At 30.1% G+C, this 72089-nt stretch overlaps 1 protein-coding gene and 1 long non-coding RNA gene across 5 annotated transcripts; one reads left to right on the plus strand and one right to left on the minus strand.

The window, feature by feature from the left end:
- The first annotated feature begins 4525 nt into the window (after positions 1-4525).
- Positions 4526-54163, plus strand: LOC139512102 (choline transporter-like protein 2). 4 transcript variants are annotated; one of them, XM_071299487.1, is made up of 25 exons: positions 4570-4927; positions 9618-9641; positions 24810-24845; positions 26322-26370; positions 28217-28290; positions 29404-29479; positions 30518-30611; positions 31247-31390; positions 33250-33313; positions 33991-34138; positions 35037-35120; positions 36267-36379; positions 38359-38490; positions 39190-39289; positions 39810-39902; positions 40303-40405; positions 42303-42352; positions 44011-44187; positions 44888-45016; positions 45640-45709; positions 46153-46226; positions 48402-48472; positions 49121-49209; positions 49518-49602; positions 50164-54163. In XM_071299487.1, exons 1-25 carry the CDS (start codon positions 4882-4884, stop codon positions 50277-50279), a joined length of 2241 nt encoding a protein of 746 aa, XP_071155588.1. In that variant the 5' UTR covers positions 4570-4881; the 3' UTR covers positions 50280-54163. The 4 variants fall into 4 exon arrangements, with proteins under 4 accessions (XP_071155590.1, XP_071155588.1, XP_071155589.1 ...); XM_071299489.1 differs by lacking the exon at positions 24810-24845 and having other exon boundaries at positions 4526-4927; XM_071299488.1 differs by lacking the exon at positions 9618-9641 and having other exon boundaries at positions 4604-4927.
- On the minus strand, positions 21562-22613 carry LOC139510556 (uncharacterized). Its single transcript, XR_011661911.1, has 2 exons — positions 22340-22613; positions 21562-21828 (listed from the first exon to the last, which is right to left on the minus strand). It is a non-coding gene; the product is annotated as an uncharacterized lncRNA (long non-coding RNA).
- Positions 54164-72089: the final 17926 nt, after the last annotated feature.

The following is a 72089-nucleotide window of genomic DNA, read 5'->3' on the forward strand; positions in this document are numbered from 1 at the left end:
CATTTGACTATATGTGTATTTTTAAGTAACAGCTATATGTACATGTTCACATGGATCAGTGTTTTCTCAAGCAAACAACTATGAACCAGGAATGCATTTCATGCACTTTTTATACTATACATTATTTTTGGTTCAGCGCTTCCATTTTCAACATATAACTGAGTATCGGTTTACACTAAATCTTCTTTGACATTTTTTTTTACAAAACCGGTTCCAAAACTGATTTTGGTTTCGTTTTTAAATTGTTTTGCAAGTATAATCAAAGTACTGAAGTACTCAGTGAACATCGGAATACCGCACGTTCTTGTGGATGGTCACAAGCACTTGTCTCAGAAAAAAAAATCACATTTCTATACCTGAAACTGAGGTTTATGTACAGAGATATATTTTTTTTTCTGAGACAGGTTCGTGCGGCAGCGTGGATGATGCATAAATGACAGGGTATTCAACCTCTCACTGCTTTAATATCTATTATATTGTGGTGATACACATCTGTATACTAGTACTCTGGTTTGTTGTTATATATTATATTAATATTTGTATATAGCAGTTACATGTATGTATAATTTTCATCCAATTGAATATCATTCTATTCTACGATTCTAATAAAAGTGCAGTACAAGTGCATATGGTGGACATTCTTCTATAACATTTCGATTTCCTCAATAGATTGGATTTATGTAGACATTCATATTTTCCCACAAAACTTTCCTGTGGTATTCTTCCCCATCCGTTTACACAATTTTTCTGTGCGCTTCTATAGATTTTAATGCATATAAATATTTCTAACGACAAAATAGTTTCATGTTCTTATGGGTATTCATTGAAGAAATGAATTTATAACAAGCCATAAGAAATGTTATTTTGCACTCGATGGTATCCCGTATTTATACGATCGGTTACCAGTTAAAAACGATAGTCAAATCTCAATGGCAACAATACATCGGAATGCCCCCACGGTCATCACGATGTAATAATCAATATTCAAGTTATAATGTTTTGTGGCGTTCTGCAAAGATAAAAAAAAGATCTATTTTACACACACAAAAAATAGTAGTTTGCACACAGTAGATTGATTGGTTGATTTTTTTTCTCGAATGAGGTTGGAAGTGTCTGTAAATTAATACATCGGAGCTAGCTGCTACATGTTTGTGTGCCATCCATCTAAAATGTCGGACAACTACTCTCTCTCTCTCTCTCTCTCTCTCTCTCTCTCTCTCTCTCTCTCTCTCTCTCTCTCTCTCTCTCTCTCTCTCTCTCTCTCTCTCAAATTATGGTAAAAGAAAGTAAAAGAAAATATGGTAAAAGAAAGTAAAAGAAAAGTTTCAATTTCAATATACTAGTTTCATCACATGCCTATGTACCAGGCAATTCTGTTGGAGATTCGAGAAAATAAACTTCATTCTACCGCACTTTTATCGCTAGCTATACTGAAAGGTTTATGACATACGAGTATTTTTCTGATAAAACTTATTGTTAAATGAGTCGATGCGACAAAAAAATGATTGCACGTTTACTGAAATGTTCACGACTAAAGATACTACCTGGCTGAGAACGATAATTAAGAAGATCTCACTTTTGATCGCATTTTCTTTTTCAATGTATCTTGTTTTTGTAATGTGGGAGTGTTGTCATTACATGCATTAGTAGGTTATCGCTTTGTTATAGCTCCGGGGCCTTGTCTTTATGAAGTATCCGAGTTAAATATTTCGACATCTTATACCCTTGAAACAATTCAGATATATTTTTGAATGCATATTAAACGAGAACTTTATTTTTTATAGATCAGACCATTTCATGAAATTATGTTATGCAAGAAAAGTCGTATACAGTTTAACGTTATAATAACACGAACGTCAAATTACGATTACGAGGACATGTCATTGGACATCTTAGATCGTTTCGGATTTTCTACCTGCAACTCAAACAAAAGTACATATCATATCATTTTAAAGGAAATTATATGTATTTTCCATTCATATCAGTTAACAGGTGATGAAAATTTGAGATATAGTAGAATTTCGTTTGATAAAAAGCCTTTGAATTATTCTTTGTGTTATTTTGTCAATCAGGACGTATTATTTGACAAGGGAAAAATGACGATGTGTTTAAAAAATAAGACCACATTTATACATAATGATGACTTCAGATAGCTTCTTTGGGACATGTATAATTGTTCTAATATTATTAAAATCTAATTTTGTCCGTTATATTTTATGAAAAAGAAGACAGAAAGTTCTTTTACGAGTTGAGCAGCTAATTGGGACATTTTTTCTCTTTTTCATTTAAACTAGCTCTTATGGCGATCTTCCTTCTCTTACAGTTAAAAATGTCTATTACTTCATTTAACGTGAAATGTATACAATACAGTTGTAAAATTTTAAACCATTTTACTTACTAATGAATTCGAACTGGGATTTCAAAGACGCACATATTACAAAATTGCAACAGCGGGACACCCTTTAAATGTTGTTATAGGCATCGAAATGAGCAAAGTTTTTCATTAAGAAATATAGACAAAGCACAAAATCATCTATGTTATTGATTAGGATAAGAGCTTGCATTGGAATAACCCGCCTTCTAACCCATATTTCCAAAGTGACACAATATCGTGCGCGACGTCAACTACCTTTACCTACACACTCAATGCAATCGGCTGTAACGTTCCAAGCTTTAGATATTTAATCGTCAACAATCGAATTTAATAAGTCACCCTTGAATGTACTTTCTTGTGCATCACTCCACTTTAATTTCTCCCTGATACTTTTAAACAATTTTATTAAAAAATATTCTCATAAAATTATAGGACATTTTCACAGAAGTTTGACAACGATCTGAGAAAATATGATTGGTACGTAGAATTTTAAAGCGGACGATATTTTGTATTAATGAATTCTAATGAAAGTAATGATATGATATTCGCCCTACTGTGATCATTTGAAATTCGAACATGTGCATCAATGAGGCCCCTCATGGGGGGGGGGGGGGGTCCTAGTAATCACATAATCACCATTTTTTTGCCAATATAATCACATAATCATTAAATATTTGCTTATCTTTAGTAATCAAATAATCATAAACTAAAAATACAGTCCTAGGTAATCAAATAATCATGAAATATTTGGCTTAATAATCAAATAATCATTAAAAAAACGGCCAAGTAATCACATAATCAAAAACCCCATGAGGGCCCTCATCAATGCATTACTCAATTTTTAAATCTCCTCCCAGTTTCTTTATTATTATTTGTTTGTAATCCGATACATATACAATTTCTTCTTTAATAAAAAAAAAATCATTAAGAAACCTGATCTGCATGGCATTAGCATAGCTTAAGGTCCAACTTTAGTACTTTAGGTTCATAAAGCATTCATGGAGTAAATATGTTTTGTTCAAAGTCGGTGACATATTCATACACTGACATTGATTATATAATCGTGTTCATCTTGCATATTTAAAGCGCACGACCACGATATCTCAATATTGATGTAAAACATCCCTCCTTCAATGTGTGGATATTATCTGGGAAGAATTCCTAAATTCCTGGAAATCCAAATTTATGCAAATTTAAACCCTATCTAAATATATTGACTATATATGATAATGATGTAAAATTTAAATTAAAACTAAATCTGTGTATAATATGAACCCATATAATGTATCATGTGTATGTTCGTTAACGAGTTTAAGTTTTTTTTGTCAATTAAAATACCTTAGTTTCAAGATCCCGCTTTATTTGTGGGATTTGTTTCTTAGTTTTACCAGGTACGAGGGCCTGGACAAGAACTTGTCTATGAAATAAACAAAAAAATAACGTATATACCTTCAAATGAAGGTATCATATGAATATTAATTTATTTTTGTAAACATGGTAAGGGAGCTACCATATGATTTTTAAGGGGGGTGGGGGCTAGAATGAAAAATTTTGTCCTGCCTTTTTTTTAACTGTAATCTCTGTCCTGCCTTTTTATTTTTCATTCTGTTCGGTCCTGCCTTTTTTTTTTTAGTTTATCCTGCCTTTTTGTTTTACTCAAAACGCCTGTCCTGCCTATTTTTTTTTTAAATTTCATCCTACCCCCCCCCCCCCCCCCCCCCCTAAAAATCAAATGGTAGCTCCCTAAAGACAGGAACATTTACTGTTCCCAAGTAAAAAATAGAAAATTGTGATCGAAAGAAATAAATTAAAGAATACTGAGAGAAGATACTTCACAAAAAAATTAATAAATACAATACAATACAATATTTTATTAACGTCTCACCTTTTACAATAAAAGACTGAAAATATTGGGCTTATAATGCTCTAGCTTATATATAGACGAGAAAAATGGCATTAAAGAATCCATATTTAAATGATGGGTCCATACAGACCCACATATCATTGTGACAAATCTTTAAGTTAACTAGATTGTGCATGCATGTAGTGCAAATAAATTAATTAATGATGCATACATATATGCTGTATCAGAGAATATTTAAACGCCTAAAACTGAGATAAAGTTCAAGTGATGCATTTTACTTCCTTATCATACACCAAAGTGTATAGAATTTCCATAATTTATTTTTAGACAGAACGTGATATATTTTGTGTACAGATGATGCATTGAATTATGATTGACAGATTGTTCGCTTTCAAATCAATTAGCAAATGAGCATAAATTTGGATAAAGTGTCAAGAAATTTATAATTCTTTGATTTAATCAATAATAGTTTAATTAATAGTATGTTTATTCCCTTCCTAACACGTTGTTTTCATTGTTGCTAATGAGAAAGCATGAAAGCTTGATCACGTGACACAGGTGATTTCAATTTGACAGGTAGAAAAACAAGGACTTATATTCCGAGGATTTTTTTTCTTTAATTTAGGATATTAACGTTAAAAGTATGGCTAAAGTTGCTGACGAAGAAGAAGGAAAGAAGGAAAAACAAGGTTTGTTTATAAATAAAGCTATATATATGTAAAAATATAAGAAGGGGAATAACTCTGTACATTTAAAATAAATCTCCAGAGAATTCATGTCACTGGCAGAAATCCGATGAAAAAATGTGTGCAAAGTGTATGCCATACTATGTTATGATTTAAAAGTGTAGTCTATAGATTTGTAGAGAAATTGAATGTAAGGAATATTATGCATGTTACAATTCAAATTATACTCAAGTGTCGGTTCATTTGCATGTACATGATATGTTTCAACAATTTTTACATGCCATGCTTTGTGATAACACAGTCACTGTGATAGTCAACTAAATTTTGGCAATTAATAAAAAAATAACAACACACCAAAAAATACCTTATATATAGTGAAATAGAGGAATCACCCTTATACATTATATATTTTTACCAAGGCTATTTTCAATCCTATATTTATTCGTTTTAAAATTATTTAGATGACTGTACAATGTACTGGTTAACATTAATGTAACCATGCAAAACTTTTTTAAGAACATCATAGCTTTCACCTGAGATATCCATAACAATTAAAACTGGAATTTTCGGTACACCAATTATGACCGTGCAATATGCTATTTTTTTAATAGAAAAGCTGTTGTTATATATAATGTAAGTGTTTAAACGGAAAGTTTACAATTTAGGAGTTTAAACATCAGTAAACAACATAATTTAGATATATACATGTATATTTTGATAAGATTAAAAATATGTTTTTGAGCAATTTATTTTCTTATCAATTGCTTATAGTCAGTATAATGGTACATCAAGTTAACAAATTTCCAATGATCTTTCCCCTTTTATTTTGATTGCCTAATGAAAATGCAAAATGAACTATTTTAGAATTTTTATGATAACTCCATGAACTCTTAAACAACTAAGACACTGAGTTCACAGATTCTTTATAACTCTATGACTTATTTTTTTACAATCTTCATGTAAATGCAATTGGTTTCTATGTACCATATGAATGCATGTCTATAGTCTATATATATATTGTTACCGATACTATTTCAACCATTAAATTGTTTCTCCTCATGATTATGGACAGGTCACACTCAGTTTATAATTCAGTGGTGATTTCCAAAGCATAAAGAATCCCAAAATTTGAACACAGCATGATTGTTGCATAATATATAGTTTTCAAATATTTATGTCTATCCTGTTATGCCAATCCTGTAATGTTTATTATTATTAATGGTGGCAGTACCAGGATAGACAATTTTTGACGAGAACCTCTTCAAAAAGTTATAATTTCATATATTAATAAAATGTGTTCTCACTGAATAATGAAATGGTTTGTTTATTTAACCTCATTTAAAAGTTACAAAGTTTTTGCTTTATCTTCACAATTGAAATACAATGTTATAAATATCAATTTGAATTGGTAATAAGATAGATAAAACTTGTAACATGATAGACATGAAAGGTAACAGGATAGAACTTAATATGGTGATATATCATACGTTCCTGTTACCAAAAACAAAATAAAGGAAGACAATATGTGCCAGAATTACTTGATGATGGGTTTATTTAAGAAAGATCAGACAAAAATATTGAACAATTATGAATTGCTATCTTAGACAATGCATTGATGATGGTTTATTTTTACAAACTTTGAAAATATTTTTTTTTAAAGGGAATTTTCGATACAACAATAAAAGTTGACAAATAATCTTTCTCTATCCAGAATGAAAATATATATATACAAATTTTTGAAAACCACATAATTGGTCATGAAAATCAAGTTTAAAATTTATATTGAGAACTTTTCTAAATAGTCAAAAATTCTTTTTGAACATGGTAGTAGGAGAGACGAAAAGTGGTACAATTTGTATGAAGGGGGGGGGGACCTTGTCGGAATTTCAGGATTAACCCCTCTCTTGTATGACAGTACCATTAGTCTGCAATGTTTTTGTATATAGATATAGGAAGATGTGGTATGAGTGCCAATGAGACAACTCTCAATCCAAATAACAATTTATAAACGTATGTTGTTTTAGAAGCAATGCTTGTTTTGATTTGCTTATAATATGTATCAAGAGGGTTTGTTTAAACTAAAATCTTTTATTGTATTTTACAATTCCAAAATTCAACATTTTTTTTTAAATGACCCATACATCTATAATAATCTCTGATTTTTCATTGAGTAATTATACCCCCGCTTTAAAAAAGGGGGGTATACTGTTTTACCTCTGTCTGTCTGTCCGTCCGTCCATCAGTCCGTCAGTCCATCAGTCCGTCCGTCAGTCAGTCCGTCCCATGAAACTTTCGTCACATTTTTCTCAGGAACTACACATCCACCCTTTCTGTAATTTGGTATCAACATTTATATATGTCAGCCATACCGTGTGATGCGTTTTCAGATTCATCACTTGACAACTTCCTGTTTACCGAACACTTGTCTGATTTTACACATGATAGCCAAGTTGAAAATTTTCGTCACATTTTTCTCAGGAACTACAATACAAGGATTTCTGAAATTTGGTTTCAGGATTTATATAAGTCAGCTATACCGTGTGATGCGTTTTCAGATTCATCACTCGACAACTTCCTGTTTACCGAACACTTGTATGATTTTACACATGATAGCCAAGTTGAAAATTTTCGTCACATTTTTCTCAGGAACTACAATACAAGGATTTCTGAAATTTGGTTTCAGGATTTATATAAGTCAGCTATACCGTGTGATGCGTTTTCAGATTCATCACTCGACAACTTCCTGTTTACCGAACACTTGTATGATTTTACACATGATAACCAAGTTAAAAATTTTCGTCACATTTTTCTCAGCAACTACAATACAAGGATTTCTGAAATTTGGTTTCAGGATTTTTATTAGTCAGCTATACTGTGTGATGCGTTTTCAGATTCATCACTCGACAACTTCCTGTTTACCGAACACTTGTATGATTTTACACATGATAGCCAAGTTGAAAATTTTCGTCACATTTTTCTCAGGAACTACAATACAAGGATTTCTGAAATTTGGTTTCAGGATTTATATAAGTCAGCTATACCGTGTGATGCGTTTTCAGATTCATCACTCGACAACTTCCTGTTTACCGAACACTTGTATGATTTTACACATGATAACCAAGTTAAAAAAGGGGGGGTATACTGTTTTACCTCTGTCTGTCCGTCCGTCCGTCCATCAGTCCGTCAGTCCGTCAGTCCATCAGTCCGTCCGTCAGTCAGTCCGTCCCATGAAACTTTCGTCACATTTTTCTCAGGAACTACACATCCACCCTTTCTGTAATTTGGTATCAACATTTATATATGTCAGCCATACCGTGTGATGCGTTTTCAGATTCATCACTTGACAACTTCCTGTTTACCGAACACTTGTCTGATTTTACACATGATAGCCAAGTTGAAAATTTTCGTCACATTTTTCTCAGGAACTACAATACAAGGATTTCTGAAATTTGGTTTCAGGATTTATATAAGTCAGCTATACCGTGTGATGCGTTTTCAGATTCATCACTCGACAACTTCCTGTTTACCGAACACTTGTATGATTTTACACATGATAGCCAAGTTGAAAATTTTCGTCACATTTTTCTCAGGAACTACAATACAAGGATTTCTGAAATTTGGTTTCAGGATTTATATAAGTCAGCTATACCGTGTGATGCGTTTTCAGATTCATCACTCGACAACTTCCTGTTTACCGAACACTTGTATGATTTTACACATGATAACCAAGTTAAAAATTTTCGTCACATTTTTCTCAGAAACTACAATACAAGGATTTCTGAAATTTGGTTTCAGGATTTTTATAAGTCAGCTATACCGTGTGATGCGTTTTCAGATTCATCACTCGACAACTTCCTGTTTACCGAACACTTGTATGATTTTACACATGATAGCCAAGTTGAAAATTTTCGTCACATTTTTCTCAGGAACTACAATACAAGGATTTCTGAAATTTGGTTTCAGGATTTATATAAGTCAGCTATACCATGTGATGCGTTTTAAGATTCATCACTCGACAACTTCCTGTTTACCGAACACTTGTATGATTTTACACATGATAACCAAGTTGAAAATTTTCGTCACATTTTTCTCAGAAACTACAATACAAGGATTTCTGAAATTTGGTTTCAGGATTTTTATAAGTCAGCTATACCGTGTGATGCGTTTTCAGATTCATCACTCGACAACTTCCTGTTTACCGAATACTTGTATGATTTTACACATGATAACCAAGTTAAAAATTTTCGTCACATTTTTCTCAGGAACTACAATACAAGGATTTCTGAAATTTGGTTTCAGGATTTTTATAAGTCAGCTATACCGTGTGATGCGTTTTCAGATTCATCACTCGACAACTTCCTGTTTACCGAACACTTGCATATTTTTACACTATTAATATTATCCACTTGCGGCGGGGGTATCATCAGTGAGCAGTAGCTCGCAGTTTCACTTGTTTTGAAAGATGAGTCAGATGGGAACTACATGTACATTTGTGTACTTGAAAATATGTTTTGCTCATAATTGTGTTATTAATTTTACTATTATTAGAGAGTTGAGGGATTTTCTGCACTGATTTTTATTGTATGTTCTGTTGTATAGTTTTTTCAATGCAAATTGAGTGGAAAAAGGGGGTGGGGTTATTGTTACTTCATATAGTGTAATATATTCAATTAAATTGAATGATTATTTACAGAGGAGAAAAAAGAAGAATATAAAGGTATTTCAGTAGACATTTCTGTTTTAAAACTTTCAAAAAGCTTTGGTGATTCTGAATCGAGTATGATGTATGCTATACGTTGTACTTGTCTGCTTTGACTTAATGAGTGGCTAAATTCTTTTCTAACACCTGAGACTCTTGACCAAGTAAATACACCTTTCTAAAAAATTAGCAGGTTTATAACATATTTAACTTATAAATGTAGGGGTCATCAAGCCACCATCATGTATGTTTCAAATTTTGATTTGGTTAAAAAAAACAAAACACAAAGAACTTTATTTAATTAAACCTTGTTTAAAATTAACTGTTTTTTTATTTGTAAATACATGTACATGTAAACCTTGTTACTATTTCTTTATTTAAGTAAATACATGTACATGTAACATTAACGGTTAAAAACTAAACTGTTTTTAATATGATTAAAGTTACTCTTTATGAAATGACATACATTTACGTAACTTTTAAAGGCTATATTATTATATACTAAGTTTAATTCTTAAAACATCAACATTTATTTTCAAACAAGATCGTTGTTCTTTTTACTGACTAATCCCACATCCAATGTATTGGTACAATTAAATTCTTTGGATCCATCATATCATTTTATAATAGACAAAGAATGGGGAGAATATGGCATCATATATATAAAAAAATATACAGGCCCCACGTCAGGAACTGTTAAATTAGTTCATTTTACACTTATTATATTTTTTGTTTAGTTAAAAAAGTTAAAAACACAAAACACAAAATGATAAAATTATCAAGATATTAATTAGTTTAAAAAAACAAATTGTTCAGAAAACAACTTTTTCATTGGTCAAGTGTCGGTGGTAAACTTGATATTTCATAATAACAAGTAAAGGTAGCAACTTCCTTAATTTCTACTTTTCATTCTTATATCTCCATGTTCTCAGTGTGATTCTTGTATTTTATCTGTACACCTACGGTTGAAATCAATAATTATAGATTTGTTTATACAGTAGTTTTAGTTTTAAATGGATAAGGGACATACTAGAAGTTAAAAGAATAGATTTTTGTGTTTTTATTTCAGCTTATCTAGATCTCTGTAATGAAATTTCTTTAAATTATATTACCTGTATTTAATTTTTGAGGATTATCCAGAAGAACACATTGTTAATATCAAGTAAAAGTTATCAAATTAAAAGGATTTATATATATACATATGAAAAAATTACACATATTATGATAGAGTTACTTTAAGGCATACAGCTGTGTCTATAAAACAGAACACCTTTGTGATACTGAGGATGGGTGTTGTTCACCAGTTTATGCAGGTCATATGTGATATGGATATCGTATGTCGAAGAGTTTTTCTGAGAAGCTTGGATCTGGCTATTTTTAGAATTTTTTCAAAGAAATAAGATTCATGCTTGAAATATTTATAGCATAAAGTTTCTGGACACATCAAAATAATTTCATAAAATCTTTTGAATGAAATGAGTTCAATACTTCATGCATATTTTGTATTGTTCGTTATGTCATAAACATGTACAGTGCATTTAAAAATACCATTGTCATTTCTTTTTTATCTGATTTTATTATAATTCAGTACTGATGTCACTTAACCATACGGTTTTGGTTTTCACAATACAATCTATTGCCAGTTAGCTGTAATAGTCCATTTTCCAATAATCTACTTTTATCCAATAGACTTAGGTTTACAAATTAAAGGGAAATAACACAATGGTAGGAAAAACTGTATATATATTTGTCTATAAAAGTCTGTGAATGGACTATCAATTGTCAAATATTCTAGCAAGGTCCATTTTACCAAGAACATGTATATGAACATATCTTAAATTTGGACCTCTTTATGTCTTTTTATTTTTTGTGTTGTTGGGTAAATGTCTCGTTGATGTTTACTTGCCTGATGCAATCTCCTTATATTCATATATCAATAAATAACATGCAATATATTTTGAAGTGGCAAAGTGTAATGATTTATTTATGATATCTATTAAAATTTCAATGTTATCTTTGAATTCAGTGTTTTATGCATTATTTATGGAGTAATTGAAGACCTATATATGTCTCATGTGTGCATGAATATATTATACTGAAAAATAGTCAAAACAATAATAAGTGAAATTTTAGACAGAAGTGGATGAAAGTAGTCATTACAAAAATGTACAAATTAGATAAAGGAGGGTCTAAATGGAAGATCTTCTATTGAATAATTGGTGATGGGTTTTATTAGAAAGATCAGACAAAAATATTGAACATTATGAATTGCTGTCTTAGACAAACAAGACTTACATTGATGATGGTTTATTTTTACAAACTTTGAAAATATTTTTTTAAAGGGAATTTTCGATACAACAATTAAAGTTGACAAATAATCTTTCTCTACCCAGAATGAAAATTTATATACAAGTTTTTGAAAACCACATAATTGGTCATGAAAATCAAGTTTAAAATTTATATTGAGAACTTTTCTACATAGTCAAAAATTCTTTTTGAACATGGTAGCAGGAGAGAAAAAATACAGCCCTACAATGTACCTATCGAAAAGTGGTACAATTATTATATATATTTTTGTATGAGGGGGGGGTACCTTTTCGGGATGTGGAAATTTCAGGATTAACCCCCCTCTTGTATGACATTATTAGTAAATACATGTAAGGTACATGTAAGCCTTGTTTAAAATTTACTGTTTCTTTATTAGTAAATACATGTACATGTAACAAAGGTTAAAAACTAAACTGTTTTTAATATGATTAAAGTTACAGACATAAATTTACGAAACTTTTAAAGACTATTATATACTAAGTTTAATTCTTAAATCATCTACATTTATTTTCCACTAAAAAGAATCTTAAAGGTGTTCTCTCAAGGACCTTTACTTTTATAAATGTGGTGCTATAATTTTAGGGAAATAGTTCTTTTTCAAATTGTTTTACAAATGTATTAAAAAATATTATGGAGTAAAAAACTGCCTAACTTAATTTAAGATTGTCAATGTAATGAAAATTTTATTATACTTATAGATTTCTGGTTCTTAAACATTTTGATTAAATTTAGATATTCTGTAATTCAATTTTGAGTTATCCCCTCTGCCCCCTTTTTTGGAGGTTGATTTGTCTTATTTGACTGACCAAATAAAAGCATGCCGCATCAAACAAAGTCTGATAAGAGATCATCACAAGATCATTTTTCTTTTTTAACTGACAAATCCCACATCCAATGTATTGGTACATATTATCTTTGGATCCATCCAATCATTTTATAATAGCCAATAAGTTCATTTTACACTTATTTTATGTTTAAATAAAAAAAAAGTTGAAAAAAACCAATATATTAAAATTATCAAGAAAAGTTTAAATTTTTTTGTTTTGAAAACAACTTTTTCATTGGTCAAGTGTCTGTGGTAAACTTGATATTTCATAATAACAAGTATAGGTAGCAACTTCTTTAATTTCTACTTTCATTCTTATTTCCCAGTGTGTTTTTCTGGTGTTTTACATTGTATATATCTACACGTATGGTTGAAATCAATAATTATAGATTTGTTTATACAGTAGTTTTAGTTTTAAATGGATAAGGGACAATTGCTAGAAGATAAAAGAATAGATTTTTGGGTTTATTTCAGCTTATCTAGATCTCTGTTATGAAATTTTGTTAAATTTATGTTACCTGTATTTAATTTTTGAGATTTTTCCAGAAGAATTAAGTAAAAGTTATTAAATTAAAAGGATTTTTACATAAGTACAATAAATGTACAAATATGATGAGAGAGTTACTTTAAAGCATACACCGTGTCTATAAAACAGAAGTTACACCTTTGTGATACTGAGGATGGGTGTTGTTCACCAGTTTATGCAGGTCATATCTGATATGGATATTGTATGTCTTAGTGTTTTTCTGAGAACTGGGATCTAGCTATTTTTAGAATTTTACTATAGGAAATATTTAATTTTCAAAGAAATAAGATTCATGCTTGAAATAATTATAGTATAAAGTTTCTGGATACATCAAAATAATTTCATAAAATCTTCTGAATAAAATGAGTTCATGTATATTTTGCATTGTTCCTCATGTCATATACAAAAATTCCTATCGAAATTGGTAGATGGCAAAACATTCAGAGAGAAAATCGTATTTGTACTTTGTGCAATTCCGGTGACATTGGCGACAAGTTCCATTATATTTTAGAATGCTCGGCAATAGACGATAGAAGACAACTGCTACTAAAGCATCATTTTATAAACAGACCAAATATTTTAAAATTTCAAGGTCTAATGAATAGTAGCAACCCGTCTGAACTAAACAATCTGTGCAAGTTTATAAGAATTATTATTAAATGCCTAGAATCTCCTGGGTAATCAATTAATTATGTCTCTATTTTACATTTGTATTTAAAATTTATACTATGTTAATTTATTTGTATATGTCTCTGAACCATTGTACTTTGGTTTATGAGAATAAAGATATATATATATACTGTGTACTGTGCATTTAAAAATACCATTGTCATTTTCTTTTTATCTGATTTTATTATAGTTTAGGACTAGATGGTCACTTACATATATGGTTTTGCTTTTCACAATTACACAATCTTTTGCCTGTTAGCTGTTATAGTCCATTAATCGCATTATCCGATAATCTGCTTCCTTCCAATTTAAAGGTTTACAAAGGGAAATAATGTTAAGGATGTTCGCTACTTTGTTTAAAAATAACAAGCTTTAAAAAAGACTGTTATAAATTGAAAGTATATAAATAAAGAAACTAATAAAGCAGAAAAATGGAGGGTCCGTGTGCTGGTTTTTGAGATATAAGCCGTTGAAAATTTGGTGGGAAATAATTCTCTCTAGATTTTTCTTTCACTTAACATTGGCACCTTTTTTGTTTAAAAAAACTATGAAAAAATAACAAGGATTTCATAACATTTTGAAATATGGCTTTTTAAATCATATGTAATAAAAATATGAAAAGAAAAGTAGGGGTTAGTGGGCAATTTTTTTTAATGTTAATACGTGGATAAAACCAGAGGATTCCGAAAATCTGCCAAAAATTCAAAAAGTAGAGGAGCAAACATCCTTAATACAAATATAGGAAAAACTGTATATTTGTCGACAAAACGTCACAAAAGTCTGTGAATGGACTATCAATAGTCAAATATTCTAACAAGTAGATATAGGAAGGTCCATTTTTATCAAGTATATGAACATATCTTAAATTTGGTCCTATTGATGTCTTGTTATTTTTTGAAAATGTCCCATTGCAGTGGCGGATCCAGTCATTTTAAAAAGGGGGGTTTCACCCCTCCCCCCCTGAATCTGCCACTGCATTGATGAATACTTGCCATGGAATCTCCTTATATTCATATAGCAATATAACTAACATGCTATATATATTCAAGTGGCCATTAGTGTATGGTTTATTTATGTTATCTTTTTTCAGACTATTCAAATTTCAATGGTATCTTTGAATTCAGTGTTTTATGCATTATTTATCTAGTAATTGTAGACCTATATATGTATGTGCCATGTGTGCATGAATATATTAAACTGAAATATAGTCAAAACAATAAAAAGTGAAATTTAAGACAGAAGTAGATGAAAGTAGTCATTACAAATTAGATAAAGGAGGGTCTAAATGGAAGACCTTCTATTGAGTATTGTATATTAAATATTAATTTTTCTCATCTGTTTCCTACCAAAGTTATGAGAGTTTATGTTGTTTCGAAGCCTCCACCATAGCAGGGGAGGCATTAAGTTTTATTCTTGTCCGTCTGTACATCGGTCTGTCTGTACATACATTGGTACATCACAAAGTTGGTTTGGTTCTCTAACTTTAGTTTGCCTCAACCAAATGCTATGAAACTTACACACAATGTTTATTTACAGATTCAAAGTCCAATTTTGGTGGTGTAACTTTAACTGTTGTAGAGTTATGCCCATTTACAAATGGAAAAAATGGCTGATTTTTTAAAAAATTTTGTTACCATTCTCTAACTTAAGTTTTCCTGAACCAAATTTTATGAAACTTATACACAATACTCATAACTATGTGCACAAAACACAGACCAAGTACAAACTTGAGTAAGCGTCACTTTTACTAATCATTATAGTTATGTCTCTAAGAAAATTATAATTTTATATGAATCTGCAAGTGGGGGCATCATCTCTGTCCCATGGACATATTTCCCATTTATTTTTTTATGGCTTTTAATTATTTTTGTTGTGGGGTTGCTGTTTCACTGACAATTAATCCAATAATTCATACCATCATTTACATAGAAATCTGGTGGCTTTCATGAGTATGAATATCAAACAAAACATGGATCTTACATTAGAAGTTTTTGTCAATTGAAATGTAAGAATAGAAGTATTAAACAGGTGGGAACCAGATAATATATTGTAACTTAGATTGTTTTTATTTACTGTCAAATGCAACTGACATTGGAGATTTTAATACTCAGATTATTGATAGTTTCATTTGCAATTCTTTTTTCTTGTAAAATGGAAATTTCATTGATTTGCGAAAGGTGTGTGGGTAAGGTTTGAAAAAAGAAGCTTTCAATTTATATTTATAAGTCTGTATAAGTATTGACTTTTACCTAGCTATCTAGTTGATTTACTAGTAATTCAATAAGAGTCTATTCTTTTAAAATCCCCTAAGGTTTGCCTTTTTCATTGCTTTGCACTGATCGATCCGGTTCATTGTTTCATATGATGAATGGTTTTATCGGGTCTGTTGCTGTTAATTATTTTTCCTAGTACTTGTTTTTATCACCTTGATCAGTCTACTCTTCTAAAATTCTTTTGTGAGGTCAGACTTTTTTTACCTGACCATAATAACTTTGATATGGTCTTTTATCAATGAAGTCATAATGTTTGAGCTCATAAGACTTCAGTAAGCTAAACAAAGAAAAAGAGTTGATTAAAGACATGAAAATTGCACCAATAAAATGCAAAAAATTAGATTATCTGATTTTTAATGCATAATTATTGCAGAATATCAATATCCTAGTAACCTAGTTCTTTTATTATTCAGCAATTGTTATTGATTTTGTGGATAACACTGGATATGGGGAATTTATAATTTAATATTTCAACGTGTGTGATTTATCTGAAGGTAATTGTAAACAGATTTTGGATACCCCACATAATCTTATATCAATATGATGATACAATTTTGCCTTAAAAAAAATGGTACTTATGGAAATAGGTCAATTCACAATACCGATAATTAGTTCCTTTCTAATCTTTCTATTAAAAAAAATTAAACATGTTTGTTCTTGTTTTCCATTTGGCTTTTAGAATATCTGTGAGTGAGATTTTAGATGACTTGATATATTACTTAAATGCTTTGATAAGTTTCTTAATGCAACTTTTGAAATCAAAATGGTTGTCTGAAGTTAAACTTGATATTCAGGTTTCGTTTTTGCTAACTTTTGCTGTTACATTGCTGTCTTTTATGTTCAACACATGTTTCCTTCTGTTCAACACATGTTTCCTTCTGTTCAGCACATGCTTCCTTCTGTTCATTTTAGGTAGAAATTCAAAACAAAGTATGTAAAATAAATGGATTTTCAGTGCAGTCATTGTTTTATCTTTTCTGTTGTTTATATTGGTGTGCTTATTGCTGATCATCCAAGGAGTAAAATGAAACTTTTTCATCCATTCCTTACTTTCTAAGGGAAAAAAAATATACAATGTACACTTAGTATTTCACCTCTCAGCAGCAAATTTAATTTCATTTGTTTTTAAAACAAATTTGGAGAAATGATATAAACTAGTATATTTTATGAAAGAAATTACCTACAATATTGTACACTAGTATTTCACCTCTCAGCAGCAAATTTAATTTTATTTGTATTTTAAACAAATTTTAAGAAAATGATAGCTAGCTAAACCACTAGTATTTTATGAAAGATAGAAAAGTTATTTGATTTAACAATTGAAAACCATTATCCCCTTATATTATGTCAGCCTAGTGACTTTGAAATGAATTATCAACAATAAAAGAATTTTAAATTTAAAATGGTTATTTTAGCACCTTTCGGGCATTTAAACTTGGCATGATCAATGACTGATCAATACATTTTATTGTAACTGAAGGAACAATAAAAACATCCATCTATCAGTGACAATAAAAAGGAAAGTCCCAAGAGGTTATATATATATTAAAAATCAAATTGACATATTTTTTTAATGGCTTTATTTTACATTGACTTACATGTACTAGTATACTCCATATATATACATTATATATAACAAAGTCAGGAGACTCTGGCCTTTGCTAGTCTTGTATTTTTTTTTAAATTTTGGTTCCTTTAAATGTTTTGGAGTTTAGTATGACGTCCATTTTCACTGAATTAGTACTCATTTTTATTTAGGGGCCAGCTGATCATGAGGTCAACCTCCGGTTGTGGGATTTTCTCGCAGGCTTGAAGATCCATTGGTGGCCTTTGTCTGTTATCTACATTTTGGTCAGGTTGCATGTTGTCTCTTTGACATATTCCCTATTTCCATTCTTAATTGTATACCCTTGATAAAAATAAGTAGTTATAATATGATTGCCAATGAAACATTATAATATCCATTAAAGTATAATTTCAAGTTTATAACACATGCTATACAGGGCCTCCAATAATGAGCAAAACCCACACCATTAGTTTAAGTAATAAAAGGCTATGGGATGACATATTTAGAAACAACTACAAATTAGAATACCCCTGCAGTGCCTGATTTATGAAAAAAAAACAATTTTTGTAGACAGCAACTAACAACAACCTCTGGATCACAAGCTGGATCCTTGCTTGTGACCGGTCCATTACAGACATAACATGATATAAATACAAAGTTTTTAAGAATATCTTTACGGTTATTACATAAAAAAAAAATTTTGTTCTAAAGTTAAATTAAAGTATTGGCATTTTGTCTTTTAAATTTTTCATCAAATTGCTTTAAAGACAAAAACCATTTCATATTTATAAAGAATATCATGTTTATTGTAATACAGATTTACAAACTTTAAATAACACCAGACTTTTTATATACTTTTTTAACAATGATTCAGTTTTACTTTTAAATTCAAGGTTATATTACAAGTAGTTAAAAATAGGATAATTGCATCTTGAACTCAAGTGCATAAATTTTCAACAAATATTTAAACTACCATAATTTACATACGTCAAGTTTATGTATAAGAAAGATATTTATACTGTTTCAAGATATTTGGAATTACACAAATGACTGGTTCACAGACAAAGAATTTAAAGGACTTCCTGTATTTATAAAAGAGATATTTGATACTTATAGTTCACCTCTATTATTAAACCCAAAACAGTTCCATGAAAATTAACATATGAAAATAGATAGAATAACTAGTGAAATTTAACTGTGCTAAAGTTAAATCACAATAGAAAAGAGCTCTTTGAATTTAGAGATCATGTAATATATTGGGTAATTTAGACCAACCGCAATTTAAATCATAATTTAAAAAAACAAAACTTTCTCTAATTCTATTAAACGAAATTGGATAAATGTTTGTTACTTGAATTGTGAAATATGAACAGCTTTTAAAATCAACGATTAAAACTTAAAAATAATTAATCACATTGCAATGAATTTGGTATTAAATGAAATGGTTCTTACATCTGTGTTTTTGTTTATTTCAGATTCATTAATTGTTTTAACATTATAATTTCAAAGCTAATATGAATCATCTTGACATTATTTTAATTAAATAAATAAAGATATATTGTCACAGTTTAAAAAAAAAACTGGTTTATTTTATAAGGGTTGGCTCCAACATCTCAAATCTGACCTTCAACTTTGGAGGTTTAAGGCAGGTTTGGCTGGCGACCTGGTGACTTGACAAGTCGTCTCATTTGACCTTTTAAAATGTTGAAAATCTAGTAACTTACACCCAGTTTACAATAACCTTGACAAATCTCAATACTAGTCTTGTTTGTAGTCTGCTCGACTGTCTTCTCTACTACCTGATTGTCCATTATTGTCCTTTGTATATACTCCAATGAATTCTTTAGAAATTTATTTAGTAATGCTTCGAATACCGGGAAATTAGTTTGTTTGGCGTATATAGCTCATCAATTACTTGATTACTTTTTGTTGCCTAATCTTGTGTGCTAATGGATCACATGTGACTCTGAAGGCAAGTTTGAGTTGTATTTTTTATTTGAATTGTTTCACATTTTGTCATGTCGGGTCCCTTCTGACTGACTACAATGTATCTGGTTTGCTAATAATAGTGTAGACCATATGATTACTTATAGTTGTTGTAACTACCTTTATTTTGGCTCTGTATGTTATGGGACCATCACATATTCTGAGGAGAGGTGCATAATTGTGCAAATTAATAGTGTGGCCAGGTGAAGACTTAAAAATAAATAACCTCACCCAAACAGAATGAAATTTTATATATTTTACCCAACGCAATGTAGAAAAAAAGTTTACAAAAGTAAAAATAAATGTTTGCACGTCAAAATCATACACAGTTGAAAATTAATTTCCCTCAGAAAAAAATCCACCTTCCTCTTAAAGTAGCAACTGGTTGTTAACTTAATTGAATATATAAGTAAACCATAATTGGAAGGACAACAAATGGAAGTTTTTAACGACCTTGACTGGCTATACATCCCTTGCACGGTCGGACACATTGGAAGGACAACAGTTTTTCTAATCCATGAAAGATACCATACATACTGCAGTACCGGTATGTAAAAAAACCCGACAACGACGAATGACGAACGGTAGATAATAAACTATATTATGCTATTTTCAAAATTCAAGAGTACAGACTTTCAAATGGACTAACTTATTCTAATTTCCATCGATAGGGAGTTTTCATCTAGAAATAGACTTAGATGCATGTTTTTTTAAATTGTTAGTTGTTAGTGGCTTTGAACTAGCATTAAGTAACTGCGAGTTCTCACAGATCTGTACCTAGTGTCATTTTGTCGATAAGATATACAAGTACCCGGCCACTTTCACTCTGTGTAGTATTTCTGTTTGTATCCATCTGATGAGTTGATATAAAAAAGAAGATGTGGTATGATTGCCAATGAGACAAGGTCTAGCTGTCCACAAAAGACCAAAATGACACAGACATCTGACATTAGGTGAATACTACTATGCCCAAACCAGTAATATAAAATAAAATTTAGTTCAAGGCTATTTATAATATAACAATTACTTATCAACCCATTGACGAGTTTATATGGTCAAGTTAACTTAAATTATCTGGTATTCGAAGCGTTACTAAATAAATTTCTGAAGAACTCATTGGGATACAAAGAACAATAAAAGCCAATCAAGTAGTATAGAAGACAGTCAAGCAGAGTACAAACAAGACTCAGTAGTGAGATTTGTCAAGGTTACTGTAAATTGGGTGTAATACCTTATAAGTGACCAGTGAGACAATTTTATATGTGACCTTGTGACCTAAGGGATATCCTTCTGGAGACCCTGTACGAAAAAATCCAGGCGTCTTTTACACGGATTCCAGGCGGATATTTTAGAGGGAATCCGTTTAAAGTCCACTTTTACACGAATAATCTTTCTTACATGGATTCCAGGCGGGTTACGGGCGGAATAGAGCCGAAATATGCAAATTTATCCGCCTGTCTTAGGAGGAAAAATTTCCGTCTAATTAAAAGGAAAAATGTTTTTCTCAAAAATATATCCGCCTAAAGAGACGGAAAATATATCCGCCTTAAGAGACGGAAAATATATCCGCCTAATGAAACGGAAAATATATCCGCCTTCGAAAAAAAATCCGCCTTAGAATATGAAAAAAAATCTGCCTTAAGAATATGAAAAAATTCTGTCTTCAATGAAAGAATTTTTTCATTCCAAAGATTCAGGTTTTTACCACTGCCATGCCTTCTTGCGAAGAAAAACTAGGCCTTCATACAATAAAATGCAAAAAATGTTATCAAACTTGATCGAATTTATTTAAGCAACTACAAATTACTATACATGTATGTATAATTTTGACATTTTTAGTTCTTCACAATTTCTTCATTTTCAGTTATTAGTCATATTTTTAAGGGTTTTTCAGTGTTCTTTGAATATAAATTATTATCACAAGTTCCTGAATTTATTTCGTGCATAACTGATTTGCTCTGTAACAGCATCATTGATATGACCATCTTGCATGGATCTGTTGTGTTTTGTGCACCAAGCAGTAACATAACCTGAAAAAAAAGAGGACATAAATTAAAATTACCATGCATTATTGGTTTAACTAAAAGGAATTTGACAAATTTCTCTATGTTATACAGGTAAATTGTGAGCTGCCTAAGTTGGTGGGGTTTTCCTTCATTTTGACATATTGACCTGAATTTACTATTTTTAACATATATCATTCAATATACATATTACAACAGAAACATCTAAAACTTGAAATTATAAGATTAAACTATGAAAAATAAGATGTTAAGCATGTTTTAAAGAGTAATTATATTTTAAGAAAAAAATCCTTGTAAAATCAAGGGCAGATAATTATAATGAATTTACTATGACCTGTTTTGGGGATTTTCTCAATAAAATATGCTAATTTTAAAGATATATATCATGTTTATATCAAAAAAATATTACAGATGGTTTTACAACTTTTGATTTTTTTCAAATTTGTTAAAAGTCCAATATGTGCAAAAGTTACTTAAAAAGCATTCATAAGGATTTCTTTCATATAAAACTACTTACTCCAAGTCTGATTGAATGTGTCCATTCTTCAGTCCTATCAGAAAACAATTTTCTGCAAATTGTTTCACCAGTTCTGAAATATAAAAAAAAATTGTCTTATTACAATTAAACAAAATAATTATTACATATACTGTGCATGAAGTGTATAGGTTATTCTTTACTTTGATTAGTACATGTAGTATTGGTCTTTTATTTTACTTTAACATCATAGGCCCGCATTTACATGTACAAAATGTTTGTCTTGCCATTTTAAAAATCTTAAATTTGATCCATAATCATGATAGTTGAGTACATATGTACTAAATTTTAAAAGATAACACTATGATTTTTCGGAATAGATGTCTATTATATATATTTAATTATTACAGTCATACAACAGATCTCCAATTTTACCAAAACTTAACTATCAAATAATATCATATAAAAGAGATTGTCTTAAAGATATAAGTCTTGTGTCATACACAAATACCACAGTAATTATGAACATGATGTAATTATGCAAAAATTGAATGGTCTTATATAGTTATTTTCTTGATCCTACATGGTACTTATATATATATATGTCACAAGTTATTTGAAGGAAATAGCAGTTTCATAATATTCAAAAAGGTTGAAATACTTATATTCATAATTTCAACTTACCAGAAGATTCAATCCAAAATATATGAAAACATCAATCTTCACAAATCCAATAGTCATGTCATCAGAAGAATATATACATTTGCACTTTTTAATGTTAATAGAATACTTTGGCTCTTTTTAGTCCACAACTCTACATCCATGGTAAAATTCATATTTTGGTCAAGATAAATATTTAAGACATCTTTTCTTGTAATGTCTGCAAGTTCAAATTTTGAATCTGACCTGAGTGTTGGGGTTATTTTGGGAGTTGTTTGATTCCTTGAAATGTTTCCCTAATCATTATACTATTAATTACCTAAATCTTAAATATTTGATTTATAATAATAAATAAATAATATTCACCAATTTTTATCTATTATTTTTATATTTTGGACTGTAGCAATTTAAGAGAAACGTACAAAGCAATGTGGTCTCCTTCATAAGGCCCCAACTCTTGAGTGTGTACATATCATTTCCTGTCCATTTCACAGAGGCAAATGGAAAACAGATGGGGGACCTACATAACATTTCTATCACTAACTGATAAGAAAGAGACTGCATGGAAATACTATTTGTGTATTATCATGATTATTACTTAATTAAATAGAGATACACTTAATAATTAATTGTACTTGAAAATAAATTAATTTAACCTGCAATTCCTATGTTGGAAAATTCAAAAACAAGTTATTGTTATCACTGTTAGTGAAATAAGTATATATATTCTAGTCACTTTTTATATGTTTAAATGTATATAAATAGCAACACATAACATACCTAACAATGCTATCACAATTTGAATTTAATTGAATTTAATATGCCATCTTTAAGACTCTTTAAATATAAAAATATTAAATATGTTGGATTTCAGGGGGGTACAAATACTGGCTTTATGGCCCAAATAATCACCATGCATGCACTCTCTCATCAGTAATGATACATTTTCATTTGAAAAAAAAAATTGAAAGAACAATTCTGCCTCAAAAGTTAGAAAAAATTTCTAAGTACAATTCCCGCCTGATAAATTTGAACAAACTCTTTTAAGTCCAATTTCCTCCTAACAAACTTGAACAAATAAACTAAGTCCAGCATTCCGTGGCGTCTATGATATTTCTTTTACTAAAGAAATCCTGTTAACTCAACAGGAAAGTAGTAAATATTTCGCCTAAGGTCTTTGATACTTCAGGCAGATTTTTTTCAATATTCCATGTCCGCCTTAATTCCGTCTATAAGTCTTAATTTTTAGGTGGATTCCGCCTGGGTTCCTGCTATTTTTAAGCGGAATCCTCCTAATATTCTCATACGGGACCCAAAGAGGTAAAAGTAAACAGATGTTTACATGTCATTTTGTATAATGGCACATTTTTGAGTAGTTAATTGTATGAAAAAGACAACATTATTTCCAAACCAAAATATACAGATGCAGTATGATGTCATAATAAAATATTAGTAGAAATTTAAATGCATTTTAAGCATTGACTTCAATACTTACAACTAACAACTAAACAGTTACAGCACATCATTAGGTGTATGATCAACTGTAAAAAATCACTTCTGTTGGTGGTAAATAAATGATACTTGGTGAAAACAGGTGATTTCTGGTGATTGATGGCATTATCAGTATTTGAAGTCAATTAATTAATGAATAACATAAAGAGATTGTATGGTAACTATGGTTGCCATTGAAATAACTACCAGAGACCAAATGACATTTATATACATGATTATGTTCATTGAGATACACCAGCTCAAATCATCCACAATCACCTGAATTCACTGTGTAAATTGAAAAAAAAAAATTATCATTGACACCTTGTGTGAACTGTAGTGATAGCTTCAAACATTTCAGAAAAAAAGAAAGCATGGAATGAACCAGAGCATCAAGGTAGACAACTCTTGGGTGTCTTGTGTGCTGTATGAATTATCTCCCTTTGTAAAACTGTCTTTCACACTATAACAAATGTATTCACAGTTATAAAAATAATTAATGTATTAACTGTCTAAAAAGTTCACATTAAGGGCTGAATGTTGAGTTTTTTGGCAACCATCAGAAGAAATTTAATATTAAAAGGTTCACGGATTCCATTTCTAGCTCTTTTTTTTTTAAATTATGTTCAAACTCCTCTCTTTGAGATATGTCCTCATGTGCTGTAAATATACTGCAATTTATTTACATTTGATCCTTAACTTTCATAAGTAGAAAAAAGTGAATACAAATTATTGAGAATATATAAATTTTGGAGCAATCTCTCATCTATCATCATCAATTTGTTTGTTTATAAGAAAGGGACTGAAAAAAGTATCAACCCAAATGACTTTGTTAAAGGTTCTCTTTTCAAAATCAGACCAAACAATCTCTTGAAGCAATTTTTACAGTAACAAAATCTACAGTTAAATTTATCCTAGACTGCATGGATGCATGGATTTTCAGATAAACATTAAATAAGTGAACACATCAAATTAGAACAAGAAATGTGAATAAAATTGAGAATGGAGATGGGGAATGTTCCAAAGAGACAACAACCCGACCATAGAAAAAAACAACAGCAGAAGGTCACCAACAGGTCTTCAATGTAGTGAGAAATTTCGCACCCGGAGGCGAATCCTTCAACTGGCCCCTAAACAAATATATACTAGTTCAGTGATAATGAACGCCATACTAATTTCCAAATTGTACACAAGAAACTAAAATTAAAATAATAATGCATGTATCTGAAGCATGGACCTTGACATCAACACATATCTTAGTAAATCAATAGTTCTGTTTTGTCTGAAGTTTTTCATAGATTCAGTTTGACCACATGTTCACACACTTTAACTCACAGTCACAAAACTAAAGTACTCTAATATATGTGTTCAGGTCTAAAATCATAAATAAAATGTGTTTGTTTAATGGCATTTTATTATTTTAAATATTGTATTATTAACTGAAATATTTATGATATTGTTTAATATTTAATATCATAAACTTTTGTTAGGTACAGAATAACAACTAGTCTCATTTAATGTTTGCTAGAAAAACTCATATGATTTTTTATGATAGAGATATATTATTGCATAATTTTATCATGATATATTATTCATTTATGAAGTAATTTCTTATTTTTATTATTACATGGACAACTATATTTTTTCATTATTACATTTAAGTAAACATATAATGCTTTTCCCAATCTTAAATAAATTGAGAGTCATAGTTTTTCACCAATGATATATATTCTCCATATTTCTATAGCTCAATAAACAATATGATATTGATATTGATTTTGAAGTATATTGTTTACTTCTTTACATGTGATAAACTAGATCAATGAACAATGCTATTGATTTGAAGTACATGTATATTGTTTTCTTTTTACAGGTGAAAAACGTCAGTATGATCCAAATTTCAAAGGACCAATAAAGAACAGGTAAAGCACACTCCTTTTCAATCCTAATCTGGTTCGATTTAATATTACAAGTACTTGTATCAGGATTTACCTTAATTTTGACCTCACATAAATTTATTATCCAAAATGCCATACATATATAAGTAGTCAAATATGTTAAATGGATTTTGTCTACTTGGGAGTTTAAAGTACCATTTTCGCACAATCGGTGAAATGAGCTATAGAATTTATATTGATTTATTTAGATTAAATTTTTAAAGATTATTAAACAATGTCCATTCTAAAATTGATGTGTAATAATGACAACATAAACAATTTGGCATTCATGAGTATAACACCAGAGACATATAATACATGTCTGGTAACACATATTAGCATTTTCCAAGTAAAACAATTGTTTATTTTTAAGTGTATAGTAATATTATTAATATAATTGCTGCAGAGAATCATTAAATTTCATGGGCATTAATTTTTATGGAAAGATAAAATTTATTTATTGGATTTACTTGATTTTGTCAAATAGTTTGACAAGATCTGAACATAACTTGTATATTGTTGTAAAGACACTTAAATTTTTGGATTGTCTTTTAATACCCAAGAAATCCATAAAAGTTTAATGCCCACAAATAAAACTAAATCCATAGAATCTGCATTAAATCTTGTATTGATTATCATTAATTATCAGATATACAATAATTAATGTATTCTTTTAAATCTGACATGTCTTTTCTCATTTTAACAAAAACAAAAACTCAAATCCAAATGAAAAAGAGAATGGAAATGGAGAAGTGTCAAAGAGACAACAACCGGACCAAAAGGAAAAAAACAACTGAAAGCCACCAATGGGTTTTCAACACAGCAAGAAAATTCTGCACCCAAATTCAGACTTCAGCTGGCCTCTAAACAAAAATGTGTACTAATTCAGTGAAAATGGACGTCATACTAAACTCCTAAACATTATAATATAAAAAACAAAAATAAAAAAACCAGACAAGACTATGTAACAAAGCCAGACTTGGGACAGGCACAAAAATGTGGCAGGTTAAACTTGTTAGTGAGATCTCCCCCCTCCCCCTACAACTCTAGCCAATGTAGTTTAAACAAATAACTGAATGTAATTTGTGACTTTTAGGGCTGTTCGCAATATTTTTCCTGAGCTTGAGACTAAAAGTATAACTTAACAAAAGAAACTCAAGGCATCTTTTTAATGAATGAGCAGTTATTATATCCATCAGGATTGTATTTACAGTCTTTAATATTACTGTTTTAATTTTAGTTATTGCAGTAGTTTCAAAAATGAATTTTGATTCTAGTGAAAGCCTGTTCCCCTTCAAAGTCATACTAAAGACTTGGAAACTTCTCTGGTAGCCTTTCACCCATCAAGGTCACACCAAAGTCTTGGAAACTTCTCTGGTAGCCTTTCACCCCTTTAGGTCACACCAAAGTCTTGGAAACTTCTTTTTAGCCTGTCACCCTTCAAGGTCACATACAAGTCTTGGAAACTTCTCTTATAGCCTTTTACCCTTCAAGGTCACACACAAGTCTTGGAAACTTCTCTGGTAGCCTTTCACCCCTTTAGGTCACACCAAAGTCTTGGAAACTTCTCTTATAGCCTGTCACCCTTCAAGGTCACACCAAAGTCTTGGAAACTTCTCTTGTAGCCTGTCACCCTTCAAGGTCACATACAAGTCTTGGAAACTTCTCTTGTAGCCTGTCACCCTTCAAGGTCACACCAAAGTCTTCTCTGTAAACACATATATATAAGTTATACAGACTTATTGTCTAATCATAAATTAAGTTAACACAGTAAGTTACAGATTATACCCACTTTTCCATTTATCTATGTGTATATTGTTTTTCATTTCAGATCATGTACAGATATAATATGCTGTTTGTTATTTATAGTTTTCTTTACTGGTATGATCATTTGCACCGTAATTGGTAAGTAGTATTACAGTTAGTTCATTCTGAAGACATATCAGGAAAAGGTATCCATACATTTTGTTTCCTGTTTTTTCTTCTTTTCCTCTTTATATATATAAAAAAAGAAGATGTGATACGATTGCCAATGAGGCAACTCTTCACACAAGAGACCAAATGACACAGAAATTAACAACTATAAGTCACCTTACAGCCTTTAACAATGACTATAAGTTGGTCATCCTTGATTTTAGCTGAATGGATAATTTCCTTCATTTCTTAAATAAAGGACATGTTGTGAACTTTTATTTAAATAAATGTGTTATATTAACCATATATTCTTATTTTAAAGATGTTTTGGTCGCTGGCCTAACCTTCAGTCCCTTTGCTTTTTTTAAAAGTGCACGGTAGACCCATGACTCATCTAAATTTCACATGGAATTTAATTTAAATATTATACATTTAGATCCTTGGTAATTTTATGACCTCATAGTAAAATAGATAATGGTAAAAGATATATATATATAAATAAACTCATCATAGATAGATTAAATGCTTAAAATTCATGATTTCCATATGTAACTATTTAAAGAATGAGGTAATATAAGTTCTGAAACAGGAAGTTAAATACAATCCATGACATCATAATAAATGTTACGTTTTAACATGTGTAAGTTAAGAACAAAAAACTCTATGCATGTTTTCTTCTTTAAATTGTTATGTAACAGTAACCAAATTTCTTGCTTGTTCATTTTGCACATTTTTTTCACATTGTGCATAACAGTGACTGATATTATAGGTTTGCTTAGAAACAGAAAAATTCGTATTTTTATCTATATTACAAGTCTTTCAAGTTTTAACATAGCTAAATATTCTTATAGATACACAAAACAGTCACATTATATATCAACAGATAAAAGTCGTCATTTAAAAAAAATGTAAAATTTATAGAAATAGTGCATTCTACGTCTACAAAAAGTCCATTTAAAAAATTGAACAATTATAAGTGAAAGTAGGGTTTCAACTTATGGTCAAACCTGCATGTTTTTGAGTTTTTATTTTTTTATGTTTTTTTATCCCTAATTTCCATTCTAGAGTTTACTAAAATTAGAAGTAAACTATTTTATATTACAGGATACACAAGAGGTGATCCCTATAAGCTTATCTTACCAACAGATTCCAAAGGACAAATTTGTGGTTATGATGCAGTGTAAGTTATAATAGTATATGTTTGCAGGTGTAATGCCATCAAATCATAGTACGTCACATCTATGGTTGAAAAAAATATTCCCTTAAATTTGACAGTTGTAGGAGGTTACAAGAGCACAATTATTCATAATGCATTTCCCATAGGTTACCGAGTGGTGTTCTGTATTTTATTTCTTGAAGACTACACAAACTAGGGAAATTGGGTAGCAGTTCCTGTTACTAGAAATGCCAGTGTTGCATAACAACCAAAGAAATATATATATATATATGGTCATGTGGCAAAACATTGACTTTAAATGCAGTTGTTTTCACTTAATGAATTTCACAGCTACTTATATGAACATACAGAAATATATTTTCTTCGGTTGTATAATTTGGTCTGCTAAAGACATTCAAAGACAAACTGAATATATACCAAATAAAATCAGGCTACATTAACTGTTAAAGGTAGCTATTAAATACAGTAATAAATAACTTATGACTTGGCAATTAGATCAATGACTTTGAAGACATATCTGCATAATCCATATTTTCTTGTAACTGGTCAGTTGATATGATTCACTCTAAAAAAAATATTTTAATGTTGCACATTCTTCATGTGTCTGTCCCCAGTTAGGAGCCTGTAGTTCTGCAGCCAGTTGTAGGAACATGTCATTAACCTAATGTGTCATTAAGTCTTCATTAGCCTAATGCATCATAAGGGCTTAATGAAGACTTAATGACACATTAGGTTAATGACACGTTCGTACAACTGGCTGCAGTGGTTGTTGTTGGTTCATGTTTGTCATGTTTTTTCTTTTTTTTATAAATTATTTGTTTCATAAATTAGGCAGTTAGTTTTCTAATTGATTTATTTCAAATTTTTGATGTCGAGGCCTTTATAGCTAACCATATGGTATGGATTTTCTCATTGTTGAAGACTGAAATGTTGCCTGTAATTGTTTGAATACACTCCATTTGAACTTTGGTGAATAGTTGTGTCCCTGGTAATCATACCACTTCTCCTTATTTTTTTAACGATCTTTTTTTCTTTTCACAGAGTAAAAGACAAACCATATTTAATGTACTTTGACATATCAACATGTGCACAAATGGGTGCTGCTGCGGCTGTTAGTGGATGTCCCACACCTGCGGTATGTATTTTTGGATATATGCATCATTTGATGTGAGCCACTGTGAATGGAATCTATAAAAGATATGTATGAGTATAGTTGATTCTTAATTTCATGGCTTGAGGTACAAGTATAACCAGAAAATCCCAGAAATTTGATACCTAAGTAACTAGAATTCTGTTGTAATATTTCAAGTCATTTCATCATACTGTGAATCCATTTATTTTGGAGTGTACCAATTCCCATGGATTAAGGAAAAAATTGTATTTTTGGGGATATTTAAATTTTTATCATTGAATTTTTTCATTGATTTTCAAAGGATTTATAATGCCTCTTTTCCCAAATGAATACCTCTTTTTATAACTCATTTATCTACCTAGTATAAATAAAGTAGAAATCAGATCTTCTTTTTGCTTAGTTTGTGCATATTTACAAAGCATTAAAAGTCTGTTGTTTTTTTTTAAAAGAATATATACATGCATATACAATAACACTACACATGAAAAACAAGCTAATTATATAACATTCTAAATATACACAAACTGGTTGACTATGAATATTTAGCAATCAATAAGACAATCCTATTACATGACTATTACAATTTATAGCTTTGAAGTCTAATGTACTTTGATTTACCAACTCATATTTTTTTCCAGGTGTGTCGAGCAGCTTGTCCAACCAGTTACTATGTATATATAGAGACAAAGGCGGCAGCACTTGGAGGCTTATCACAGTCTGAAGTGGACAAGATGATTTGTAAAGACTGGGCCACAACACAACCTTCCACCACTTCTACCCCTGTAGGTTATCAGCATCTAAATATTATTGTTAAGAAATACTGAAGATTTTTCTTTTTCTTTCAACAATGATTTAATTATTATTCTAATATGACGTGCTTCTTTCGCTTTGTAAACAACACTGTGATAAAATTCTCGATAAATCTATACTAAGTACAGACTCAGAGATATACATAATAATGGATGTTACAATGTAACTTCCCACACAAATCTATATGTATTGGAACCTATTTGCAAAGGGTTTGCAGATTATATTGTTTTAAAAATAGCAATAAAAAAAGACAAAAGAACTTATATTCTCATTGTGATGCATAATAAAAAAACATGTAAATTAAAAATGACAAATATTGGGTTTAAGAATTAAAAGAATTAAACATATTTTTTTTTAGCGGTTATTCACAAAATAATCCATGCAAACTGCAGATTTATTAGAATATTTGAGCTTTATCTAACTGGGAGTAAAAAAAAACCAGCCACACACATGGCATACCCACCCTTGCTTCAGTTTTTTAATGACTGTATTTGTCCTATAGAATCTAAATAATTCATGGAAGCCATAGATTTGTTGTAATTAAACTATAGCTTGACTGGTATTTTTCGCAAATACCCCTCCATATCATGATATGTCTGTTTAAAATTTTACTGTTTTCTATCATTTATGGGTAGACTTTACATAGATAAATTCAGCCGTATTTGACGTGAAACTGTTCTTATGTATCCCGTCATACTTTGAACCACACCATTATTTTATTTATTATTATTACTTTTACTGTTAAGTCTGTTTTTGTTATATCAACTTTACGTAAGTCTTCATTTATGTATGCCGTCATACGACAAAATTATTTTTATGTCTACCTGTGCGAATTTCAAACGCGCATTTTTAAACCAATAATGAAACCTTCTATCATTATGGGTAGACTTTACATAGATAAATTCAGCCGTATAAGAAAAGCAAAATGAGAATGTTTAATTAATGTATGCCTTTTTGTGCTTCTTTGTTACATTTGTTGTTTATGTAGAGATATTAAGATGATAACACAATATTGACTGTTGTACCCCTATTTTTGACATTTTTACTCTTTGAGTATGTTTATTTTGTTCATGCATCGTTGACAATTTAATGGAATTTGATGTGACTGTCATATAAGTGAGAGGTTTAGCTAGCTATAAAACCAGGTTCAATCCACCATTTTCTACATTAGAAAATGCCTGTACCAAGTCAGGAATATGACAGTTGTTACCCATTCGTTTGATGTGTTTGGACTTTTGATTTTGCCTTTTGATTTTTGATTTTCCTTTTTGAATTTTCCTCGGAGTTCGGTATTTTTGTGTTTTTACTTTTTCCTCTTTTCATTGTCTATCCCAAAATTATAATTCAGTTATAGACTTTTTATATATAAAAAAAATATATATCTATTTCTTTGAATTTCTATTTAAAACTTTTCTAATATTGCATCATAAAAACAAAATGATTTTTTTTCGTGGGTATTCACACTTTTCTAATGTAAATGAAGCACCAGACAAAAGATAAAAAAAAAAGAGGAAAACAATAATATAACCATTTTACAAAAGCGCTTTCAAGGCATGAAACAGTACCTAGGCTTCAGGGATAATAAACCATGATGACTCGTATAAGGTTTAAATCTTCTAGAGGAAATGAAAATCACTTAAGGTGGTTCATAAAACAAAAGAGAGATAACTGTAAAAATAAGCTGAATGTTTTAATCACCTTCTATTATTGAGGAAATATTAAGCTTCTCAATGATCAAAATCAAATGATGTAGAAATGAATAAACTAAATGGCTTTTATCTCTATACTCCTATGAAACATATATGATAAATTTTTACAATTATATTTGCAGTCTGACATTCAAGCTTTTATAGACGATGATGACTGTGCGCCATATTATATGGATTCAACAGGAGGTAAGTTGTGACCTTTGATTTATATTGAAGGTCGTCATGCGTAATACCATGCAGTATAATATGAGAATGAACCTTTTTATGTTTGTGATAGGGTCAGTTTAAGAGGAACCACTAATGGTAAGTTAATGATTTTTGGTATGCATTTGTAAAAACATGGGTACATCTCAGAAAAATGTGGCCCATCCCAAGTTTTGCGTGGTTTATATGTAAAGTGTTGCTATTCAAATTTCATTACTTGCATTTTCTTTTGAGATTGGGTACAGGTGAGACATATCTCTGTGTCAACAATTTATTAATGTGCTAGTTCACAAGGTAGTATCACTTGGTATGACTCATAAATCTCATATTTGTAAATTGTTCTTTGGCTGAAGTTTTCTGCAAAAATTGAAAGGCCAGTGGAAGAAATATTTTGAACAATATTAAAACTTTCATGATATAGATGATCCTACCAAGATGACCAAATGATGAAATGGTTTAATTTTGAAAATTTGGCATGTGCAGAACTGATGGACAAATTGAAAATTCAATATTATGGTTGGAGGGTTATTACTTGGTACCAAAGTAGTATTCTTGTTGTCCTTGTGAAAAGAAATATGACTGCTGATTAAAGGCGGAGATTTAATTTAGAATTAAACCTGGATGACAATGTTTTTATGCAGCTTAATTTTTATTTTCAGTGGTGAACAGATGTGTGCCATCTATATTTAAAACAATTACAGATTATGCAACAGAATTGTATTATACGGATAGTAGTGGAAATAATCGTACTCTTAAAACAAGCAGTGGGACCGAGGTTACTGGTACATTGATGAGTGAGGCAAGCTAGTAAGTATTCAAAAGAACTTTATACTTGTTAATTGCTGTGTCACTTTGGTCTCTTGTGGAGAGTTGTCTCATTGGCAATCATACCATATCTTCTTTTTTTAAATTTAAAATTCTTGATTTTTTCCCTGATATATTTTGTCATAGATGTTCTTTTATGTTAAAGTTTTTAAAGTGAATTTTATTGAGAAAATATATTATTTTAGAAAATATGAAATTATTTATATTTTCTCATGTTTGAGGACAAACATATTGGAGAAGGGGGGAATTTGTCATAGATGTTCGTTTATGTTAAAGTTTTTAAAGTGAATTTCATATTTTCTTTTGTAATAATTTAAACCTGTATTAACTTGTGGTTTGGTTTAGACAGGTTTAGATGTGCCTTAGAATGAAACATTTTGAAGCCTTAATTTTAATACTGCTTAATATTTAATCTTATAATTCCATGATAATTTGTCAAGTTATTTTAAACAGGTGCACTCTATTGCATGCATAGGCCAAATTCATCTCGCAGTTTAATGCAAAACAAAAAAAAATATTTTGTTTTGATCATAAGACTCACATTAATCAATTATCTTATTTTCTTCATAATTCTTGTTGAATATAGTAAAAAGAAATGTTCAAAATCACAAGGTAGTAACCACACTTAGTCAAGAAAAATTTTTAAATAAATTTTATTTGTTTATTTAAGATCTACACTATCTTAAGTTTAAATGAAAATAACATTTTAGAATATTTATAAGTTTTGTCAATTTTTTTATCCCTTTTATAAAAAAAATCAGAAATATGTCAAAACAAATTAATTTTAGATGCAGATCTGTCACCAAATTTTGTTTTTGTCTGTTCCAACAGTTAAATGAAATGGAAATCTTATTTCATCATTATTGATTTTTTATTGCAGTTACTTGGCCAAATTTTATTCTGCAGTGCAGCATATTGAAATGGTATTTAAAGATGTAGTAGCATCTGGTTACCTAATTCTGATGTAAGTATAGTTGATAGTTGAAGGTACTTAAAATTGTTGCCTTTGGTATCTTTTGCAAGTCTCTTCGTATCTTTGGCTTCTCTTGGTAGCTTTGTGTTCTCTTGAAGTCAATAAGGTGGTACATAACACTACAGGGAGATAACTCTGTAAAATTCAGCTGAACGTTTTAATCATGTTCTATTTGTAAGGAAATATTAAGTTTCTCAATGGTAATAATTAGCGTTTGACAATTGCTATATATCCAATGAAATATTTTGTAAAGTGTGTGGTTCAAGTTGTTTTGAAATTTTTGTATTTTTGTAAAAGGGTCAAATTAAATATTTTGTCAAAATTTAAAGAAAATCAAAAGAGCAAATTAATTTTTGTCTAAGTATTTGGTACCACCTTAAAGAGGGTGGTAAAGGGTTATTTTCATGCAACGTGATCGCCGTTTTTTATTTGACGTTCAACATGTTTTTATTTTTTATTTGACGTTCAGACGTGCAAGACATATGCCTCATTCAACGTGTTCTGCTTATTTAATGTAACATGCTTTGTTATTTTCAAATGCTCATTTTGCGTGCTTGGTATTTTTCAAATAAAATACGAACACTTTGCAGGGATCGTCAAGAAATACTTTTTTAAAAGCCATAAACCATTTATATCATAAATGTGTATACTAAATCAGAAATATCAAGTAAAATAGAGAGTTTATTTATACAAGAAAACAGTGACTCAGTCACAAAAGGTTCACATCAAAGTGCAACGTTCATGCCAGAAATTATTTCACGTTCAACGTGCAGTTATGTCTTATTTCACATTTTTTTCGTGCAAGCAACCCCCCTTTACCACCCACCCTCCTTAAAATACACTAAATTTTAAATTATCCGAAAAGATCATTTGCAATTATGATTAATATGTTTCAGTGAGTGTTGCTGTACTTATTTTGATTTATCTTTTACCTAATTTGTTATCAAAATCTGTAAACTTGGACATTTTTGGAAAATTGCAACAGAAAAAATTTTGAAAAAATAAAACCTCAAAATTCAATTTTTGATTTGCATTAGTTATAATGTACTTTTTCTTGAAATAGTAATAATAATAGTACAAAAATTGCAATAGATACATGCACAGTGTCAAAATTTTCATTAATTATCGATATTGCAGTTTCATTGGAATGGGAACAGTATTTGCCTTCCTATGGATTGTGATAATGAGGTGGATAACAGGAGCTATGGTGTGGATCAGTATCTTCATGGTCATTGGACTTTTGGGATTTGGTAAGTAATTGTATTTTACAAACTGCTTTTTAAGAGAGAGGCAAAAGACTCACACTCATTAGTTGAGAACAAAAAGACAATGCCACAACTAGCAAAACTATCAAAATCCAAACAACAGTATACAAACACAACATATAAACCAAAGACAGAGCAACACATTTTGAGTTTTAAGTTGGGATTATCCACAGGGGTGCTCTCAACATGGGTTTTTAGGTACAGATGTGCAGCTGGGATCTAAAAAACACCCCCATTCATCTATTGTAGTGTTGTGAAATACTGACCCATACACATATTTCAAGGCAAAATCATAACTTATTCATATATTTCTCAGTTATCACATATTATTTTTTTACATCCTGACTTAATTTTAAATGATAAAACAAAAATCTATCCATTGACATATTACCTTGGTGAAATCGCAACTCATTGATATATTTGATGTGTCAAAAAGGGAACCATTTTAGCGGCACATCTGTATATACCTTCATATAGGAAGAGACCCCCACCCCCGTGTGAATATCTTCAACAATACATCATTGGAGTTATAATCAAGTATTTTTTTTATCAGCAAATGATTATTTTTATATTCAAGGCTTTAAATCGGATAACATGTACATTTTATCTAATTATATTTTTATATAAGAATTTGAAAAGTTGAATGTTGTTAAACCTAAAGGCAGTTTGAAACAAAATTTACTTGAGACTAACCTTTTGGTTGTCTTTCTTTCTAAAGTTTATTTTATGTTTCAATCTAACATATATAATTTGCCACACTACAGAAATTGAATAGTTTCAAAATTTAATGGTGTGGCCCACAACAAGTCTAAGAGAGAGCTTATCCTCCGACATGTTTTGTTTCTGCCTTGAACCTTTAGAAAAACATCATTTTAAAATCTCTAGGAGTAGGGGTTTAATTGAAATCTACTTGTCTGTCCATTTGTTTGTTTGTCTTGTCCAACATAAATTTTTCAAGTAATGCCTAACCTCATATTAGTAGGTCAGTGACTTCCTAAAAAATACTATTTTTATACCTGCACCATCATTTAAGGGCATACAATACAGTTTTGAACTGTATTTACAGTTTGGTGAAAATTTCCATATAGGCTATTTTTTGCCTGATTAAATCAAATATGTAATAAACAATATAAACTCCATGTGCTACTTTTTGAGTTAAATGAGGTCGAAATTTTGTATATTTGCTCAAAATTTGGATTTGTGGTTGTATTTTTCTTTTCGAAAGAAAGACATAACGTTTTTGTTTTAAAAGATAAACACAAATTGTTTTTTGTTAAATAATTTGTAATTTCTGTTCTTTATAAGTATCCTAAAAATTTATGCATTTTTCATTCAGAAATAACTTATATTTATCAAATGGTCATGAATTGAGAATAAAACGTCATTTTTTGCTGTATATTTATCAAAATTAAAGAAATTGCACTATTTACAGTTTTATAAAATTTGGTCCACGTAATCTCCATGGAAAATGAAACAAAATGTCGTTTTAAAAAATAGGGGTCCATGCACTCGTTTTCAAATTAAATCAGTTTGAATGATAAAAATCAGTCGAAAAATGCATCTTTTCCTGATATGTCACAGTTTGACGTCATGAAAAAAAGCATTTTACGTTATCAATGTCATTACCTCCCCTGTAACTGTATTGTATGCCCTTCAGGGGGCATTTATTAGGGTTACCCTTGTCCGTTCATCTGTCTGTCTGAAAATAAGTTACTGATTTCTGATTTTAGTTTGTTTCAACCAAATGTTATGAATCTTACACACAATGCTGTATACACAAATTTAAATTAAAACACAGATCAAGTTCAAATTTGGGTGGCATTACTTTTACCTTTCTCGAGATATGCTCCTTTATAACATTACCTACAAGTGGTAGCATCATCTGTGGTCCATGAACACATTCTCCATATATTCATTTCAGCTTTTTAAGAACAGTTATTAGATTGACTTTTTGTTTGTTGTAGGTGCCTATTGGTGTTTTACAAAATATTATGAAATAAAGAATACGAATGTTGTGAGTGAATGGGGATTTGATGAAGCTTTTGCACTAAATTTTTCCTATTATCTGCGGCTGAAAGAAACTTGGCTGGCTTTTGGTAAGTTGATTGACAAGATGCTGATTACAAATAACCTGAAATTATTTAACGCTGTAGAACTTTTGACAAAATATCAAATTTTCTTTAAAATAACTTTGACACCTTGATTGCAAGAGTCTGATTTTGATTCTGGTCTGGTAACTGTTTTACATATGGTCTGTTTACTAGGACATCAACCAATGAAGTTTCCATTTCCAAATTTTTGAAGGTATTTATTAACACAACGAAATTTGAGGATTCCGGTAAAATTTGATAATTAGCTATCAAGTGTCAAATCAATTTTGAATTATTTTATGTAAAAGACATGTCTATTAAACCGAAATTGGTATCTGAAGTGTACATTTAACATAAGATGGTAGACCAAGGCTAATTAGACACAACTTCTAACCATAGCAGTTAATTTTTAACAATACACACAGACAAGTCTAAGACTCTTTTCACATAAAATTTTTCAATAAAAAAAAAAGTTGTTGCTTATAATGAAATATTGATATGCCATTCAAGTATTTTATATTCGTAAGAAATGTTGATAAAAAAGTAGCTACTTATGTTGGTTCTGTTGATTTTGTTGATTTAGCTATTAATTTTGTTTATTTTGCATTACATATATGCATTTGTAAGGAAAACAAAAGTACCACCTTTTCATTACAAAAACCTACATCAGCATAATGAAAATCTTTTTTTTTTTTAATTTTTCAGCTTGTACGACATCAACATTCCTGGCTATATTTCTCTTCCTTTTGTTGATATTAGCCAGTAGAATTTGTCTGGCTATTGAATTGATCAAAGAGGGAAGCAGGTAATTAGATAATGTCATAAGAGGTCAAGGCACGCCATCTGGTACTGTTCACAGTGTTTTTTTAACCAAGTAAAATAAATTCTTAAAAAACAAAAATATTTTTCCCATCTGACTCATGTACAAATTCAAATTATTCAGTTCCTCATACAAACTCAAATTATTCAGTTCCTCATACAAACTCAAATTGTTCAGTTCCTCTGTGATTAATTAATCCAATTACTTCATTTCTAAATAGGAAATTAAAAAATATCAGCTTTTAGGGTTTTCTGGTTAAAACAAATGTTCAATTTCTCGAAAAACTCTCAACATGAGCATGATGAGGTATAAAAATAGACCTTTTTCCATGGCTGCTAATTAAAATTTAAACAGATTTGCACCCTTTCCAAGAAAGTTATTATATTATGCATATTGTTTTTGTTGTGTCAATTCTGCCTGATAATAAAACATTAATTTTAAACATATTTTAAATTTGTTTGAGCATTTGTTACCAGTATATACACGTAATTGATTTCTATTGTAGAGCAATTGGAAACATGATTTTTACTCTGTTTTGGCCTATAATTCCATTCCTGTTACAGATCTGTCTGCTCATTTACATGGGATTCAGTTGTGCGTATCCTTTTTTATAAAGTTTGCTGAAAGAGTACTGTGAATTGATTTTTATTCAGGGAGTACTAATAATCAGGTTGCATTTTAAAAAAAAACTACGTGTTTTTTGGAAAAGAGGGGCGAAAGATACCAGAGGGACAAACTCATAAACCGAAAATAAACTGACAACACCATGGCTAAAATGAAAAGGACAAACAGACAAACAATAGTACACATGACACAACATAGAAAACTAAACAATAAACAACACAAACCCCACCAAAAACTAGGAGGGATCTCAGGTGCTCCGGAAGGGTAAGCAGATCCTGCTCCATATACACCAGTAGTTTTTTTGTACAATTTTAAAATCTTTAAAACATTTTTTTGTGAAAAGACTAGTAAATGTCTTCCTTAACCCAGCAAAGATACATTGCTTCTATGGGAAATTCAGAATTTTACTCTAATTCAACCAATGTGACGGCTAATGGAGTGGACTACTATCTATCCAGAACACCATGTACTCCTGATGTAAGTATACATAACTAAAGTTTTTAATTTTTACTAGGTTCTCTTCTTTCCAAGATAAAACATACAATTGTGTTTAATCTTACAAAATCTACTTTTTAAATAGCTATTACTTTTTCTGTATTAATGGAGAATATATTTGGCAACTAAAAGTTGACATTAGCAACAAAAAATCTTGAATTGAGACTTTAAAGCATTGGTTAACTAAAAAAACAGTGATATTTTGATTTAAAAACATTTTACATCAAATTTATGAAAAATAACAGGAATAACTAACCAATACTAGACAGTAGTTAGTTGGAAGGAAAAATACCGTATGAAGTAGTTTACATAAATCCAATAATTTATGAATATCGACTGGTATCAATATCTTCTTCTTATCTTGCAGCAAATCTGGACTATACTTCTAGTCTTCAATGTTTAATTTTATTTTTCCAATACTCACACAAACCATAACTCTTCCTTTCTTATTTTCTCTCTTTCCTGATGTCTTTCTTACAGACGGTAAGTTTTCTGCAAATATTTCCACTGCATGGAAATTGCATTAATCGCTTGTTTAAACGGCACCTTACATAGTTTTAGATATCATCTAAGGCAATTTTCCTCCTCCAGTAATGGTAGTCATTTTTTATTATTTACTATTCTGTATGGAGGCTTACAGTTCTGACAATTTTACATTATTTGTAATGTCCTAAAAATGAGATTTTATTCAGCCTTTTGCCATCATGTGGAAACTATAGTTTATTTCGTTTACAGCTGGTTATTTCAATCAGGAACTGGTATTTTGGTTCTTGCTTGATTTGAATCATTCATTTTGGATGTAAATTTCAGTTACAAAAATGTTGTGATTGTGTGGTTGCAACTCCTGCAAGCAAAATTAACCTTAAACATTTTTGTATGTTTTGTTGTGTCCTGCAGGCAAAATTTACCTTATATGGTTTTGACTGTTCTTCAGTTTGTCTATCATGCAAAGTTCTATTTTGTTTATCATGCAAAGTTTACCTTTATGGTTTGACTGTTCTGTTTAACTTTCAAGCAAAGTTCATCTTAGATAGTTTTGACTGTTCTATTTTGTCCTTTGGACAATGTTCACCTTTAATGGTTTTGACTGTTCTATTTTGTCCTTCAGGCAAAGTTCACTTTAATGGTTTTGACTGTTCTGTTTTGTCCTTCAGGCAAAGTTTACCTTAAATGGTTTTGACTGTTCTGTTTTGTCCTTCAGGCAAAATTTACCTTAAATGGTTTTGACTGTTCTGTTTTATCTTTCAGACAAAGTTTACCATAGAAATTTTTGACTGTTCTGTTTTTGACTTCCAGTATTTTGATTTTTATGCTGTCAAACATTTTTTTTTTGCTTCTAAGTGCAAGCATAACTGATGAAGGCTATTCCAGAACATTTCATGCGCATAGAAATAGATTTGAAAAATTAATATTTTGATATATGAGTGGCTTTTAGACATCTCAAAGATGAATATTAGGCTTATTTTTCATTGTGTATTCATAATTTTGAAGCAGTAATTTTACACAAGTTTGCATGTTTATTTTAGTTTTGTTGAAAAATAAACTTTATAACACTGAAAAAAGAGGAAACATTAAAATTACTGATTTATCAATATATGTTAACATAATATGAAATAACAGTTTTGATATTTGTCAACACCCACTTATTAATAAGACAAGGCAAACAATCACTTGTTTTGTAAAAAAAATTGCCTGAATTTCTTAATAGATTTGTTTTCTCTCTGTCTATTTCTTTTACAAAAAAATCAAATTTTTTTTCCTTTCTTATTTTCCCACTCTTGCTGAATGTCTTCTTACTTACATTTTTCTTAAATTTATGTATAATGTGGAAATATTTAATATAATCAAATTCTGTAAAATATTATTTTTTTTTTTATAGAGTTCAACAGCTGGACAACTGTGTGACTTTGTGAAATATGGAGGTGAAGAGTAAGTAATACACCAGAAATCATTTCTTTTGCAACAAAGCAGGGCATTAATGGTGGAAGTATAGTCAAACTACTGTATAAATAGCCTGTCAACACTGAGGTTGAGAGTTTGAATCCCACATGGCAGGTGTGCTCGACTCCAATCTTAATGGAATCAGATTGTCAGTTTCCTACCAATGTTTGGTAGTTCTTTCTGCACAATAGCTCCCTCCATCAATAAAAATATTGACAGCCAAGAGATAGCACTATAGTGCTGAATGAAAGAGGTGCTAAACACCAATCAATTAATCTATCAATCATCACAAATCAATTCTATTTGAATTTTACTAAAAGTTTTTGATACATTGTAAGGTATTGAAATCAAGATTGCTCACCTAAAACTTCAGGTGAAATTAACTTAGATTTCCTCATGAGCAGTTTGAATTTGAATTTTTATGTCCAATAATTCTTCAAAAGAGATGTAAATAGACCACTTGGAAGACAATTGGTTAATACATACTATTTTTTGTGGTATTCATAATTTCCTTCTCAAATTTGTCCAGTTTTGTTGTAAGCTGCAGTTACAATTACACTTTTCTGTTGTATATAATCTATGGTGAATTGATTATATTAAGAAGTCCACCACACTTTTATTGCTGTTATAAAACTTTGGTATGCGAGGAACAAATCTATTGAAAGAGAAATAATGAGTGAGGAGAAAGATACCAAAGGAACATTTAACCCCGCCACATTATTTATGTATGTGCTTGTCCCAAGTCAGGAGCCTGTAATTCAGTGGTTGTCTTTGTTTATGTGTTACATATTTGTTTTTCGTTCATTTTTTTACATAAATAAGGCCGTTGGTTTTCTCGTTTGAATTGTTTTATATTGTCTTATCGGGGCCTATTATAGCTGACTATGCGGTATGGGCTTTGCTCATTGTTGAAGGCCGTACGGTGACCTATAGTTGTTAATGTCTGTGTCATTTTGGTCTTTTGTGGATAGTTGTCTCATTGGCAATCATACCACATCTTCTTTTTTATATATTCAAACTCACAAGTAGAAAACAAACTTAGGCCATGGCCAAATTAGAAAAACCATTCAAAGACAAATAAACAACACAGTATACAAAACACAATGTAGAAAACTAAAGAATGAACAAAACGGATTACTATTTATCATATCCATATGCCCTTGATAATATACACCGTGCAATTATAAGTTATAGAAAATACAGATGTACTTGTAGAGCAATATTCCTTTTAAAGTCTGACATTAAAATCAACGGCAGATGACAAACTCAAGATATGCCATCAATAGTGTTTATCATCATTATCTCCTCAAGTAGTTACTTATTTTAAGATTGTATCTGGTTGAATACTGGGGATTAGTTTTTTTCCTGGTTTTAAGTTTTCATAGCTACAAAAAATCTTGTATTTTTGTTGATATTTAATTTTGTGGTTTGCCAAAAGAAAATTCTTAATTCATTGTAAATTTTCAATTGTTTCCACCGTACCCATGAAATACATGAAAATTCATTTGTATCCAAAAATATTAATGTATCTACAATATCTGAATTTTCTTTGGAATAAGACACAAAATTTACTTAAAAATAATATCACATGAATATTATAAAATGATTCCACAACAGTAAATTTAAATGATTTTTTTTATTTCCAGATACATCATACCTGTATTAGTATTTATGTTATTCATGTTTCTGTGGGTGATGAACTTTATTGTTGCTCTGGGTCAGATGACTCTTGCTGGATCATTTGCTTCATATTACTGGGCATTTGAGAAGCCCAAAGACATTCCAGCTTTCCCACTTACTGCAGCTTTCTATAGAAGTTTGAGGTGAGTTACTTCCCTTGTATAGAGTATCTTATAAAATTGTGCTATTTCATCAACTAAAATTTGTATCTATAACTTTTCTAAACTTTTAATTGAATTTCAATGAAACTTTCATGTTTAGTAAGTAAATTTTTTATGGGTTTTCTCATAAAAAGCAAGGACTTTGCTATATCATTGTAAACTATAACATGAATGTTCGTTTCCAAGCTTCTATGTAAATATTTTTTTTAACTTTGTGATAAAATTTTATATTATGCTGTCAATCCTCACAGTTTTTTTTTCAAAAACATTCTGTTGTTCCAAAACTTAAAATCCCCAAATTCATATTTTTCATTTGATTGCCCTTTACCATGAGTCTGTTTTCACATAAATTTGAAACTTAGTAGTCATGTTCATCACAATAAATATTTTAAAAACATATGCCAAAATAGGGTTGTAACCCAGATTTCATTGTTTACTAAGTTTATTTTTATTATCATTTTAGTATCAGACAAAGCATGATATAAACTTGTAGAAAATTTTCTTGAGGCATGCAATATACACAAGTTTTCTTCTTTCTAAAGTTACGATTATCATCAGTGAGAAATTAAATTTCACCTTGAGTACTTTGTGTTGTAATTTATATTAACTGGTCAAAATAGAAATTATGTAATAAATAAATGTGATGTTTCACAAAATATGTATATGTCATGTTTTTTTCCAGGTATCATTTGGGAACACTAGCTTTTGGATCTCTTATCATAGCAATTATACAGATGATCAGGATTGTACTGGAATATCTGGATCATAAAATAAAAGGATCAGAAAATCCTGTGGCCAAATTCTTCCTCAAGTAAGGGGTTACATATATTTCTTATATATATAACTTTACAAATTGTTTAATGTAACTTAAAAACTGCTCTAAAATGAATATATGTATATATTTTATCAATACTAAGTCAGACAACAATTCATCCTCTGAAACAACAACAATTCAGCCTGACAATTTGATATCATCAATACTGTCATTTTTAGGAACCTGTTACATTGTAAACATAAAGCTTTCAGGAAAATGAAGTCATGACTGATATGTTATGGCTCTGTCCATGATATATAGTATAACATTATGTGTTTCAATCTGTGTGTGTTTCTGTTTTGACCCAAATTTCATAGTTTACTGAACATGGACATCTGAACATACAAAGGGGCATGGCGTTACATAGAGACATATTTTTCTATGAATTAATAATTGAATTACACAATTTTAATTTTCATGCAAGTTGATAAATGCAAATCCAAATTTGTGCATATTCTTAAGATGCAAAGCTTTCAGATATATTTGTTGTAATCTAGCTCAAAAGAGGAAATTGAATTGATATTTTTCATGAATAATTTCTTTTTACAGGAATGATCTTTGTGTAGAGATCGTTTTTCGTATACATTTATTTAAACATGTAATTGAAATTTACTTTTTAGGTGTTTGAAATGCTGCTTCTGGTGTTTAGAAAAGTTTGTGAAGTTTATGAACAGAAATGCTTATATAATGGTAAATATATATAGTCTATATTTATCTTTTCCCTGGCTTTTTTAATAAATTGAATTATGATCTGCTGTTGAAGTGTTAGTTTGATTCAAGTGTTTAATGAATAAACGGGAAACATAATTTGTCAAAATACAGGATTGCATCAAAAGCAAAAGGCATGAAAAAGTTATATTTTATTTTAAGAATAATGAATTTTTGGAGAGAAAAATCACAATCATCTAACTTTGAGGTCAATTTAAAAAGATTGATTGATTGACATTTGCTTTCTGTTTTGTAACTTTTATTATAAACTGGATGATAACATTGACTTTTTGAACAGAAGCTTTTGTCAAATTTTTTTTATTCAAAATAATTGTTAAGTTATAGTTCACAAAATATCATTATGTACCATTGTGACAATTACCAGGCAACATACTAAAACAAACAGATATTTTTCTCTCTTTCAGACTGCAATATATGGAAGAAACTTCTGTTCTGCTGCTAAAGAAGCATTTTTCCTACTTCTTAGGAATGTTGTAAGGTAATACTGGAGATTAACTAAATTTTATGTGTAACCTCCGAAAACGATAAAACTGGCTTACGAAAGCACAAATGTAAGGTTCATGAATTTATTATACTGTATTCATATATCCGAATTCACATTATACATATATCGAAAATAACATTAATTATTGGCAACGCTGAATAGTTCAATATTTGTGTAAAAATAGAAAAACACAAAACATCATAAGTCTAATGAAATGCAGATATAAATTCAATTAAATTTAACTTGAAATAAAGATCGCTTTTTTTCAAATATCAATTAAATACAATAGAAACATTAATTTAACCAAAGCTATATAAAAGCTTTAAGAACTTGATTATCTCCCTTTCTGAATATTACAATTCATAACATTTCTCAAATCAAAATATGAACACAAGAGAAAGTCTTCAAAGTAAACAACATTTGTTTATGAATAATCAATAATGTTTCAATTAGAAATATCAAAAATTAACTAAACATTATCATAATATCAATCAAGGGCACAAGGAAATGGCAGACAATTTTACTGCAATAATATCATCCTCTAGTATGAAAATCACATATAGATCTACCTGTGAACAATATTTACTTTATCAGAACCTTTTATATTTAAAATGTAAAACACATCTTTCATAGTATAAATATTTCTCAACAATGCCTATCAATTAGTTCAATAAAACTATATTTCAAATTCAAATGATCCAAATTTCAAAATCATATTTGCATTTGCAAAACTTCAGATAAAAATATAGAATGTTATTTACATTTACATATCATATTTTTGTTCTTTTTGTATTTTATAAAACTCTTTTATATCAAACTGTCATATTCACAATCATTATAAATATTTACAAAATACACCAACTTTAAATCTTCAAATATTCTTGTTCACAAAACTGAGACACAACTACACCTGTCGATCAGTTATTCATCAATAGTAAAAATATACAATGTAGTGAACAGTTTTTACCTGTACAGTAATTACTAGAATGAAGTAAATAATATTTTGAAATACCTTTAAATAATATCTGGACAAAATAATCAAACTGTATCATAAATATGATTTAATAAAATACATAAATGCTAATATAAAAATTATCTTTTCTCTTTTTTCCAATTTTATTTAATTTCCAAATTTCAATTCATTTGCTTAACTCTATACAAAGATAGATAACTCAAACATTTCTAATGTAATTCAATGTATTTGACATTTTACAAAACTTCAATAGTTGAACTCTATATATGCAAAGAGAGGTAACTCAAAAATTTCTAATATAATTGTTGGCATGTTACATATGCATCCAGTTTTCCTGGATTAAAGATAAACTATATTTATGTGGATAGTTTGGCAGAATAACCTTTATTCTGCAAATATTTGTGCTGTCAAATGATATTTAGCGTTTATTCATTTGTACTATACATCCACTGACCATATATTACTATCTTATTTCATTGACAAAGAGTTTGAGTATCTAGAGAATAGCTATACATTTTCTGAAAATATTTTTTTATGCCCCACCTACGATAGTAGAGGGGCGTTATGTTTTCTGGTCTGTGCGTCCGTTCGTCCGTCTGTCCCGCTCCAGGTTAAAGTTTTTGGTCAAGGTAGTTTTTGATGAAGTTGAAGTCCAATCGACTTCAAACTTAGTACACATGTTCCCTATGATATGATCTTTCTAATTTTAATGCCAAATTAGAGTTTTTATCCCAATTTCGCAGTCCACTGAACATGGAAAATGAAAGTGCGAGTGGGGCATTCGTGTACTGAGGACACATTCTTGTTTTTTATGCCCCACTTACGATAGTAGAGGGGCAATATGTTTTCTGGTCTGTGCCTCCGTTCGTTCGTTCGTCCGACTTCAGGTTAAAGATTTTGATCAAGGTAGTTTTTGATGAAGTTGAAGTCCAATCAACTTGAAACTTAGTACACATGTTCCCTATGATATGATCTTTCTAATTTTAATTCCAAATTAAAGTTTTGACCCCAATTTCACGGTCCACTGAACATGGAAAATTATAGTGCGAGTGGGGCATCCGTGTACTATGGACACATTCTTGTTTTAGCAAAGCCTTGCATTCTGCATTTTTCTAAGATTTGTACTAAAAATTTCTATATTACGAATATTATGAGTGTACAATTATAATAGTTTATAACTTTTTTGTGTATTACAGAGCTGTTGTATTAGACAAGATTTGTGATTATGTATTGTTTATCAGCAAACTGATGGTAACAGCAGCTGTAGGTGAGTACAATTAAGCCTCTTTTTGAACGATATGTACAGGTAGACATTTAGGCGGCAAAGTTAACTGATGTTCAAATTTCTTATAACAATATTCAAAGAAGATACAATCAAGATAATAAACAAAAATGGACAGAATTGAGTGAAATTAAAAAGAAGTACTTAACACTTTCGGTCGTAATAAAACATTCAAATGTAGATGCCAAATCCATGGTTAGATAAAATGCCATGAATTATTTCTTAATAAGCATTGTCATGATCTGTTTTTGTTTTTTTTTAAATTGTCTAGAAACTAAATACAATCAAACCTGCCTTAACGGTTCATTGTTATATAGATGTCTTTTGATTATTTGTGTTGTTGGGTAGCTTTCCCAAATATTCCTTTCATGCATGTAAATCTACATTTGTTTTTTTTTTTTTTGGTTGATTTTTGAAAACTAGGGAAAAAAACAGATTTTATTCTGTCATGTCCATAAAGTAACCTTAACATCAATCATGTTACAATTGTTTGTAAAAACTCTACGAATAACCTTGCTTACTGCTTTAGATTTACTTTAGAAATTGAATACTTCAAAGGAAAATAGAATTAAATATATTTATTGTTATTTGACATTGAAAGTAGAAATTATGATCTAAAATCTATTTTTGCAGGTGTTGGAGCCTATTTCTGGTTTTCTGGTGGGATAGATTTTTTCCAGAAGTACAATCCCAATTTGAATTACTTCCTAACTCCTGTAGTGGTAAGTAAAATTAAAATTACTAACCATAAATTTTATTTATCTCTGACTTTTGTCAATGATTATCCTTCTGTTTAAAACGGATACTTGAAAAAAAATCGACAAACTGAATATTTTAGCTATATTATATACTCTGATTTTTTATCTTGTATTGTCACTATTTCCCAAAAAAATAAATTTCAATGTAATTGATGAAATAGGAAATGACAACCATAATGAGGTACCCAATATTTATATTTACTTAATTTTAATTGTTAATATAATTATCTCCCCTTTCATTTGTTATTTTAATATCTCCCCTGTATTTTCAGGTTGTAGTGATTGGGATGTTTATTATAGCCTGCACTTTCTTCAGTGTGTATAACATGGCTGTAGACACACTATTTTTGTGTTTCTGTAAGTATACATAACAAGCAAAACTTTAAAAAAAAAAGATTTATCGAAGACAAATTTTATTATGACAGGTTCATACATAAACCACTTTAATTTTCCCGCATTTATAGAAGGATGTTTTTACAATTCAATTATACATTTGTCTCTCTATGTGTTTTCTTTTTTATCCATCTATACCTTGTTTCTGATACTACTCCTTAAACAGAAACTGGATATGTTTATGAAACTTTCACTTATCCATTTGTATGTATAGGCCTTGTGCACTCGTTATTTTTTATCATAGGAATATCTGGATTTCTCATGAATAGCAAACCTAAAATTTGTCATATTTGGAAAACAGCTAATAAAAAAACATGTTCAACACCTTTTAATGCCAATGCCTGTATGCCAATGAACTTTTATAACCTCTTTTTTTACAGAATGCCATTATTTATTTTATTTGGGAGGAGGGGTTACACAGCATATTATTGTCTTCCATATCTTTATAAATGAATGAATATAGCCTTTTTTTTGTCTTCTTTTGTTTGTTATTGTAAGTAATTGTTCTATTGGTTTTTTTTATAGTGGAAGATTTAGAAATGCATGATGGATCACCAGAAAAACCATACTTTATGAGCAAAAGTTTGATGAAAATCCTCAATAAGACTAATAAATTTGAAGAACCAAAAGGAAAGAAATAAATATGTATCAGAGGTTTCAAGTTAGAAGATAGCAATACAAGATTTGTTTATTGAACAATTTATATATTGTGTGATATTATGCAGGAACATAATTTTTATTACACAAAAGAAGCTGTAATTTGATTATTTTTACTTTAAAAATAAATACAAAACTCAGGAACAATTCTTTAAAATTTATAAATTTGAATGTTAATTTTTATGTTTTTTTCCCCCTTTGTCAGTTTAAATGTCTTCAACAATGTTGATGGCCATACTTCAGAAGTGTAGATTAAGTTTTTAGATTTCAGTCAATTATAGTAGTAAAATTTCTGAATAGTGGAATTGAAGGATTGAATAGTTTGGATTCAGCAATGGTTTTGACACACTCTGGACTCATTTTTGCCAAACTTGCACTCTATGCTGGGAAGGGGGATACTTTTAATGGCTCATATTTGTACTCATCTGTATATAGTAAACTACATTAAGTTATTAAATGTATCCTTTGTGTACTAATATTACCTATGCCGTATGGTATCCAATTCTCTAAAAACAGGAAAGACTAGTTAAAAACAAGAATATAAATAGAGAAAGATACTATGTGTATTGTTTGTTGTTAGATTCATTAAAAAAAGGAACCAGTTCAATAATGGTTACCAGATGAAGTAATCCAATCATATATAAGACTGAGGTATCTGGATAACCCACCCATCATTAAATATTTCTGTCGAGGATGGCTGATTTACTGAAAATAGGATATTTATGTTAAAAATGTGTTGTTTGGCCAGTTGTCCCAGCTATGTACAATCAAAAGAATGAGTTTGTAATAATTGTTGATTATTGTGAAGGAATATTGTATTTTTAATGGTTGAATCAGGGTATTTTATAGCAAGGGAGATAATTTGTTGAGAAAATGTTTTTGGAATTGTTAATTGTTATTGTGCATTTCATACACAAAAAATGCATTGAAATCGTGTAATATTGTCCTACTTAATTGATATCCACTGCTGTGCTTTACCAATTGTACTGGTTATTTTAATATAAGCTGTACAATTTGATAAGTCCTGTTTCTTTTGAAATACTATTGAATTTTTATATTGCACTTTCTATTGAATTTTTATATTGCACTAATTATACAGATCATATCATAATTCAAGCAAAAGTCCCACCATTTAAATCTTTACAAAAAACTTAGTCCCACCATTCTTTTTTTACAATTTTATATACATTCCTTAATAAAATGTTTTATAGATATGTGATGTAAGATTTAGCTTGTGTAAATTTGTTTTAATGTTTTTTATGTGAAGAGAGATTTGTTTTATTGTTTACGGTACATATAAGAAAATTTAACAAGATTTTGATACCAAAGTTGGTATAACAGATGTTTATGTAAAGTCAAGGGCTGAAACAATATCAATCTGTGAACTGAGAAAATAGAATTTTTCCTTTTTTCGCAATGAGGCTGGGAATTTTTGCTTAATGATTTTTTAGTAAATAAAGGAATAAACATGAGTTGTTCCCCTTTGCTAATTTGTTAGGCAGTTGATGCACATTTTTTACTACATGTATTCTAAACTTATTTAATCATTTAGAATATAATATCAATGCAATATATAATAAATAAAAAGTATACTCTTGGCTGGTTCCAGGATTTGTATAAAGGATAAATTGTGTATTAATTGGTAACTGTAATGTCAATATTGGGATGTTATTATTGATAGTAAATCATTTTATAGTAGTTTAAACATGTTTATTTATAGTGGACAACTTATATTAACCCCTTTCCACTTTGTTGGTGCGAGTGCTGCCTTGTCATTTTTGTTTTTTTTTTAGAATTGCTAATTTGCTTAATCTGCCCTGTCAAAGTATTATAGAAATATAACTACAAAGAGCACTAAATAAAAAAATCATTTGAAGTATTATGTTATAGTATTGGTAATTTAAGTTTTGTAAAAATTTTGTAATTTAACATAACGGTCATTGAAAATTTGGTAGGAAATGTTTTTCTCGAAATCTTTCCTACATTTAACTTTGGCATCGTTTTTCTTTCAAAAACTAAAAAATAACAAGAGTTTTATCAGATTTTCAAAAAAATTTTGTTTGCTGGCAAACATTTTATGGAGTTTCTTGGATAGAATAAGGATTGTCTCCCTTTAGATAAATTAAAACAAATGATATAAAAATCACCATCTGATTAAAGTAAAAGAATCAATTATCTTAATATAAGAAACAACTGTATCAGATTTGTAGATGGAGTACACATAATTCCAATGACAAACAGAGACATATGACAGCTGAATTAATTTTCTTCTGAATCATGAATGTTTTCATGTTCATTTGAAATTTCTTTTTTTTATGTTAAATAGATCTATATGAAATAGACAAGGCCAAATTGTATTCATAAACATTTTAACTACTGAAAATGTCACACATTAGAAGCTTTTGAAACACTCAACATTGCATTCTAATGCAACTTGACATGTAACACCATATTTTTTAAGCCTTTGATAACTTATTATTGACTTCTGTTGTCAATTCAGCGGTAGATGGTCAGAATCATTGGCAACATTGTTGTGCAATTGCCGTCAATAATTCTTGAATTCTTTTCTGGATCATTTACATTAGAATAGAGCTTTTTGTTGACAGTAAAACTGCATTTGCAACTGTCAAATCCCTAATTGACATTGACAACTCTTCAAATTCAATATTGTTACTCCTTAATTCTGATCAAATGAAGGATTGAAAGTGGTAGATTTAAATATTGTTTTTTGAGTGATACATTTATTGAAAAGGTATTCACCATAACAATAACATGGTGGAGAACTCTCTTCTTTTGAATTTTAAATCATTCAAAATAACGATAGCTGTATTTGGTAAAACCTTTTAGAATATTTTGATCCTCAGTGCTCTTCAACTTTTTACTTGATATGACCATTTTTTTTTATGTTCAAGCATCACCAATTAGTCTTTTGTAGACAAAATGCATGTCTGGCATACAAAATTATAAGCCTGGTATCATTGATGAGTTATTTTGCTATAGTCAGATCATTTCATACTAAACAAATAGTTAATCCTTAATACTGTAAAAAAAACTAAGTTGTACTATATATATTGTTGGGATAGATCATCCTTGTACTGTTTATTTGTATGGATACTAGTATTATCATGAAGTTATAATCATTTGTGTTCATTCAAAACAATTGTTACTTTTGTAGATTTTCTTAAAGTATGTTTGTGGATGTATTTGTAATACATGTAAAGAAAAACTGAGATAGAACTTTGCATCAAGTTTTTTTCCTCATGTTTTATTGTATTTTTATCTTTCTTTTCATTTTCAACAGCAAATATTCATCTGTATCATAGCTTCAAATTTAATGGATCAATTTCCTTTCATGAAAGTAGAATACCAGATTTTATATTTTTTCATTACATCTTTTTCAAAGTAAGGGTTGCATGTATTGTTTTTCTCATTTGTTTTTAACTTTACCTTTTTTTCTTATGTTTTCCATATAGATATAATTGTTAATTTTTTTTTACCTGTAGATCTGTTTGAAAAGAATATCTAGTATACTTTATTTCAATATTTAAAGATTTTTGTTTAATCTATTGCAACATCTAAAAGTTTATTATAATTTTCAAACAAACAGCATTGTTCTAAAATCTAACATGGTCAGTTTTGTATAATAAAAAGGTCTTATTATCTTATGCAATATGGTATCTAAGTTTTAAACAATATTTAAGCTTGAAACAATGCAATAATTGACGGCAGATTTTTTTTTATAAATTTGCTTTCCTTTGAGGAAGATAAGAATCTGAAAATGATTAGTGTTAAAATATACTGTGATATGTATTTTAATACTATATTATATACATTTCTTGTCATTCATAATAAATATGTTGATGTTGAATTATTGTGTATTGAAAGCCACTAAGAAGGAAGTGTTTCATTCTGGCCATTATTTAAATGCTACACTTTTATTTTCAATTTCTTATCTAAGAATTAAGGTGCTGCCTTTTTACCCAGGCAAACTTATAAAACTAAAGAATGATCAAGATGAACTTAACCAATATCTGGGGTGGGGCTCTGGAAGTGTATGCAAATACTGTTCAACATTTGGGATGGTTGTGTTGCTCATGAATTTACAAACTTGGTGAGAATTCTCATTATGGCACCCTCAACGGAGTTGGGGTGACGTATTGTTAATCTACGTTTCTTTTTTTTCTTATTTTTATTATTCTTCCACACATTTTGTCCATCGTGTTTCTAAGAATTGAGTGATCCAATAAGGTTGGAACTATAACATAATGAGGACCCCCATGTGAAGTTGTGCATCTGACTCTGGAATTTTTTTTAATGGACGCCGTTTCCATGGAAACTGCAAAAAAGTGAAAAATTTTCAAAATTCTAAATCTTTCATTATAAGACCTAGCTGGATGAAACTTTATGGAAATGTTCCTTGGTATGCCAAGATGTCAAGACAATATTTAGAAATACCAAAATGGCCGCCATTGTCATGGAAACAGGGCAAATGTTTAACATTGAGCCTATGGACAAATACATAAAAGCTGCATTTTCTTTAAGAATATTGCATAGAGATCAATGAAACTGTATTGATATATAACATGACATATGGCAATGAGATGCCTGCTTTTAGAATTTTGGAATTATCTACTGTAACCATGGAAACAGTAGAAATATCAAAAATTTCAAAAATTTATAAATGCTGCAAACTAGATGAAACTTTACAGAAATGATAACTGGCATGGGCAGAATTGCATTTTGGAGTTTAGAAATTTCAAAATGGCCGCCGTAACCATGGAAATGACTAAAATGTCAAAAATTTCAAAATGCTCCAAACTAAATAAAACTTTACAAAAATCAGAATTTCCATGTGTAGATACGCTCTTTGACTTTGGAAATTTCAAAATGGCTGCCTTTATCCTGGCAATGGGGGGACGAGGGTGCCATCCGTTATTGCTAGCAATTACAAATCTAGTTATCTCTGTTATCTGCAAAACAGATTTTCTATAACAGTCATCTTTATCTCAATTTAAGGTAATTTTTTATCACCTTATTCCTTTAGATGTTTTCCTGTTTAAAACTTTACGGGGGCAGGATTGGTCTTTAGTTATATACCCATTAGACCTTGCTTGTTACTGTAACTGTGGATATACCTGAGATAAAGGTAATATATGCTCTCAATTTTAGAATTCATTCATTAATTTTTGTAGTATGCCAAATTATTAGTAAAAATGTGTTCAAGAGCCACTAGTCCTTATCCTTTCATTTGATATCTATATAACAAAAATATATTCTACATAAATTAATATTTACAGCTATGTATAGGAACAATATTGTTTCAAATATGAACTACTTTCCAGTATGTTCTTTTTGACCGGCACTGATTAGGCAGTGTGACATCGTTCAAAGTCTATCCGAATTTTTGGCAAATAACTACTCGCAAATCGCTGTTTGGGCAGTCTTAAACTTGCAGTTAGAGATCGTTAATTTGCTCCATGTTGAAGGCTCCTTTGAGACGAAGAACAGCAATGAAAGCGCTGTACCTTTGCTTTTTGTGTGTCCTTTGCTGGGCATGTAGTGATTTTGTGTAATGGACGGTTTATTTTTTTCAAACTTTTCTTACACCACAAAACGAGCTTGAATCCTATTTACATACCATCATAACTGAGACTACTATAACGCTGTGTTATAGACAGCGTTATAGTAGTCTCAGATCACAATGAAGGTTTAACATTAAACTTTGCAAATATACATTTTACTTATTCTTTAGTTTTCTATGTTGTGTCATGTGTTATATTGTTTGTCTGTTTGTCTTTTTCATTTTTAGCCATGGCGTTGTCAGTTTATTTTCAATTTATGAGTTTGACTGTCCCCCTGGTATCTTTTGTCCCTCATTTACTGCTTAACATAAACGATATAACTACAAAGATACTCCTGCAACTTTCTATCAAAATGACTATTGTACAATATAGTGTGTGTTTGTGTAAGATCATCTCATGAAGAAGGGGGTTTGCCAAAAATGCACAGTCACAGATATAAAGTCGGTAACATCAGACTCCCACATGTTTTTAAGAATAATAAATCAATGGAATGAAGAAAAAAGTTGCAAAATAATTCGAAGGAGAGGTTTTGTAATGAGAAAAAGTGCAGAGAAGATAATCGAAAGGACTATACGATAACTATGTTTTCTTTTAAATTTGTATTCAAGATCATCTTCCAAACAAATAAAAACAGAAAACGCAGTTTCATCTGCTCGAAATTCAACATAAATGCTAGTCATAACAAAGAGTCAAGGTTGTAAACATTCGAATTTTTTTTTGTTGGTCAAAGATTGATGTCGAGGGTAAAAGCCGCAAATATATTTTTGTCAATACAATTATCACTTATCCATGTGTTCGTGTTTGTAAGAATGCTACTTTTGAAAATCATAACACTAAAAATAAACCGGCAAATTCGTTACTTTATATCGGTATAGACTCATTACGTTACAATACCTATCGTGCTTTCGGCAGAAAGACACAAAAGAAGAGAATACTTGGACACAAAACTGAAAAGAACACATTTATTGTACCGTTAAAACATATTTGCGACAACAATATTTCTATACACTTTGAGGTCATCAGCACTGGGAATGAAAAACTTTTCAATTAAAACTGTAGATTTTTCATGAATAGTCTATGAAGCAGTGAATATCGTCAATATATTTTGTTTAAAGTGTATATGCAAGATCGCCTTTAAATTTCAATATGAAGCAAACAAGGTATACAGTTTCATTTGTAGAAAAATGTAACATAAATGCTAGTCATAACAAATAGTTAAAGCTGTAAATATGCAAAAAACTATTGTATCTAAACATTGATGTAGAGGGCGACAGATGTAAATATATTTATGCCAATACAATTATCACGAAAGAAGGAAATATCTGGACAAAAACCTGATACCAGCTCATTTCCAGTAAATATTATTTCGGCGACAAAAATACTTTCTACGATGTTTCGATAAACTGTGAGGTGATCTGCAATGGAAAAAAAGATATCTTCGATTAGAATTGTTGACGTGTCAAGAATATTCTTTGAAGCCGTGAATATCATCAATTTATACAAATGTGATGTTTGAGAGCAGAAAGAGCAGTATGTTGAGATCATAAGAATATATGCAAATAGAAAACAACCGCAGATAATGGTATTTAAAAGTAAACATTTGTTACTTTTTTAGAACGAGCAGTTAGTCGGTTTTATGCCATACATCATTATTCGTTTTTAGATTTAATGTCGTTTGATTTGATCATCTTCCAAGTCACGTGTTTTCATTAACTTTGATCAGGTCTTAATGTTTTTCCTTGGAAAAACCTACACGGTTTGTTCTGATCATTAGGGGGTACATTTCCATGATAATAAGGTCTCTCTTCTTGAAAAGACCTTTTATAATTGTGCTGATTGTGTGTTTTCTTCTTCAATATTTTTTGTTTTTGTGCTTTATTGTGGTTTTAAAATATTTTGGTTATATATGTGGCAAAAGATATCGAATATGTTTATGCTTTTGAAACGCATTGTTTTTTTTTATTAAACAAGTTGCTATTGTTCGCTGTTTGTCTTTTTCATTTTTAGCCATGGTGTTGTCAGTTTATTTTCAATTTATGAGTTTGACTGTCCCTCTGGTATATTTTGTCCCTCTTTTACTGCTTAACATAAACGATATAACATATCACAATAAAAATAAAGAAACTTTATAAGAATTAAGTCCCTGTATACTGTTTTAGCATTATTGCTAATCTTTCGCATTTGTGGAAAAAAGTCTTTTCCCCAAAAAACTGCTGATAATATCTACAGGATACCGAAATTAAATTTGAATGGAGCGATCCGGTACATCCGTATGAGAGGTAATATTCGTTATATATTTGCTAAAATGAATATGTATTTGTAACTGGTAAATCGTGCGCTTGGAGTGCATAAAGATAAAAAATAAACTTGACATTCTTAAATACATAAAGTGAATATAGTGGGACCAGGATTATAATTTAATACGCCAGACACGCGTTTCGTCTACACAAGACTCATCAACGACGCCGACATCAAAATATAGTTATGAAGCCAAACAAGTACAAAGTTGAAGAGCATGTCTATATGACAGAACGAAGGATTTGTTCAGTTTTTCTGTAAATCAATCTTATGCCAAATTATTAGTAAAAATGTGTTCAAGGGCCACTAGTACTTATCCTTTCATTTGATATCTATATAACCAAAATATATTCTACATAAATTGATATTTACAGCTATGTATAGGAACAATATTGTTTCAAATATGAACTACTTTCCAGTTTGTTCTTTTTGACCAGCACTGATTAGGCAGTGTGACATCGTTCAAAGTCTATCCGAATTTTTGGCAAATAACTACTCGCAAATCGCTGTTTGGGCCGTCTTAAACTTGCAGTTAGGGATCGTTAATTTGCTCCATGTTGAAGGCTCCTTTGAGACGAAGAACAGTAATGAAAGCGCTGTACCTTTGCTTTTTGTGTGTCCTTTGCAGGGCATGTAGTGATTTTGTGTAATGGACGGTTTTTTTTAAAACTTTTCTTACACCACAAAACGAGCTGAAATCCTATTTACATACCATCACAACTGAGACTACTATAACACTGTGTTATAGTAGTCTCAGATCACAATGAAGGTTTAACATTAAACTTTGCAAATATACATTTTACTTATTCTTTAGTTTTCTATGTTTACTATTGTTCGCTGTTTGTCTTTTTCATTTTTAGCCATGGCGTTGTCAGTTTATATTCAATTTATGAGTTTGACTGTCCCTTTGGTATCTTTTGTCCCTCTTTTACTGCTTTAAAAACATTAACGATATAACATATCACAATAGAAATAAAGAAACATAACTACAAAGATACTCCTGCAACTTTCTATCGAAATGACTGTTGTACAATATAGTGTGTGTTGGTGTAAGATCATGTCATGAAGAAGGGGTTTGCCAAAAATGCACAATCACAGATATAAAGTCGGTAACATCAGACTACCACATGTTTTTAAGAATAATAAATCAATGGAATGAAAAAAAAGTTGCAAAATCATTCGAAGGAGAGGTTTTGTAATGAGAAAAAGTGCAGAGAAGATAACCCAAAGGACTGTACGATAAATATGTTTTCTGTTAAGGTGGTACCCAACACTTTAACTAAAATTAATTTGGCTCGTTTAATTTTCTTTAAATTTTGACAAAGTATTTACTTTGACCCTTTAACAAAAATATAAGAATGTAAAAAAATTTGAACCAACCGTTTTATCAGAAAAATTACACTGGTTATAACTCTAGCAGATTGACAAACACTTATGTTGATCATTGAGAAGCTTAATATTCCCTTAACAACACAACGTAATTAAAACGTTTAGCTGATTTTACAGAGTTATCTCCCTGTAGTGTTAGGTTCCACCTTAAATTTGTATTCAAGATCATCTTCCAAACAAATAAAAACAGAAAACGCAGTTTCATCTGCTGGAAATTCAACATAAATGCTAGTCATAACAAAGAGTCAAGGTTGTACACATTCGAATTTTTTTTGTTGGTCAAAGATTGATGTCGAGGGTAAAAGCCGCAAATATATTTATGTCAATACAATTATCACTTATCCACGTGATACCAGCTCATTTCCAGTAAATAGTATTTCAAAATATTATTTCGACGACAAAAATACTTTCTACGATGTTTCGATAAACTGTGAGGTGATCTGCACTGGGAAAAAAGATATCTTCGATTAGAATTGTTGACGTGTCAAGAATATTCTTTGAAGCCGTGAATATTATCAATTTTTACAAAATTGATGTTTGAAAGCAGAAAGAGCAGTATGTTGAGATCATAAGAATATATGCGAATAGAAAACAACCGCAGATAATGGTATTTAAAAGTAAACATTTGTTACTTTTTTAGAATGAGCAGTTAGTCGGTTTTATGCCATACATCATTATTTGCTTTTAGATTTAATGTCGTTTGATTTGATCATCTTCCAAGTCACGTGTTTTCATTAGCTTTGCTCAGGTCTTAATGTTTTTCCTTGGAAAAACCTACACGGTTTGTTCTGATTATAAGGGTGTACATTTCCATGAAAAAAATCTTTGATTTTATTCTGATAATAAGGTCTCTCTTCTTGAAAAGACCTTTTATAATTGTGCTGATTGTGTGTTTTCTTCTTCAATATTTTTTTGTTCTTGTGCTTTATTGTGGTTCTAAAAGATATCGGTTATATATGTGGCAAAAGATATCGAATATGTTTATGCTTTTGAAACGCATTGTTTTTTTAACAAACAAGTTAGTTTGTAAGAATTAAGTCCCTGTATACTGTTTTAGCATTATTGCTAATCTTTCGCATGTGTGAGGAAAAAAACAACGTATTTTCCCCCAAAAACTGCTTACAATATATACAGGATTCCGAAAATAAATTTGAATGAAGTAATCCGGTACCTCCGTATGAGAGGTATTATTCATATGTATTTGCTAAAATGAATATGTATTTGTAACTGGTAAATAAAGGCAACAGTAGTATACCGCTGTTCAAAACTCATAAATCCATGGACAAAAAACAAAATCGGGGTAACAAACTAAAACCGAGGGAAACGCATTAAATATAAGAGGAGAACAACGACATAACACCGAAACGTAACACACACAGAAACGGACCAAGCATCAGACACCACGAGAATAACAAATATAACATGAAAACCAAATACACGAATTTGGGATAGACAAGTACCGTGCCACGTCTTATCTCAATTTCTCAAAAATAAGAGAAAACACAAACGACTCAACGTTAAAATGCAACACACACAGAAACGAACAATAATATAACAATGGCCATCTTCCTGACTTGGTACAGGACACTTTTAAAGGGGAATAAAAGTGGTGGGTTGGAGTGCATAAGGGTAAAAAATAAACTCTTGACATTCTTAAATACATCAAGTGAATAAAGTTATCAAAGGTACAAGGATTATAATTGTATACGTCAGACGTGCGTTTCGTCTACACAAGACTCACCAGCGACGCCCAAATCAAAACAGTTATGAAGCCAATCAAGTACAAAGTTGAAGAGCATGTCTATATGACAGAACGCAAGGATTTGTTCAGTTTTTCTGTAAATCAAAAGATGCACAGACAAATGTAATAAAATAATAAAACATAAAGTCCGAGGGTCTTAAAATGAGAAAAAAATAAGATGCAAGTTTTTTTATAGATAAGATCTTGGCTGTCCCTCTTTTAATTCGCGTGTTTCTTGAAACGTGTCCCCATGTATTGAAAAGGGGGATGCTTGTAAGGCTTACATATAATAGTAAGGATATAGTTCGTTATAGTTCACCAGTTACAAACACATATAACGTATATCAAATACATCACCCTTACATGGAGTTCCTGGATTGCTTTGATAAAACATATTCTCAATTTCCTGAAGATATCAACGATAATTTGGGGGGGGGGGGGAATCTCTATTTATTTTACGGTTGCAAAGGAGGAGCAATAACAAGATAAACAGTATACGGCGAGATGGTTCTAACAAAATAAATTGTTTGGTAAGACAAGGTGCGTTCCGAAAGCTTAAACATTGTTTGGTATCATTTGCCACATATCTAGTCGACATCTCATAAAAATACATCATAACGTACGAACAAAAGTGACAGAAGAAGATAAAGGAATGAAATCACAAAGTTTTTACAAAGTGGACAGACCTTATAATCAAAACAACCCCTTCGTGTAGGTCTTTCCACTGAAAGATGGAAAGAACTAAACACAGATATTTAAATACTTGGCTTATAAGTGAATGAAATCAACGTACGTAAAATACATTACAACTTTTTTTCTTAGTATAACATAGAATCGAACAGATTAATTGTTATTCTTTTTTACAAAATCAAATGTCAACTCTTCTTTTACCATTGATAACATTAGTCATTATCTGCGTTTTTTCTACTCGTATATCTTCTGCTGATCTCAACATACTGTTCTTTCTATTGTTTTATTAGAAATCCCCTTGGTAAATATTGACGACAGTCACTGCTTCATATGATATTCATAATAAATCAACAGTTTAAATTGAAAAGTGTTTCAGCTCCAATACAGATGACTTCAAAGTTGATCGAAAAATCGTTGAAACTCTTTTTGACATATAAAATATCATTTGATGGTTCTAGAAATGCGTTCTTTTCAGTAAGCTGACCAATGTTTTCCTCCTTTCGTGATACTCTGCCGAAACAACCAGTGGACGGAAGTACAATAGACATTAATGCAACGTAATGATTCTCTATAAATAGGCTGTAGTGAGTTGATATGCTTATCTTTAGTGAGCTGAATCAACATTCACATCTTTATATACTCAAAGAAGTGGATAAGTGATAATTGTATTGACATACATATTTGCATCTGTCGCGCTAGACAATAATGTTTGCATTGAATAGTTTGTCATATCTTTACAACCTTGACCCTCCTTTTTATTTTGAATCTCCTGGAGGTACAATTTGAATATGTGATTTTTGATTGTTCCATATTCATATACAAAATAAATTTCACAAATGCTCTTATCTACATATATTTTATATTAGAGAAAAACAAATTTTCGCCCATCGTCATTTCGAACGTCTTCTCTGCAATACGTAAGTATTACAAAACATGGCCTACAGATTATTTGCAATTTGATTCATTCCCCTTTTATACTCTTCCTCCACACAGATTACAGTCCATCGGAAAGTGACATTCATCATACGCAACTATTATCAGCACCCTCGGCGCGCATGCGCTAAATTTGATCGCAATTGATATGGATAAATTTACTATAGATTATTAAAGGAAATATGGAATTTTGGTTAGCTGACAGTAAACAAAAATAAATATCTTTTTCATTGGCATCACATTAGAAAATACATTTTCTTAGCTTTCTAATGACATATTTTATGATCGAATCGGGATTGCAGAAGTTAAGGCCATTTTCATTTTTTTTAAAAGTGGTTCATTCCCTATTACTTCATACAATTCAAAACCAAAAACGTGTGCAAAGGAGTTTTCATATATAAATACATCTTTCACTATTCTAAGAAAAAAATTCATTGGCATAAATATATATTCTTTGCTTTATAATCTTTCCAATGGTATATATTTGGTATTTTAGAAAAAAAATTGAATCGGGGTCTTTTTTTATCAAAAACTGGAGTTGTCAAGTTGTCATTGTTTGAAGACTGCGAGAAAAATTCTAAGTCCATCGAAATATTATATTGATATAGTACTTCCATGATCCTACCAAGTAAATCTCTCACAGGTCACAAAACCAAGTTAAATTTAATTGTATATAAAATATCTATACATTTAATAAAATGTTTTACATCATGAATTTGAAAATTCAGTAAAGTAAGAGGAGTGTAACTTTTAATTTAAAATAATAGTTTTGTCCAGCTGTCAGTTTTCTTTATTTTTGATAATATAAAATCTTTCACTACTACATTAACTCAGCATTGGATGTTTTTCGTGAAGCGTATTCAAAAACTTGAAATCCCATCTAAAATGAATTTGTTTTTTTTGCAATTTTCTTACATATCTTTAAAAAAAAATTTTTTTTAAATATTTAGGCGGCAATAACTAAACAATTTTGATACTTAAACATGTTCATCTGATTTTTATATAAGTAATAGATGCATATTTTATATATAATATTCTCATGTTCTAAAAAGACCAATTGGTTTTGATGCAACAGGAAAAGTGTCAGTATCTTAAATTTTCCTGATGCAGTACCATTTTCAGAAGATTTTTTTGTGAGTAGATGGATTTGGAATGAAATCTTATACGTTAAATTTTCTTTCACCAATTTGATACCTTTTCAATGCTTTTGATTGGCAATATGAATCGCTGTACTATCTTACATGTACATGTGATATATACTAGTCTATTGCTTGTTTGATGCACATCCTTCTTTTATCCACTTAACTTTTAGAAAAAATAAATCGCATAGAACAAAATTTATATTATTTTTAATTTGTCTCCGTCGTTTCAGAAATTTCTATGGTGAAATATATTTAATTCTTATACTTCAACATTTAAGTAAAATTTGTATTAAAAAGGAAATTTCTTTAAATTCCTGTTCTGTGAATGTATTTTAGTTTACTGAGAGCTGTCTCATTGGCACTCATTCCATATCTTATTGCATTTATATTGTACATGTATTGGCAGATTTTTATTTTTTTTTTATTTATCGAATGAATGAGGTAATTGGAATCGTTAAAATGTAGAATTAAACACGAAAACAGATGTCTGCGACCCCTGTTGTTTCGATTAGCATGTTTTCTAAAGATATCCACGTGAAGTTCACAAATTTCATCATATATTTGATCACCTGTTGTGAATTTCAGATAACAGTGTCAAGTTCAGTCAAATCCGTGATTAAAACTTTCCTTTACATATCAGTAATATTATTTTCCGGGCAGGGTATTCCCCCTTTTTTATATTATACTTGGAACATTAGTGTATAAACTTTTTCTTTTGGGACTTTCTTTACGGTTTTAGGTGACATGCAATGAAATTTTGGGAAAATTTGCTGATTAGTTTGAGAATATTAGTACTTAAATTCATTAGTATGTACTTCGATTGGCTTATATCTATAAAAAAAAACAAGCAATCTAAGACTATATGAATATTGTTAGTAAGAGACCTATCCTTCCATTAACGAATATGTGAAGCGTGTATAAATATTGTTGAAACTGAGAAACATGTATTGATAGAGGGTCCATTATAGGATGACATGCAAACTGATCTTTTTTAGAAAATCTTTGTCACTTCGGAACATTCAAACTTTCAGTAAAAAAACAATATAATTTGAAAAAATATCTATTGTTCTATAGGTAGCCAGTGAATGTGATAGAAGTGCCAAAATCTGCGAATTTATTTTACATAGAAGACGCTGCTTTTCACATCGTTAAACGTTTTGTCTTAACTGAAGACATTTTTAAAAAAATTTAAAAATTTAGGTGTACATTTATACTTATTCATTATTAATACGACATTTCTATTTTTTCAGCTATTTAAGGTAGCAATAAACAGTTAGGAACAAATACTAAAATTTGCCTTTATGAATTTTACCATTCACTTTTCATTACTTTCTTGCAATACCAAGCTTACTGTTAGTGTCATATATGGAAAAAGAGTGTTTGTTAACAGTACATTAATTTCTGGACCGATGGCCGGTCTAGCTATGTAAATACGGATTGTCAAACAGAAAACAGCCCATAAAACATATAACAAATAATCTTGATGCACTTATAAACCATCTTTGAAGGCTGAATTAGCACTCATCTGTGTAAAAATGAATTTTATTACACAATAACTTTCCTATTTGAAAAATCCACAGGGGCCAAAATGCGAAACTAAACTCCCAACTGTGTATTGCTACCTTACTAGTAAATATTTTTTTCAAATTCTCCTTTTTAACTTATTTTCTGAGTTCTACTAGCTAATACAAGTAAAATGGCCTTTTATTTTTGAAAATTGGTTGAGTAATGAATATTTTATGAAGGTAAGCAGTTGACACTGAAACGCGTCAAAAACTGATTTTAAAGAAAGGTGCCAAGTGAATGTGTAAAATCTTGTCTCTACCTCAACTTTTAGCCAAATCTAAAAAACTGTACCTCTTTTGTCAGTTTTTTAATGTTGAATATCTTAATAAGACCTCTGATGATGCAACATTGTATAAAATTTAGCAATTTCAAGCATAAAAATGTTAATCTTTATGCTTATTGCATACCAAAGACTTGATTAAAAAACTTGGTGATAGGGAATCAATTTCTTACATCTGATTTAACTATACATTTAATATATGCCAAAATGTAACATGAAATCTTGATAAAAACAATAATTTGATATATTCGCAAGAAAAGAAAACAACGCGTTCAATACTTAGGCTACTACATGCAGCCCAATCCACCAGAAGCAAGAGTTAAGCCGATAGAGTACAAATATAAGCCTTGTGTCAAAATGTCTAATTTTGGTTGCTAAGGACTGTAAACAATAAAATTGACATATATTGTCATTCTTAAACACTTAATTTACTCAGAAGTTGATTAAGAATTTAAATATCAATAGATTTGTGGCATGAAAAGTCTTAAATTATACAACTCTGAGCTTGGTAATTATGCCATAAAAGGTAGCAATAAACAGTTAGGAAAAAATACTAAAATTTGCCCTTATGAATTTTACCATCCCCTTTTCATTGCTTTCTTGCAATACCAAGCTTACAGTTTGTGTCATATATGGGCATATGTATGTAATCAGAATCTTCCATAGATTTTATATCCAGTATATAAATGGTAAAATATAATTTCTTTTTGGTGTATCCATGGCAATAATCTGCATTTATTTGTTATAAAATATTGCAAAAAGGGGGGGGGGGGAATGTCACATATTTCCCCAAAATTTGGCTAAAAGTAGAATTTCAATCGCTTGAAGTAATACCTTTTCTGAAACTGTGAACATATCTCATTCAGCAAATCCAATGAAAATCATATGTCTTTCGTCTCATTTTTTTGTAAAATTGCGTCAAAAACTTAGTGTAGAAAAAGGGTGTTTGTAAACAGTACATTAATTTCTGGACCGATGGCCGGTCTAGCTATGAAAATACGGATTGTCAAACAGAAAACAGCCCATAAAACATGTAAAAAATAATCTTGATGCACTTATAAACCATCTTTGAAGGCTGAATTAGCACTCATCTGTCTAAAAATAAATTTTATTACACAATAACTTTCCTATTTGAAAAATCCACAGGGGTCAAAATGCGAAACTAAACTTCTAACTGTGTATTGATACCTTAATAGTAAATATTTTTTTCAAATTCTCCTTTTTAACTTATTTTCTGAGTTCTACTAGCTAATACGAGTAAAATGACCTTTTATTTTTGAAAATTGGTTGAGTAATGAATATTTTATGAAGGTTAGCAGTTGACACTGAAACGCGACAAAAACTGATTTTAAAGAAAGGTGCCAAGTGAAAGTGTAAAATCTTGTCTCTACCTCAATTTTTAGCCAAATCTAAAAAACTGTACCTCTTTTGTCGGTTTTTTAATGTTGAATATTTTAATAAGACCTCTGATGATGCAACATTGTATAAAATTTAGCAATTGCAAGCATAAAAATGTTAATCTTTATGCTTATTGCATACCAAAGACTTGATTAAAAAACTTGGTGATAGGGAATCAATTTCTTACATCTGATTTAACTATACATTTAATATATGCCAAAATGTAACATGAAATCTTGATAAAAACAATAATTTGATATATTCGCAAGAAAAGAAAACAACGCGTTCAATACTTAGGCTACTACATGCAGCCCAATCCACCAGAAGCAAGAGTTAAGCCGATAGAGTACAAATATAAGCCTTGTGTCAAAATGTCTAATTTTGGTTGCTAAGGACTGTAAACAATAAAATTGACATATATTGTCATTCTTAAACACTTAATTTACTCAGAAGTTGATTAAGAATCTAAATATCAATAGATTTGTGACATGAAAAGTCTTAAATTATACAACTCTGAGCTTGGCAAGTATGCCATAAGGTAGCAATAAACAGTTAGGAAAAAATACTAAAATTTGCCCTTATGAATTTTACCATCCCCTTTTCATTGCTTTCTTGCAATACCAAGATTACGGTTTGTGTCATATATGGGCATATGTATGTAATAAGAATCTTCCATAGATTTTATATCCAGTATATAAAATGGTAAAATATAATTTCTTTTTGGTGTATCCATGGCAACAATCTGCATTTATTTGTTATAAAATATTGCAAAAAGGGGGGGGGGGAAAGATGTCACATATTTCCCCAAAATTTGGCTTAAAGTAGAATTTCAATCGCTTGAAGTAATACCTTTTCTGAAACTGTGAACATATATCATTCAGCAAATCCAAAAAAAATCATATGTCTTTCGTCTCATTTTTTTTGTAAAATTGCGTCAATAACTTCATGTAGAAAAAGAGTTTTTGTAAACAGTACATTAATTTCTGGACCGATGGCCGGTCTAGCTATGAAAATACGGATTGTCAAACAGAAAACAGCCCATAAAACATGTAAAAAATAATCTTGATGCACTTATAAACCATCTTTGAAGGCTGAATTAGCACTCAGCTGTCTAAAAATGAATTTTATTACACAATAACTTTCCTATTTGAAAAATCCACAGGGGCCAAAATGCGAAACTAAACTCCTAACTGTGTATTGCTACCTTAATAGTAAATATTTTTTTCAAATTCTTTCTTTTAACTTATTTTCTGAGTTCTACTAGCTAATACGAGTAAAATGGCCTTTTATTTTTGAAAATTGGTTGAGTAATGAATATTTTATGAAGGTTAGCAGTTGACACTGAAACGCGACAAAAACTGATTTTAAAGAAAGATGCTAAGTCAAAGTGTAAAATCTTGTCTCTACCTCAATTTTTAGCCAAATCTAAAAAACTGTACCTCTTTTGTCAGTTTTTTAATGTTGAATATCTTAATAAGATCTCTGATGATGCAGCATTGTATAAAATTTAGCAATTTCAAGCATAAAAATCTTAATCTTTATGCTAATTGCATACCAAAGACTTGATTAAAAAACTTGGTGATAGGGAATCAATTTCTTACATCTGATTTAACTATACATTTAATATATGACAAAATGTAACATGAAATCTTGATAAAAACAATAATTTGATATATTCGCAAGAAAAAAAAACAACGCGTTCAATACTTAGGTTACGGTGACCTATAGTTGTTAATGTCTGTGTCATATTGGTCTTTTGTGGACAGTTGTCTCATTGGCAATCATACCACATCTTCTTTTTTTACATTTCTTTATGTTGTTATTCAGTACAACTGTGTTCAACTGTCATATAAAATTCCTCCAAACAGAGGTAAATGTAGGATGTATGAACAAGAGCATTTTTCCAAGGCTTACATTTTTAGCTTATCTTAGTCACGTCCACCACCTTTGTACCGTCAAAGCATATATTCTCATCAGCAGGACTGTTAATTACCTTATGAATTTGAGAAATCGCTACGTCCCAGAAATGTTTTACAAAACAATATTTTTAAATAAGAAAAAATACGTCGCACTCTTTGATGACCCTCAGAAAATAATTAATGGCATTAGTAAAATATAATCGATCATCACTCCTTTGTTGATAAAATGTGTATTTTTCCTAGTGTTCACAAATACTGTTGTTTGAGTAATAATCTTTCTATAGATAATAGTTAATTACTTGATTAGATTCTAATCATTTTACATAATTAGTACATGTAGTAAATGAGCGATTAATTTTGGTAAAAAATTCTCATAACTATTATCTATAAAAAAGAAGATGTGGTATAATTACCAATGAGACAACTATCCACAAAAGACCAAAATGACACAGACATTAACATTAATAGGTCACTGTACGGCCTTCAACAATGAGCAAAGCCCATACCGCATAGTCAGCTATAAAGGGCCCCGATATGACAATGTAAAACAATTCAAACGAGAAGACTAACGGCCTTATTTGTATAAAAAAATGAACGAAAAACAAATATGTAACATATAAACAAACGACAACCACTGAATTACAGACTCCCGACTTGGAACAGACACATACATAAATACTGTAGCGGAGTTAAACATGTTAGCGGGATCCCAACCCTCCCCTTACATGGGACAGTGGTAAAAATCTAGCTTATATAATAAATTTGAGGGTTTTAAGACCATAAGACAACGACCCACAATACATAAAATCGGTTTAATTTTGTGTTTCCATTTTGTAACTGTTTTACCGAGCAAGTACTCAAGTATCGCTCGGCAAATTCAACGAGTAATTGATTATTTAATCTTCACCGAGTTGACATCCCTAATAGAAATTGTTATGTTAAATAAAATCTGCGGTGACTTTAATCCTATAACGATTCATAGTAGAGTCATACAAACATAACAAAAATACTGAGCTGCAACAATGTGCAAAGAACAGTTAAAAAAAGTAGAAGCACATAAAAACTTATAAAACCAAACGCTAGAATACAATGGTACCAGTGAAAATCAATTGATTGGTACAAGCATTTTTCAATGAAAATGGTAAGTTAAATGGCTAGCTAAACCTCCTATTTGTATGATAATATTTTCAGTTCCGTTATATTGATACAATTGGGAAAGCAACTTAAACAGACATTACAGGTTAATGTTACAATTATTGGGATCTAGCAGTCACAACTGTATACATAAATCACAGACATCACAATTATTTATCATGTTGAATTTAAGTTTTCGCTTGATATGATTAATTCGGTTTGATTATGGGTTTTGTTTTCGAAATCAAGAATAAAAGGTTTTCCAAACTTGCACTAAGGCAGATATAAAATCTAGATACACGTCAGAAACCCACAGAATCACTGCCGAACCAGAACTTTTCGTGTTTTAAGAGTAACAAATTGAAGGAATTGATCAAATCTTTGAAGGTGCGAAGGAGATGTTTTGTTATGGAAAACAGAGAAAACGGTCGACATGACATTGGACGAAAAATATGTTTTGTTTTAAGTCTATTTGCAAGATCATTTGTTTTGTATTTCATATATGAATTTGAAACAAATAGAAACAGAGTTTCATCCGCAGGAGATTCAAAATAAACTCTAGTCATAACAAATAGTCAAGGTTGTAAAGATATAAAAATCTAGTTTATTCAAACATTGATGCCAACGGCGAAAGACACAAATATATATATATATATGTGTTAATGCAATTATCACTTATCCACAATCCAATATTCCCATTTGTAGCAACTTTCACCTAAGAAATAGAGAATTACTTTTTTTGCACCAAATTAACACATGCTTAGTTATTGTTTTTCCCTCAAATACAGCTAAAGTATTAAGTTGATATATTCCTGGTATTTAAAAAAAAATTCTATTAAATTTGTTATTGTGATCAGAGACTTATCAGTACGGTGACCTATATTTGTTAATGTCTGTGTCATTTTGGTCTTTTGTGGACAGTTGTCTCATTGGCAATCATACCACATCTTCTTTTTTTACATTTCTTTATGTTGTTATTCAGTACAACTGTGTTCAACTGTCATTTAAAATTCCTCCAAACAGAGGTAAATGTAGGATGTATGAACAAGAGCATTTTCCAAAGGCTTACATTTTTAGCTAATCTTAGTCACGTCCACCATCTTTGTATCGTCAAAGCATATATTCTCATCAGCAGGACTGTTAATTACCTTATGAATTTGAGAAATCGCTACGTCCCAGAAATGTTTTACAAAACAATATTTTTAAATAAGAAAAAATACGTCGCACTCTTTGATGACCCTCAGAAAATAATTAATGGCATTAGTAAAATATAATCGATCATCACTCCTTTGTTGATAAAATGTGTATTTTTCCTAGTGCTCACAAATACTGTTGTTTGAGTAATAATCTTTCTATCGATAATAGTTAATTACTTGATTAGATTATAATCATTTTATATAATTAGAACATGTAGTAAATGAGCTATTAATTTTGGTAAAAAGTTCCTATAACTATTATCTATAAAAAAAGAAGATGTGGTATTTGGTATGATTTCCAATGAGACAACTATCCACAAGAGACCAAAATAACACAGACATTAACAACTATAGGTCACCGTACGGCCTTCAACAATGAGCAAAGCCCATACCGCATAGTCAGCTATAAAGGGCCCCGATATGACAATGTAAAACAATTCAAACGAGAAAACTAACGGCCTTATTTGTATAACAAAATGAACTAAAAACAAATATGTAACATATAAACAAACGACAACCGCTGAAT

This window comes from Mytilus edulis, chromosome 2, assembly GCF_963676685.1.
Source record: "Mytilus edulis chromosome 2, xbMytEdul2.2, whole genome shotgun sequence".
NCBI lineage: Eukaryota > Metazoa > Mollusca > Bivalvia > Mytilida > Mytilidae > Mytilus > Mytilus edulis.

Bases quoted from the DNA above. Each gene is read 5' to 3' on its own strand.
- LOC139512102 (XM_071299487.1), top strand. From the start codon at position 4,882: ATGGCTAAAGTTGCTGACGAAGAAGAAGGAAAGAAGGAAAAACAAG. The intron at 31,391-33,249 runs GTAGGTTATCAG...TTATATTTGCAG, and splicing joins CTTCCACCACTTCTACCCCT to TCTGACATTCAAGCTTTTAT. The intron at 46,227-48,401 runs GTAATACTGGAG...TGTGTATTACAG, and splicing joins CTTCTTAGGAATGTTGTAAG to AGCTGTTGTATTAGACAAGA.